Raw genomic sequence first — 72,089 nt, forward strand, 5'->3', positions numbered from 1 at the left:
CTGTTAATGTGTGTGAGAGCCACATGAATATCAAACAAATTCATTATGATCGGTGCTATTACAGTGAATACCAAATGAGTTCATAATGATGGAACAATGAAAGTGTTACCGATAGATTTTTATTTCTGCAACAAATCCTTCGTGTAAGGGCCCCTCCTGTAGTGTTAATTCTAATATAAGGTTGCATCTGAATATTAGCATCGTCAAGTAAATTATGCCTTTCAATAGCCCACACAGCAATGCTCCAGCTTTCTTTTTCTTTGTTGTTTATACCTACTAGTACAATCCCTACCCCCCTCCTTCCACCCCAAACCTCAATTTGTCCTTAAAGTTTGATGACTATTGTAAAGGGGTAACACTTTATTTTAAGTGTCCAATCATTAGGAATTCATTTTGTATTCATGGCAATAACACTAATACAATAGAACAGAATGAATAAGAAATTCATTTTGTATTCATGTTGGATGAGATATGTACTTGTAAAAGAGTTCCACTCTAATTCAGCATGAGCTTAACATTAGTTAATGGACACTTTAAAAATAAAGTGCTATTGGAGAACATCATAGATTTGGAGTACAGAAGGACCTTGGAGATCAAACTCCTTGTCTTACAACTAAGGAAAGCAAACTGCAAAGAAGCGAACGGATTTATTCAGGGTCACACAGGTTGTAAAGGAGACAAGACAAGATTCTAATCCGAGTCGAACTCAAGACCCAGTGCTCTTTTCATTATGAAAATATGAAGATGGTATAAGAGCACCAAGATGTTGTCAGGAGCCGTCAAGTGGGACTTGAATCTCAATATGTAAGTCAATCAACAGCATTTATTAAGTGCCTGCTGTGTTCTGGGCACTGTGTCTGAATCCCTCTTTCCAGCACAGGAACAACCAACCAAGTTCCACTTCTACTACAATATGCTGTAATTCAGTTTTTGTTTTTGTTTTTGTTTTTGTTTGTTTTTATTTGGAAACTCAGCAGTTGTGGAAGTTTAGTTGGGATACAAGACATATGTGAAACAAGAGCTTGAGTTTTCCTTCTACCTGAACAGTGGGGTGGGAGAAAGGTTTTGGTTTTTATTTTTGTTTTTGTTTTCCTCAATAAGTTTCTAATAATTTTGAAGTTGTCATTAAAGGACACCAGTCAAAGTGAACTTTCTCCCCTATCCCAAGAGTTTGGACTTACACAGAAATATTAAGAGGATAGGCAGAGGTCTTTAATTTTTTTGTGTCTTAGATCCCTTTAGGACTCTTATGAGTAGATATTTTAAATATATAAAACAATATAAAGAATTACAAAAGAAAGCAAAAATTATATTGAAATCATTATCAAAATATGGGAGAAAAAGTTAATGGATCCCACTCAGTGAATGATAAGGGTTTTTTTTTTTTTTTTCTTTAAATGGCACCAGGCCAATGAATCTTTTCATCTTTCCCTCCTAAATGAGTAAATCAAGCATCCTCCCAGTGCCAGACCAGGGCCTTCCTGGTAGCCTATCATGCCGTTTCACTCTCATTCTTTATCTCCTATTAGTGTTTAGCAGAGCCCTCTGAAATCATAGATTTATTTCCCTTTCAGAAGGATGATGGCTATTCTCCCATGACATCTGACCTTGAGGAAATATACACAAGTACATTATGATTACCAAGTACCAAGTTTCTTTTCATGGAAACTCTTCATTAAAATACATTTAAGCGCCCTTCAATGGGAAAACAAAAAGAAAAGAAAAAGAAACCTTAGAGCTCCACTCAGACACACCCTAGTGCACTCTCACACACACGTGTGCACACATACACACACACACTCACCCACACACAATATGAAACTGAAACTCAAACTGGCGGATCCCCAGGCTTACAGTTACTCTCCTATCAAGAATTAATGCAATATCATGCACACACCATTACTGAAAAATTCTCCGCTGTTTTTTGCCAAGTGTTCCTATATAACAGTTTTATCACAAGTCTGACAGCCGCCATAAAAATTCCAGGCATTCTATATCAACAGCCCTCTTTGTACTAAGTTATTAAACATTAAATTTTTATTCGTCATTTGTATTCTGTTATGCAAAATAAGCTCCTTGATAAGATGTGTCTTCTTAATTGGGCCCTTGATGCTTCTTGGATCGGAGTTGTCAGATTAGCTGGAAGAAGAGGCACCGCATTGAGCCAGCTCTCTACCAGGAGACCAATAGCTTTGTAACAACGATATTAAGTTAGAGAGGCCAAATGGAGGGCAGCGGTAGGCTCAGGTGAGACTTTGCATCTGTGCATGTCTTATGCTCAGGCACTTTTCTCATAGCATCAGCAGGGCTGATGGAAATAGATTTGTTTGTTGTTTACAGCATGCAGCTGTGGGTACTGCTACATGGGAGTTGTATAAGATTGAAGCAAATTTGTACTGAGACTAAAATATTGAGCTTTTCTGCAGTCAGCAGTCTCTGGAATCTTATTGTCGAAAACTTTATCTAGTTGTAACCTTCCCCAGGGTGATTTTCATTTGCAGCTGCCCTGTTCTGTCTCTCATCTCCTGTCCCCCACTGCCTGGATATTAGGACTTAGCAAGAGCCGACTCAAGGCCACGGGGCTTTTGATGAGGCTATGCAAGAAGGAACACCAACGAGGGCAGCCATTTTATTTATGGAGCATCCTCGCGCATTCTGGCGCTTGATGCGACTACTGGGCTTGGCTGCTGGGTGCGACAGAAACTCTCCTTTAAAGTTTGTCTTTCTTGGTATCGAACGCCCTGCAGGACCCATTCTGAGGATGAAAAAACTCACTTGGCTTCATGGGATGGGCATGGCTGCAGATGATGGGGAATTTTAGGAGAAATTCTGGGACTGCTGTGAACGTGAAATATGTGCTCGGGAGCTCAGCACCTTTCTCAGGGCAGCTCACATTTGCCAGCCTGACTCTCACCCTCACCGTTCCATTAGCTTATCGAAGCTCTTGGACACTATGGAAGGAATGTTTTTCCTTGGTTACTAAAAATGTGTCATTTATGAGTTATTTAATATATTCCCCACCTTGACGGGTCCAGGTCAGCCCCAAAAGTGGCAATTCCCATCTCCTTCTTCCTTCACTAAGACAGACACAGGGCTGCTCTTTAAAAACATGCCTTTTCCATTGCAATTCATTAATTAAAAATAGTTTTGTTCAAATTGCTTCTTATGAAAATGAAAAAAGGTAAAATGAGCAAAGAGAGCCATACCTGGCAGAGTCTGAATATGCTCAGTTTAATGTGTACATAACCAGAGAACATTGTCTTATATAAGTCACAGCAGCCCTGGTCTTAAAATCCCAGCACTGCGCAAGAGAAGGAGGAAGCTTTGTAGGGTGGATGGATGGGTTGGGGACAGTGACTGTTAAATAGAAAGAGAAGTATCTGGTAGTGGGTATGAAGCAGCTAGGGAACGAGAGAGAGAGAGAGAGAGAGAGAGAGAGAGAGAGAGAGAGAGAGAGAGAGAGAGAGAGAGAGATCTAGGTGGCAAATGTATATATGTAAATGGCTCCCCTGAGGGAATGATCTTTTAGACTTGACATTTCTGCCTCTCACCCCCTCCCCCCTCCCCCATTATATTCTTGTGCCTATAAATGTGGGGCCTTTAGGAAAGAGCATAGGACCAAAGGATTTAGAGCTGGTAGGGACCTTAGGGATCATCTTGTCCTACTCCCTCATTTTACAAATGAGGAAACTGAGGTCCCTAGAGGTTAAGTGATTTACTGATGATTACCCAGCATTTGGTATGAACATGGGGATCAGATCCTCAGACTCTAAGGCTCTTCCCATAATACAATGCTGCCTCTGGAATGAACTTAAAGGAAATCTCCATACATACAGCAAGTGCTTCAAGTGAAACCATGAAAACATCTAACTGATATGTTTACCAGGATTGATTGCTATTTTTTTAAATGAATGAATTGACTGGATACTTGAAGGCCTTTCTTTTAAGTGAAGGATTAGATATAGAATTTCAGAATTGAAAGGGATCTCAGTGGTCTGTAGTCCAAGTCATACTGATTTAAAAAATGAATTAGCATTTATTAAGTGCCTACTATTTATCAGAAACTGTCTTGGGTGCTGGGATTAGAAATGCAAAAATGAGACATTTCTGATCCTCCAAAAGCTTATAACTTCATAAGACCATATAACACATAAGGGATCCAAGAAGGTAATTCTGATTTGGGGAGAAATAGGTCAATCAGTTGCCATACTTTTCCCAATAGTAGTATTAATTTTAGTAGTTTTCCAAAGTAAAGAGAAGAAATAGAAACCTGGAAGGAGGAAAGAATATGAGGGGAAAAAATATATATATATTATTTTTCCCCTCATACTCTTTACATATATATATATATATATATATATATATATATATATATATATATATATATTCTTCCCCTCATTATATAATTATATATATATGTGTGTGTGTTTGTGTGTATGTGTGTGCTTATATGTTACACAAATATACACACACAAGAGCACACATACATGTGGTTGTCAGGACAGACAGCAATATGCTGGCCCAGGTAGGCTCTGATTTCCTGATGGATGGCTAAATAGAATATGAACAATGAGTTGACCTCAACTAGTAAAAGTGGGTTAAGTAAATTTTTACTCACCCTAAATGAGAATAGTTTGTTCATGGATGAAAAGACAAAACTGAATGGATTAACTTGGAGAAGAAAGCAGAATTGGTCTCTGAAGATCTAGTCTGGTAAAGGAAGTGAGGCAGGGAAGGGCAAATAGCAAGGTACCTGTGCTGGGTCAGTGCTGATTTCTTGATGGATGGCTGCATACAAGCTAAATCATGATCTTAAGTCATTCTGCCCTCAGATTTTCATGGGGATTTACATTTTTGGCATCTAACGTTTTTTTTTTTCCCCCTGAGAATTATTGTATGATGACAAATATTGAATTACTGTTATCTCAGAAGAATCAGAATTTCTCATGACCCAAAATGCAACAGAGATATATAGTGGGTATAAGCAGTTTGCCATTATTTCTAACAACAACTGATATGTGTATAGCAGCAAACAGATGCTTTAATTATTTGATGAACCATTGACATCCTTGAAATTGGTTACTTCAAGTGATACAATTCACTACCCACTTGTACCTCTCTTCTCATGTGGTAGGTCTTTTGTTTAAACTTTTACAGAGGTCCAACTCCATATTTTAGGAGTATTTTCTTTAAATATCATGACATTGATTGAAAACACAAGGGAATAAGCATGGAGGCTGTCAAGTGGACACGGATTTATTAAGTGTGTACTATGTACAAGAAACTGTGCTAAGTAGAGGGAATACAAATAAAAGTTGAAAGACCACCTCTGCTTTTAAGAACATTAAATTCTCATAAGAGAAGATAGTACTTTAAAAGGGTTCTGTAAAGTATGTGTGTGTTGAGGGAGATAACAGGGTTCAGAAGGGGCGAGGCATGGTAGAAAAAGTCTTCAGAGTCAGGAGTGTGTTGTTAAATAGAAAGAGAGGTATCTAGTCATGGAGGTATCCGGTAGAGAGGATAAAGTTATGATTACTCAGGACATTTTCCTTAAATTGGAGATTTTGGGAGCAACCAGCCAATTGAGGAATTCTTCCCAACTTGGAAAATACTTCTAGTGTGAGAAGCCCAGTATTGGAGTGAACTTCCAACATAAGGATATAATTATATAATTTATATAATAATTATATAATTTATATGTTATATTTATATAATTATATAATTTATATAATATATAATTATATAATTTATTATGTATATGTGTGTGTGTGTGTGCTTATATGTTACACAAATATACACACAAGAGCACACATACATGTGGTTGTCAGGACAGACAGCAATATGCTGGCCCAGGTAGGCTCTGATTTCCTGATGGATGGCTAAATAGAATATGAACAATGAGTTGACCTCAACTAGTAAAAGTGGGCTAAGTGAATTTTTACTCACTCTAAATGAGAATAGTTTGTTCATGGATGAAAGGACAAAACTGAATGGATTAACTTGAAGAAGAAAGCATGGTACACCGCTGACTATCTCTCGGCTTCATCATGTGAACTGATCTACTCTCTTTTTATGTTATACATAACGTATATTTCTTAAGATATCCTTTTCAGTGTTTCTCTTATACTATGAGAATATAATTCCACATATTCTCTTTGATAGTGTAACAAGAATGTCCAGCATCCCAACCCTAATTAATGTCACCGTTAATAGGTGAGAATGCCTCTTTGAGTTATGATATTAATCTATCAAAGGTATAAACTAAGAAAGAACAAAGTCTAGGCATCCCTATTGAATCAGTCTAATCAATCAAAAAACTAAGGAGAAAGTATTTTTGAATCTTTTGATGAAATCAATAAATATTTGGAGATTGGTTGGAAGGAATAAATATACCTCTGGACTTTTCTATATCAAAGGAGAGCATTCTAACACGAGTATTCCAATAACTGCTTTAGTAATCAAGCTTTGAGAGAATTTGGTAAGGCTGACTTATTTTGCCTATACAATGCAGCAATGCAAAGCTGGTGGTCACCCAGATACAACTAGTATCGCATACTCTCCTTCTCCCACCCCACCCGCCTTGACTTTGTGAACTTCAAAAAGTTGGATTAATAAGGACTTCCTATTGCTGTTGGTTGAACTGTTGTTGGAATAGCACTGGCAGGAGGACAATAATCAACTGAAGGAAGGTGACTCCCTCTATAAGGGCATTGATGCTTGAAGCATAGAGATCTACACCAAGTTCATAAATTTCATGAAGAAGACTCCATGGAAAGAGAAAATAGCTTCCAATAATCTGTACCCGTGATTTATCCATTGGTCAGCTATGCTCTTTAAGCTTGAAGGCAAGGGAAAGGAATAAGCATTTATATAACTCCTACAATGTTCCAGGCATTGTGCTAATCTCTTTACTAATAATCTCTCATTTGATCCTCACAACATCCCTGGGACAAAAGTACTGCCCTTATTATTTTACAGTTAAGGAAACTGAGGCAAAGTAATATTACGGGAGCTTGTACTTTTCCTGCACTCAGTGTGCATTCCTGGAGAAGTATGTACTAGACTTTTGTAGGAGATTGGTTTTATATCAACTGTTATTATTATTATGACTACTTAATAAGTGCCCCTAACAAAAAGTTAATTAAGATTGCCTGGTTAATTGATATCAAGATTTCAACTGCTTAATTGGTAATGAAGATAACACAAAATGAGGGGTTATGAGCACTTCACTTTAGCATGCTTTGCAGATAGAGTGGGCTCTTTTTTCTTTTACAAATTGAAGACTTGTGGCAATCCTGCATTGAGCAGATCTATCAGTGCCATTTTTCCAACATGTGCTCATGTTGTATCTCTGTCATATTTTGATAGTATTCCTAATATTTCAGACTTTTTCATTATTATTATATCTATTGTGGTGATCTGTGACCAGGGATCTTTGATGTTACTGTTGTAATTGTTTTGGGATTCCATGAACCACACCCATTATAAGATGGTAACCTTAATTGATAAATGTTGTGTATGTTCTGACTGTTCAATGGGTTGTCCATTCCCCACCTCTCTCCCTTTCCTTGGGCCTCCCTCTTTCCTGAGACCCAACGGTATAGAAGAGTATTACATATACTTAGTTGATAAAGCAGTGACAGGGTTTGAGAGGATTGACTCTAGTTTTGAAACAAGTCCTACCATGGGTAAAATAATATCAACCAGCATCATATGAGACAGAGAAATCTTTCATCAAAGGAAGGGTCAACAGATGCAGCAAACGTCATTGTCTTATCTTAAGAAATTGCCGCAGACACCTCAAATTTCAGAAAACACTGTCTTGATCATTTAGCAGCCATCAACATCAAGGCAAGAATCTCCACTAGCAAAAAGATTGTAACTTTCTGAAGGCTCAGAGAATGGTTAACATGTGTGGGTTTTTTGAGCATTAAAGCATTTCTTAATTAAGGTATGTATATTGTGGTTTTAGGAGCACAATACTATGTACACTTAAAAGACTATAATATATGACATGAACTGACGCTGAGTGAAGTGAGTAGAACCAGGAGAACATTGTACACAATAATAGCCACATTGTGTGATGATCAATTTTAATAGACTTTGCTCTTCTCAGCAATACAATGATCTAAGGCAATTCCAAAAGACACATGATGGAAAATGCTACCCATATCCAGAGAAAGAATTATGAAGTCTGAATGCAGATCAAAGCAAACTATTTTTACTTTTTTTTTCTTTCTTGTGGTTTTTTCCTTTTGTTCTGATTCTTCTTTCACAACATTACTAATGTGGTAATATGTTTAATATGAATGTACATGTATAACCTGTATCAGATTGCTTGCTGTCTTGAAGAGGGGGGAGGGAAAAATTGGAAATTAAAATCTTATAAAAGTAAATGTTGAAAACTATTTTTACATGCAATTGGAAAAAATAAAATGCTATTTATTAAGTGGGAAAATAAAAGATTACAGTATAGTGTAAACAAAACTTTTACATGTATTGAGAAACCAAAAAAATTTTGTGTAACTCGTTTTATTGCAATATTCACTTTATTGCTGTGGTCTGGAACTGAACGCTTGATATCTCCTTGGTATGCTTGTACTAGAAAGCAAACCTCAACCCATCACAGTTATGCTTATTATATTCAGGAGAGAAAAAAGTTAGCTTCCCTCTGGTAATCTGTTTGCCAATGTCAATGCCAGTGGGGTTTGGAAAGTAACCCCAAAGGGACTGCTATATTAGTAACAGGTTGCAGTTTGCTCACAGCCACTGGATGCCTCTTCACGCCTCTTGGTAGGTGATTCTTAGTTTTCATTCTTTGGAGAGTGATACTATGACATTGTATGACTCGCAGCCAAAGGACATTAGAAAAATATTGTCATTAAAAAAGTAAATTTTTGTTTCAGGATAAAAGCCAGAGTCAATCAATACATAAACAAGCATTTATTAGGCACCTAATCTTTATTAAAGGCAGTTAGGTGGTGCAGTGGATAGAGTGCTAGGTCTGGAGTCAGACAGATTCATTCTCCTAAGCTCCAATCTGGCCTCCAGACTTGTACTAGCTGTGGGACCCTGGAAAAGTCCCTTAATTCAGTTTGTCTCAGTGTTCTCATCTGGTAAAGGAAATGACAAATCACTACAGTATCTCTGCCAAGAAAACCTCAAATGGGGTTACAAAGAGTTGGACACAAGTGAACACAATCCACTCTGTGTTAGACACTGGAGATCTAACAGGGGGAAAAAGCAGTTTCTGCTGACATTGTTCTAGTTCAGTTTGTGTAGATAAATAAATGTATATGGAATAAATATATGGAACAAATGCAAGAGAGTTAAATATAAAATAGTCAAGAAATGAGCATAATAGACAGGAAAGGCTTTTTGGAGAAGGTGGTACTTGAACTGCAGCTTGAAGGAAGGGAGAGATTCCATGAGATGTCAGTGAAGAGGAAGGGCATTCTATGCATCAGATTAATACAAAGGTACAGAGGTGGGAGATGGAGTCCTTTGTGTGAAGAACAGAATGAAGACTAATTTATCTGGATTATATAATATAAGAAAGAGGAGTAATTTGTAACCATCTGAAAAAATCAATAAAGGCTAAGTAAAGAAGGATTTGAAGAGTCCTTTATTAAAAGAACCATGCAGTTTTCCAAAGATACCCCAGCCCTTTTTCCTCAATTCAGTTCGAGGTCCAACATTTTGTACATGCATTATGACTATACAATCCAAGATATAACTGCTAATATCTGGAAGACAGCTTCTGACCTGGGAGTCCCATCTCTGACATACACTGGTTGTGAGGCTATGGACAAGTCATTTAACCTCTCAGTATTCTCAGCTAAAAATATAAATATAAATAGTAGAGGCAAACGAGAAAGTCTCATTAACTAGGAGTTCCTTATGCCAATAAAGTCAGAAATTCTTTTCCTATTCTTATTTCTTATATCAAGGAAATGTATGATTGGAAATGAAGGTGGGCTTGTCATATAGAGTGAGTGAAGAATCATAGAAGCCTAGCCCAAGAGCTGTGCTGATGTCCCCGCTATGTAGAAGATCCAGAGGAAGACTGCTAGCATGGTGGATTGATCTCTTATGGAAGATTTACTGGAGATCACAGACAAGAACTTCACAGGATGAGAAGGCGTAGATGAAGATAAACACATTGCTGAAGTCATGTTACCAAGGGAAAAATACTTACCAATGAACGTTTGCATACAGTAGGCATCCAATAAAAGCTGATCTAAAGTTAATTGAATTAGTTGAAGCACAGAAAGGAAGAAGGTATTGACCCTTTATTTCTTGACACTACAAGTAATAGAATCAGTCCGATTAGTTGGTTGATCTCACTTTAGGAATCATTTGAATAAATTGATCATTTTCACCCTGTTGTTCTGTTAACATGGAGGCTTAGGCTGTGTGTGCTTGGTGTACGTGGGCCCTGTAGGATTTTCTGAAACAGAGAAATAAAGAGAAGGTTTTAATAATCTTCCTCTCCCTTATGTTCGGGGAAGAATCGGTAAAAGTGTCTTTGTTTAGTTTCTCTAAATATATCATGTTTAGAGTCCATTTTCTCTGCTATCCCAAGTCCATAACGTTTTAAAAGTTTCTTCTTTCAATTAACTATTTCAGCTCATAAGTATTTATCATACCAGGCATTGTGAGAAGTGCTAAAAATACAAAAACAAAATGAAACAAACAAAAATCAGATCCTGTCTTCAAGGAATGTCCATTCTATTGGATGTGCTAAGATTCTGATTCAGTCAATAGAATCTCTTTCTTTTCTTTTCAAGTCCTCCTTGTCCATTCCCTATGATGAAAATAGATGAATTCCATACCTTGTTAAGAGACTGACAGGTAGCAAAAGCTCATACACAGCCTGAGTGAAGAGCAGATAAAGGGAAATTGCCCAGAAGAGAATACACTTCCATCATCTAGGTGAGAATGTGCAAGTTACATGTGACCTCTTTAGGTCTCAGTTTCTTCCTCTATAAAAAGGAAGGGATTAAATAAGATGAATTCTAAGGCCCCTTCTAGTTCTAATATGTCACTCTTCTGTTATTCTAGGCAGCCATATTATCTGCAAAATTCAGGCTTCCTATTTGCTACTGAGGACAAAAGGTTTGGGGTGGCCTGAATTATCCCTTGAATTGGCCCCAATTCACCAGGGAAATGCTTAACCCTCCACTTCACATTGTCTCCGTGGACACGGGCTATGAGAATGATAAAAGGTGGACATTATCTACATGCTGAATACATATAGGTTAATGAAAAGATCACTATTTTCTGGTAATCCATAATTCTCCTGAGATAAAGGACTCCTTTCTCTACATTCAAAAGCCAAATAGCCACTTGGAGTAGAGTGGCCTTGGTTTCAGCTCCTGGCTGTGTTTTGACATTTCAAATTTGTAGAGGTCATATGTGCAGCGGGAATGACTTGCTAGAACACTGATTATAATATTCCTGGCAGGCTCAAGCACTGGAAATTCCGGTTTCGAGATATCTCATTATCTGCAGGTGTCATAATGGGAATATGAATGCAGAGCTGTCAATCACTGTGAAACATTTGGAAATGCAGCAACCACATAAAAGCATTCCTTGACTTTTTCTCTTTGCTCAGAAAAGGAGATGAGAAAATTCACTGGAATGATCCAGCAAACTCTTCAGCAACATCAAGCAAAATATTGGTTGATTCATCCATTTGATCCATGTGGAACTCCTTCCTTTTCATAGGATTAACTCGGGAATAATTTTCTTTTTAATTTTTTTTGCTTTTCACAAGCTCTTTCCCTTTAAAGTATGCCAGTAAGGCTGGCACTATATCTTCTGAAGTTAAGCACTTAGAATTTCCAAACTAAGAAGTGTTCTTTCTCTAGAAGAAAAAAAAAATTACTCTAGACCTGCTCTCACACATGAGATCCAATGGAAAATTGGCTTAAATGAGCCACACCATTCTATCACACTGGTGGAAAACAAATCTTATAAGACCATATATACACTTGTGCCCAAATGGAAATTGGAAACTTGGGTTAATGTAGACCAGTGATTCATAATACATCAGGTTGGACAGAATTCTCAAAAAGAATTTTTTTCAAACCTAAATTAATTAGAATTTTTTTCTAAATTTAATAAAAACCATTAAGTATTTCTGTGATCTTGAGCAAGTTACATCATTAGATAACTTCTTCTGACCTTAAGATTCTATAACTTTGTGATATGATACCATGTGGTTCATAAAAAATTGGAGAGTGATTCAAAGGCAATCATCCCTCAGTGTTTTTTACTGAATGACTACCTTGAGTTCATTGAAACATCTATGTGCAAAGCACTATGCTAAACCTTCTGGAGATGCTGAATTTAGATAAGACATGGGAAGATCATATTAATAGAAACAAATGGAGATTATTTCCCCAAAAACTGGGACTAGAGGATGAAAATAGTTTGACCACATCATTCAGGCTCTTCACTTTCCCTCTCACCCCAATAACTTTCTTCATTCTTTCTTTATCTCTTGGCAATCTCATCAACTCTTATGCATATCTACATAGCTAGCCTCCAAATTTGCATATCCAGACCTAATTTCTCCTGTTAGCTTCAATCTCATAAAAACAATTATTTATTGGCTATTTCACACTGCATCTCCTAATACTGTCTTAAAATTATGTCTAAAACTATATTCTTTCTATTTCTCGTTAAACCCTTCTCTTTTTCAACTTTCTTTTTTTCTGTCAAAGGCACTGTCATCTTTGTAGTGTCTCTGGTTCATAATCTCTATGTTATTCTCCACTCTTCATTTTCTCTAATGTCACATGTTGAATTAATTGTCAAATACGGCCATTTTTACCTTCATAATATCCCTCAACATCTGACAACTAACCCAGCTAACACTTTAGTTCAGGCCATTACCATTTCTTACAATTTATTACATAAGCCTCTAAATTGTTCTCCCCTCCTCAAGTCTCTCACCACTTCAGTTCATTCTACACAATGGCATCAAATTAATTTTGCTTAAGCACAGATATGACTATGTGACTCCCATATTGGACCAACCCCATGGCTTCCTATTGCCTCTATGATAAACTGGAAATTGCTCTATGTAGCTTTTAAAGCTCAACACAATTTAGCCCTAAGCTGCCTTTTCAGTTTTACTAGACATCGTTTCTTTCTCACATTCTGTGATTTGATCATTCCTTCTATACTCATGACTATCCATCCCCCATTTCTATGCCTTTGCATTGGCTGTTCCAGGTATCTGGAATGCTTTCTCTTCTTACCTCTACCCAAGGAGTTCCTATTTTCCATTAGGATGCAGTTCAGACTCCATCTTTTATATCAAACCTTTCCTGCTTCCTCATTCCTTGTATTTTCCCTTACAAAGTAACCTACATTTAACTACTTTATATATGTACAAATACATAAAGTATAATATATGTATTTATTTAATTTATGTTTATGCTATAAACATTTTATGTGTAATTATTGGTTCTCCCAATAGAATGTACACATATTGCTAGTAGGAAGAATTTCATTCTTTGTATTTGTTTCCTTAGAACTTGCCAGTGACTGGCACATCCTAGGTGCTAAATATATACTAAATATAGTATATATACACATAAATGATAGGACTGAACTAGTTGACTTCCAAGCCTCCTCCCCATATTCCCACTCTAGCTATAAATACCTGATTCCAGGATCCTATAATAATACTTGCCTCACCAATCTCTCAAATATTTGTTGGAAAGACTACTTGAAAGAGAATGTGAAACTTGGACAAGTATAAGGCAAGAAAGCAAATGTAATACATTTTCTATTTTGGGATATTCTAGTGAATTTTCAAATATTTCAATTCAATTAAATCTAACCCAGCTTTATAAAATTACTACTATGCAGCTAAGGTCAGCTAGGTGGCTTTTGGGTAGCTGGGTAGCTCAATGGATAGAGTGTTGGGCCTGGATTAAGAAAAAACATGAGTTCAAATATGGTCTCAGACATTTATTGGCTGTGTGGTCTTGAGTAAATCACTTAATTTCAATTTGTCTTAACCCACTGGAGATGGAAATAGCAAACTACTTTAGTATCTTTGTTATGAAAACCTCATGAAGTTAGCATTTTGTGGTACATGCAGGTCAAGTCAAATGACTTTGTACAACATTGTACAACAATGTTTAAAGCACAACACTAGACTCAGCAGAAAAAAAAAGATTCCATCTTCTAAGAGCTAATTTTCTAGTGGATGGGCTATGTCTTATTGCCAAAAGTATTCTAAATATTGGAGAAATTGAGATTTGAGAAAGCTTGAAAAATTAGAAAGATTAGGAAGTGCTTCCCATATGAAAGGGAGAATGACTTTGAATATTAAAGGAAGCTTAAAATTCTAGGAAGAAACAGTGAAAATGCAGTTCATTCCAGGATGAGTTCATTCATTCATTCATTCACAAGGGTGATCCCTCGAGGGAAATGCACAAAGATGGGGAGAGTGAGTGAAATGCCAAGCTTAAGGAAATGAAGATGGGTCATTCTGGGTGGTACCTAAAATACACGAATGAGACAATTATCAAATAAGTTTGGAAGGGAAGACTGGAATATGAAATCATAGATCAAGCTGGCCATCTTGTTCAAACTCCTCATTTTATAGTGGAAGAAATTGGGGGCACCAGAGTTAAAAGATTTACTTGAGGTTCTAGATGGCAAGCATTAGTCTGGATGTACATTACTGACTAAATTAGTGTTCTTCCCATATCATCAAGCTTTAAAAAACAAGTTTAGAAGTTTGTATTTTATCCATGAGGCAAAGTAAACCATTAAAAACTCTTAAGCAGCATTGTTGGAGTGATTTGGGGAGATTATTGTAGCAATTATAAAGACATTAAATTGGAGAGGGAAAAAACATGGAGCAGGGATATTAACTAGAAGACCACCTCAGTAGTCCAGGTGAGAGGTGAGAGGTGATGAAGGCCTGAACAAGAGTGATGAGCATATGAATTGAAAGAAGGGAATAGCTACCCTTGTACTGCACATGTTCTAGCACAAGCTCTGGATTTTCTTTGCCGGCTTCTTTTTTTCCCTCCCCAAGGACAGAGCAAATATAGCTCTTCCTTTTTTTCTGAAATATTTGATACTATTGACCATCTTTTTCTTTCTAAGTTTTTTGGTGACAATATTCTTTTTTTTTTAATAATAGTTTTTATTTACCAGATATTTGCATGGGTAATTTTACAATGTTGACAATTGCCAAAACTTTTGTTCCAATTTTTCCCCGCCTTCCCCTCACCCTCATGGCAGGTCAACCAATACATGTTAAATATGTTAGAATATAAATTAAATACAATATATGTATACATGACCAAACAGTTGTTTTGCTGAACAAAAAGAATCAGACTTTGAAATTTAGCTTGTGAAGGAAATCAAAAATGCAGGTGGACAAAAAGAGAGATTGGGAATTCTATGTAGTGGTTCATAGGTGACAATATTCTTTTCTGATTTGTCTCCAAGTCTGGATCTTCATCCATGTTAGAGGTCACTTTTTTCTCTGGCTCCCTTATGTCTTTATATTCTGTCCAGCTATTTTATTAGCTTCCACAGACTCATCTATTACCTATGAATCTTCTCCAAAAGTGATTGACATATGAAGATCATCTCTTTCTACCAGTAATATATTTATAAAATAGGATTTTATTTCAGGTACTCACTGTTAGAATGTTGATTTTTCTGATTTTTCTCTTCTAGAGCTTTTACCCAATTAGAAGCACTCCATTCTTTCCCTAATCACCTATCAGAGGTATACAAATCAGCACAATGATACATAGAAAGAATGGTGGAATAGTAGTCAGAAAAAAACCTAGTTTCAAATTCTACTTCCAATAGCCTTCACTTCTTTCATCCTAACCACATCATCTTGGATATAGAAATAGTAATAACCAGTCATATTCATATTACAGGATTATAGAGAGGCTCAGATGAAATAATGTGAGGCATTATATCAATTACAAAGCTCTCCATACAGAATACCTCTTATTGTTCTGACACTTTGTTCCCTATTAAAATAATTCTCATTCTGATAAATTCATGTGCATTAAAGTATAAATTCAATTAAATTCAACAGGCATTTACTAAGTACCTACTATGTTCAAGGACTTGTGTGAGGTTTTGGTAATAAAAAACAAAATATGAACCAGTCTCTGCTCTCAGGGAACTGACTAATTCTACTATACCTTGTACAGGATGAGTAAATATATAAGTCAAGCAAAATAAAAACAAAGGGATTTTTGAGAGTGCAGGAGGTAGGGGAAACAATGTGAAAAGGCACTTGCTTGGATCCTTGAAGGGAGCTTGGTAATCCAAGACCAGGAGGTTAGGAGGGAAAACAAGGCCAACCTGTGCTTGCAGGCCTGAGGCAGAAGATGGACTGTTATTTAGAAGTACCGAGAACAAGCAGAGTAGAATGAAATATGATTTGATCTTCATCCCTGAGGCTTTTTCACACCTGGGTATTGGTGACTAGGATCTGTCTTCCTATTGGTGAATTTCTCCTGTGTCCTCCATTTTGAGGAAACCCTCAGACCAATTATCTCTCACTTCTTCCCAGGTCCCTCTCCTGACTCTGAACTTTGACAACAAACATCCACTCAGATACTTTCTCTTTTCTCCCCTCTTCAAAAAAAATTTTTTTCAGTTTCTTTTCATGTATTCTCTTTCCCTATTAAAATACAAGTTCTTTAAAGACAGGGATTGCCTATTTTTTATTGTAATTACATCTGTAGTTCTTTGCATAGTTCCTGGCACATGGTAAATATAACCAATTAAATACTTGTTAACTCGACTCCTCTGAAAAAAAACTTGTGTTTTTGTACATGGGTAAACCCCATGTAGGGCAAGAAGGACAGGCCAATGGAGGAGGGTGTTTCCATCTGGTTGTGACTCTCGTCCTGTCCATTTACACACTGAATGAAACAACAAAGAAGCAAAAATAATTTAGAGCTTTACAAACGGTACCTTATGATGACTGGCTCCCCATGGTGTTCCTTAAGTCACTTGGGAGGTTTTTAACCTGCAGATTTAGTAAACTATCCTTTGACCACAAACTTGCTGGAGTTTCCATCTCAACATCTGTGCCTTTGGCAATTATGTACTTGTACTAAAATAAGTCTTTCCTTTAAAGAACATTTAGAATCTGAATTTGATTTGTGAACTTAGCCCATGCCTACTGAAAGAGAAGTTTCCAACTCAGCTTTGCTGAGAACAATAAGAAGGTACCTTATGCTCTTTGTCATTTAACAGATAAAACAATTGCCCCAGAAGTAAATTTTTTAAAGGTCTTTGAGAAGTCACTTCATCACCCCCAGGAAGCAAGTCCAGCTGCTTGTTTTTCTGTAGGACAACTCATATATTGGATAAGAAAGGGAAGCCAGACTAGAGCAGATGTGTAAAACCCAAACTGAGCTGATAGTCAGCCACTACTGAGAGTTAGTTTTTTCCTGGTCCAGGGTCCTGAATTTCCCCTCCTCTCCCCAGCATCCCCATCATGACAGCTTGCAGAGAGAACCTACTATTACAGAGTGAATGTTTCTGACTGTGAGGCAACACCTAATGTTAAGGAAACCTTGCCATGGGTACTGACACGGCATTTTACTTTTAAATCTTTAAATTGATTGATTCTTTCTGACAACATTTTCTTAATGGCTTTTGTACCTTCCTAATGAATTTGAGCATTTGGGAAAGTATGTGATTGACAGCCCTACTGGCTGAAGTCTTAATGTTTATCTAGAGCACTGCGGATTCCCGCTGACTGGTTAGCCCTATATGGGCACGGGGAAGTGGAGAATAAAGGCAAATATGCAGATAATTGAAGCCCCAAATACATTAGCTCTAATGACTTCCATATTTTAGGAGGGGATTTTCTCTTTTCTTGATCCAAGCTGTCAATATCATGGAATCATAACAAGAGCCAGCATATAAATTCCTGTTGAAAATTACCGAGGACCTTACCCTGTATGTGAGGAATGTGCCCATTTTTTTTTTTTTTTTTTTTTTTTTTTTTACAGATGAGGAAACTGAGATTGTGAAAAGTGAATGATTTGCTCACACAACTAGCAAATTTCTGAGGCAAAATTGAACTCAACTTTTTTTCACTTTAAGTCAGCAATCTACTGGCTATGCCACAGAGCCTGAAGGGACCTGGAAAATCATCAGATTCAAAACGCTCATTCTACTGAGGATGAAGCCCCAAGAGGAGATGGGAATTAGCCAACGTCATTTGCAAATTAACGGCAGATCTGGATTTCCTTTTTCTGAATCCTGTTTTCTGAGTCTTGCTAATTGTCTCTAACTGTCTTATTGTAATTCCCCTTTATGGCCATTTCTACTTCTGAGAGGGGTTTAACCACAGATCAAATTCACAGGTCATTCCAATTTTAAAGTGATCATCAGCTAAACAACTTATTTCATAAATTCTTAATTGCTGTATTAGCCAGCTATTGGATGAAACTAACAATTAAATAAATTTAATTTAAAAAATTAAGTGCCTACTATGTAGGACTTGGAGCTAGGGAGAGAAAGGTTTTTAAAAATGACTTCTAACATTTAGCAAAATTGCAATTTACTAATAAAGTTATATTTACACCAAGAAGTCTGATGCAATAAGTCCATTCATTTAACAAATATTTGTTTGATACCTAGTATGTGCAGAGGACCAGGTAGGTGTATGATTGAAAAGGAATGAAGTTTTAATGACACGGTTCCTGCTCTCAAGAAATATATAGTCTTGTAGATTGTTGTAAAGAGAAAGAAAAGAAACAATTGAAGTGCATTAAGAAAACTTGAGGGGGAGAGAGTTCTTTTCAGTTACTTTATGCTAAAAGCTTGAGTAATCTCTTTGAGAAAAACAGATAAGAAAACTTCATAATGGAAGGGTTTGGAAGGTCATGAAAAGGTGCAACATCCATTGCGAACCAAAAAGACCTAATTTGTTTCTTGCAGCTATGATCCCCTGGGTTAGATTTGAACTCATGACCCAGAAACAGAAAGATCTTTAATTCCTATTGAAAAAGTAAGATACTTTTCTTTATGTTTTAGGGAATGAATTGTTTTGTTCTTATCAGACTTGGTGAGCTTATCACATTGTCAGTTTTTAATTTACGGCATTTAATTATGCATTTCATTTGCAGTGATTTAAAAAAATGATCTACACACTGCCTTAGGTTAACTCTGGATGACTGAATTGGTTTGGAGAAAAAAAAAATTGGCAGAAACTATTTTCATATATCCTGTAGCCCCAAGTGTTTGGAGGCAGCGTTTCTGGGCTCATTTCAGCCAGCCGCCTCTGTGCCTCATCCTCCCTCCCATTTCCAATTGAGATCCTCACCCACCACACTCTGAATCCCATCCCTCTGCCTGTATGCTGATTGTCTCTCACGCCTCATCACCTGCAAGTCACAGAATCGTTCTCTTCTTTAAGGACAAAGCTCAGGAAAAGTGACTTACTTTCCCAATAGGAATTAAAGAGTTGATTCTTACTCAGACACTTCCTAACTGTGTGACCCAACACAAGTGTCTTAGCCTCTATCTGCTTTGCTTTCCTCAACTAGGGAAAAGGGGCAATAATAATTCCTACCTCCCAGGGTTGAGGAGCAAAAGAAATAATATTTAGAAAGTGTTTAACATACTGCCTGGCACATAAAAGTCACTCAATAAATATTTTTCCCTTCATTCCCTTCCCTTCTACATGAATTTTCCCACCCCAACTGCTTCTCCATAACTACATTGTGTATATTTTATTTGTACTTAATTTTTTTAATATTTATTTGGTACATACTTGTTCGTCCCATTAGAACAAAGCTTCTTAACTGTGAGTTGGGGCTGTATAACTGAATGTAAGGGTCATAAAAATTTTGGCAACAGTAAAAGATATCAAATATTCTGCCAAAATTTAATTTTTATGTAAAAATAAAGAAGCAAATTCATCTCATCACTATGCAATTTTGCTTTCATCTTTAATAAATAATGAAATTATATGTATATCAAATAATTGTTTTAAAATCATTTTATTTATGATTTATTAACAATAAATGCTTGATTTGTGTACCTTATTTTATATATCTATATACCTAGAGTTGTATAAAAATTTCTCTGGTGAAAAGAAAAAAAAAAGTAGCCCTGCACTGGAATATAAATCCATTGAGAACAAGCTTTGTCTCATTCTCTGTATTTGAATCCCCCAAATCTAGCATAGTGCCTGTGCATAATAGCTGTTTAATAAATGTTCATCAATTAGTTAAAATTCTCCCATCTCATCCCTTTTTGAAAATAGGATAATGCTAAAGAGGAATCTCTACCTCCATATTTTGTGCCTCCCCACTGAGATTTCTCCCAAAGTGACAGAGAAAACAGAGAGATCTGGGCCCATTTTCCACAGGCCGCCGGTGACTTGGGAGAAAAAGAGAAGAGGAAAGATTTTCCTCTCTCCCCACAAAGGAATCCTCACTGGAAAGGCCTCCAAGATAGCCCTGTGATGGCTTTGCAAGGATCAGGAGGAGGTCACAGCCTGCCTCCCAGGCAGGACTTCTGAGAGTGACATGACAGTGCCAGTAAATTACAGATTCTTCCAGGATTGGTGCCAGAGAACATGACATTTCACACTTAGTCATACACTGGCAGCTGTCATCACGGCTAACAAAATACAGGCGATACCTGTAGCTCCAAAGATAGTCTGCCCCCATTACCACGAAGAGTCTCTCCTTCATTATTGGCTGTTTGTATTATGTCTGTAGGATTTCTTTAGGTATAAACCAGATGAAGTATTGATCATTCTTTTGCTTTTATGCAATTTTATATATGAGGGACAGTTAAGTGGTTTAGATTCAGGTAGGATGCCAGGCCTGGATCAGCAAGACAAATGTGGCCTCAAGCACGTCCTAGCCGTGTGACCCTGGGCAAGTCACTTAACCCTGTTTGCCTCAGTTTCTTTACCTGCAAAATCAGCTAGAGAAGGAAATGGAAAACCATTCCAGTATCTCTGCCAAGAAAAACCTCAAATGGAGTCACTAAGAGTCAGACACAACTGAAATAAACAATAAACAACAAATTTTATGTACATGCACATATACACATATATATTATGCATATAATATATGTATGTAATACACATATATTGTACATACTATATCTCTCTATATATATTATATATACTTACACATATAATAGGGACCATTTCTATTAGCAATTTTTGTGTTTTTTTATGGGATCTGGAAGCAAATTTATTTGGGCTATTTACTGGCTTCTGGAAATTTGCATTTATTCCCAAACTTTTTAAATCAATTTAATTCATGGTGACTTTCTGATGGATGCATATTTATTTAGTGCCCAGAAGATGCAGGACTTTCACCTCTGTATACCAAGACTGACTTTTTCTTTATCAATTTCCCATTGTATTCCCCATGGTGGGTGATTTGGAACTCTTGTTTCTGAAGCCAAAAACTCCTCTCCCTTTCTTCTGAACAGAGCACCTTTCCTTCTACTTTACTGAAAAAAATTGAGCCCATCCATCATGAGCTTGCTCTTCTTCCCACTTACATACTTTAAATCATCTCACTAAGATTCCCATTCTATTTCACTCCACTCTCAGAAGATAGGGTAGCTTTTCTCCTTGACAGTACCAAACACTGTACTAGTATTCTGGATCTAATTTCTTCTCATCTTTTTTAGGAACTTGACCCTTATCCTATGCCTTCTTTCTCCCTAATTTTTAACTTCTCTTTATCCTTGTTGCTTACAAGAATTCCCTGTTTTCCCTCATCCTTCACCAAAAAAAAAAAAAAAAGCAGCACTTGACTTCAGCAAGCTACTACCCTATACCTTTATAGTCAAACTCTTGATGTGTATTTTGAAGATGGAGACCTCTTTATACTCATTGTTTACCCTTTCTTCCCTCCCATTTATTTCTTAACCCCTTGTATTTTGGCTTTTCTCTTTAACACTTGACTGAATCTGTTTTCTCCAGAGTCACAAGAAAATCTGTTTTATTAAATTCAATGATCTTTTTTTAAAAATTTCTGCATCTTGACCTCTTCATCATATTTGAAATTGTAGACCACTCCTTCAGAGTACTTTTTTTTTCTCCTTGATTTTTGTGATTACACTCTGTCATTTTCTCTTTCCATTTGTGTCAAACCTTCTTGGTCTCTTTTGTAGCTTCATCATTCATATTCTGTCCCCTGTGCATGAATATATCTCAAAATACTATCATTGGTCCTCTGCTCTTTTCTCCCTACATACTCTTCTTATACTCTCGTAGATTTAACTATTGTCTCTATGCAAATAACTCCCAAATCTGTCGTTGCAGATCCCATTTCTCTCAGTTCAGTTACCACATCTATAATTTCTATCTTAGTATCTCCACCTGGATATTCCATAAGCATCTCAGATTCAAGATGTTGAAAACATCTTTCCCACAAACTTGTACTTTTTCAACTTCCTAGTTCTTTGGAAGACCCCATCATTCTTCTAGTTACCCAGATTTATAACCTAGGAGTTATCCTTGAATATTTACCCATATCTTATTCATTGCCAAGTTTCAACTTTTCAATGTCCTTTGTATCAGTCCTTTTCGCTCTTTTCACACAATTAACCCAATTTAGGCCCTCATTCCCAATTGTAGCTATCCCTTTACCTAGTAGTCTCTCCTCTTCATTCCATCTATCAAATGGCTATCAAATTGATATTGCCAGGGAGTAAGCCTGATCATGTTAGTTTTCTGTTCAAGAACCTTCACTAGTTCCTCATTGCTTTTCTGGTAAAATTCAGACTCCCCTGTTTGGCACTTTAAGCCCTTCACAATTTGGTTCCAGTTTATTCTCCAGAATGATTGCATGTTCCCCCCAGTACATACACTTTTATACAGCAAAACTGGTCTGTTTGTTGTTTCCTATACATAATGCTACCATTTCCCATCTCCATGTCTTTGCTGTTCTTCATACCTTGAATGCCTTGTCTCCTTACCTTTGCCTCTTTGCACTTCAGGTCCCTTTATGCTTTTCTATAGAATTAAATTCTAAATGGAAAAACACAGTGATCTAGATGTAGCTGTAAAAAAGCTGTGGTTCTAAAAATTGGGAGAAAAAAAAGAGAGAAAAAAAGTCACTGGATAATTGTTTTCCCAGTTTCCCTAGTCAAATGCAAGCTCCTTGAAGACAGGGACTTATATTTCTTTTTGTCTTTGTCACTGTACCACCTAGCACAGTGCTTTGCACATAATTGGAACTTAATAAATACTTCATGCATTGAGTGACAAAGAAAAGCAAGAGAACTATCAAGATATGGGACATGTTATGCTTACCTGGAAGACAGACTAGATGTCCTTAGGGAATTATACTAAGCTTTGTGTCTATGTGAGAATTTAGGTGAGGAGTCTGGAATAGCAAGCAGGAGTTCTTACATTACTTTTAAAAATTATTTTGTTTTGTATTATAGACCTCTTTAGAAGGTTAGTGAAGCCTATGGACCCTTCCTGGAAAAATGTTTTTAATTACATAAAATAAAAAACACAGAATTGCAAAGTGAAGCAATTATGATGAATTGTCAATTTTTATTTTCAAAACAGGTTCATGAGCCTCCAATAAGAAGTCCCAATCAAGATGATGGTGTTTTTGTGGGTTAACTTGAGTAAAGAAATAGAAATATGAGGGCATAATTTGCTTGATGACTGGAGATTTCTCTAGGTGCATTTTCTCAGATATATCAAAGAATAGTGAGAATATGTTGATACATGAGAGAAGAATAGTAACAAACAACATTTTAATTGCTAAAATATTCAAGGGGAGTGGAATTTTATTCACATTAATTAAGAAACAAAACATATTGAGGCAGAGGTCAGATTGTAAGAGTGGTGAATTTGTTTTCAATGACCTTAGATTCCCTGCTTCTCCATTTTGGGTATGCAGTGCCCTGGAGTTCTCTCCATCCTCACCTCCCAGAAGTTGCTCACCAGAAAAGGAAACATGGACCACCATTGAGATGTGATTACATTTTAACGCAGAATTTGTCCTAAGGACTCTGTTCAAATACAAGATTAGAGCCAACAGTATTCAGCTCAAAATGAACAGGAGAACAAATTGTTGAATTTTCATTGTGAATATTTACACCTTGGAAATCAACAACCATGACAAATCAGAGCTTGATTTATTTTTCTTGTTGATTGTCTAAATTTAAGACAGTGATGGATAATATAGTAATAATGCAGATTAAACTTTGTGAGTTCATTCTTTTGTCCAGAGGGTTGGTTGTTAAACATTTACAAGTCCCCTCTATATATCCCTTATTAAAGGGACATCAATGAGAATGTGAAGGAGATTTGGAGGAAAAGAAAGACTTTTTAGATCTTCTGAAATCACACTGATTCTGTATAGCTATGTAGTATTAACCTTGAAAAAAGAGCCAATCTTGGATAAAATAAATGTATATTTCCAAATTCTATATTTATTTTCTACAATCATTTTGTGTTGAGATTCTCCTGCCTTCTTCCTTCACTCTCTATCCTAGTTTTAATGTAATTTAGTCATATATGATTTGTGACCCTATTTGAGTTTTTTTTTTTTTTTCAAAAATGATTTGCCATTTTCTTCTCCAGCTCATTTTACAGAGAAGGATCTGAGGCAAATAGGGCTAAATGACCAAGATCACTAGTTTACTTGAGGCTGGATTTGAACTCATGAATATGAGTTTTCCTAATTCCATGTCTATCTATTCTGCCACCTAGCTGCCATCTTGCCTTGTTTAGAATACTGTATAAAGCACCCCAGGAAATTTACAGTTTATGCATCAGTCATGACATTTAAAGAGTATGAGGAAGCAGAAGCTCAGGATTTTAGAGCTGAGAAATCTTAAAGATCATTTGTCATAAAGATTCTTAACCTTTTGGGGGGTGGGGGAATATCTTAAAATTTGTTAGCAGTCTGGGGAAGGTTATGGCTTCTTTTCAGAATAATATTTAATGATTATATTCACAATTGAAAGAAATATTAAATTTCAATTAAAGGTTAGTGAAAATAAAGATGTATTTTTCCCCACCCAATTTCACCGACACCTTGAAAGCTATTTGTGGACCATTTCTTTGGTTTGTGGACCCTAAGTTAAGCCCCGTCTCCCATGTAGTATAGTTCTCTTATTTTTCAAATCAGGGAATTGAGGCCCAAAGTGGAGAAGACTTTTCTGAAGTCACACAGTACATATAGGGATAAAAATTCAGTCATTTTACCTTGCTAATCAATCTCCATTGCTTCTGAATAAACACCACAAAGCATGAGGATCTGAAAATGGGTCCATACTACCTAAGTCAGCATAGAACCAAGACCTCCTGAGGACCCTCAGAGACATCCTAACTCCATCACCCACTTTCCGAAGAGTCAGTGGCCAATGGCAAGTCCAGAAGGGGGGGCGGTATTAATTGGCTAAGCAAGATCAGACAACACCACCAGCTCTGTCAGAATGGCCCCAAATGCCCAGAAAATGGTAGAGATTTGTGATTCACTTAATATTTTTTTTAAAAATGAGCTATAAATGGCTGGCATTTGGAAATCAAAATCTACATCATCAGAAGTATAAAAATAATGAGGTGGGTGGTGTAAATGGGATGGTTGGTGCCTGTGAGCAATTTGAACAAGGGAGGGAATGGGGGCCGTTTAGAACCAGCGGTAGAAATGGCTTCTCTACAGGCAGAGATAAAAAAAAAAAAAAAAAAAAAGATATTCAGTATTAGAGTAAAGAGGGTTTTTAAGCAGTTTCCCTTATTGTTAAGCTTCCTTTTGATTACAGCAAATAAGTTTTGCTTTAATGGAAGGCTTTCTTATGAAAGGGAAGAAGGGCGGAGGAAAGAGTGAGTGATACGTTAGGGTATAAGCGGCCTTTTCAGGACCTCAGTAATAGAAACCTGCATATGATTAGCCCGAGAATTCACTTGCATTTGGTGGGGCCCTTTATGGCTACAGCTCTATGTTGCTGACCATTGCTGCTTATTATCTCTCTGTAGCACATAATGTTTTGCACCAAGCGGCTGGATTGCAGCAAGCCCCTAAATTGTATTTGGACAAAGAATAATTGAACATTGGACAGAATAACAAATGCCCGGTCAAGTTTGCTTCATGGGTTTATCGTGTTGTATTAACATGATAGAAATATGAATACTTAAATCTTATCTCAGGTATAGTTTATAACTGCATTAATCATTTACTCTATTATATATTTTTCATGTCACTAAGATTGTGAGGAAAAGATTCAATTTTCACCGCAGAGTCAGGGAGTGTGTTCTAGATAAGTAAGAGGCCTGGGATTAAACCATTTCAACATGACTCTCAATTGCAGGCCCTAGAAAGGGAAAGTTAGCATATACCAAGCAATAATAGCCCCAATCCTTTAGACTTAAAATGAAAAAAATAAATAAATCACTGGCTTTTTGGTGCAATTTCTAGGCACCAAAATTTGTTTGCTCAAATCTAATTAAACAAAATTACATAATTTTCTACTTAAAGATGATAAATTTAAACTGGCTTGACAAGGCTATCCTTCCCTGAAAAAAATGTCATTCCCTCTGCATTTCTTTTAGAGAACTGGAATTTCCCTGTGTTTCTTACAGAACTAAAGAGGGAAAGGAAAGGAAATGTCCTGCCAGTACTGCTCATCCTTGTGTCCAGAGTGGGTTGGGGAGGGGAGAAGGTTAAGAATTAAGCATTGCCTTCTCAGTAAGGTTGACTAATCACATTGACCTCCATAAAAGAATATGGCAGGATTCTATTGATAATTCTATATCCCACAGTGATGAAATAGTCCGAAAGCCATCTTGCCCTCAGGCTCAGCACACACAGCAATTTTCTGTCCTCCATGATTCTGCCTTGGTAGATACCTGGTTTGTCTCCAAGTAGGGCCACCTGGGACTTGAGTCTCTTTCTGAAAAGCTGTCTAAATCCAAAGCAGAGGAAGCTCCCCAAAGTAGGCCAGGAATGCTTCTGAAGCACTGACTTCCCCGTTGTTCTAATGAGGGATGGGGTGGGGGGTATAATCTCCTAGCTTTGTCTCTCATCAGCCATGGCAAGAAACTTCTCGGAGCTCCATTTGCACTGACTTCTGTGTATGTCTCACTGGTGAGAAGATTATCGTGATTTGTTGGGGCCCTTTAAGACTTTGTGTTTGCCACAGTAAAGTGAAGCCGAGGTCATCACACAGTGTAACTTATTTCTTGAAGTTTAGAAAAAAATCAAAACAGCAGGCCATAGAATAGAAAGGTGAGATTCAAAGACACAAATCACTTCACAGTCACAAAAATTGCCAAAAAATAGCAGCTTGCAGCTGTGCACAGCAGGGACAGAAAACATTAAACACATGTTAAATAACAAATAGGAGACTTAAATATAGCTAAAAATGGACCTTATTCTGAATAAATCATGCAAGCTGCATCTTAACCGTCCTGAGAAATGTAATGGATCATGTGAAATCTGCTAAATTTGTATTTTTAAAAATCAATAGTTTGCGCCTCTGTTTTAAAATGACACAATGTTCATTTCAGGGAAAATGTTTTGTGCTTTGCTGTCCCCCCTTCCGCCCCCTCCCCAAAACTGAGCCCCATACAAGTACAGCTGGATTTAAGAAATTTCACTTTAGTTAAAGACAAGCAAGACATGCATTTGAATAAGTCTATTTTGTGTGTGTGTGTATGTGTGTGTCTGTGTATGAAACTATTTAACATTCTCTTTGCAGTGCCTTAGCATTTCATGAAATTGTTCTCTCTTTCTTCTGCACATGTGAAAGACGGGGCTTCTCTGTTTCAAATCACTCCTTTCAAACTATGGAAGTTTATTTCTCTGCCACCCCGGATCCATTTTCTGCCTCTGTAAGGCAGGGCCATTGCCTTATGGGCAAAGCTGGTTTTATCCCATCTCTCCCATTGTCTAGAAGGGGGTGGGGGGAAGATCTCTCCTTTTATGAGGATGAAGATAAATAAATCTTCAGACCGAGTATTCAAATCAATCCTGCTGGCAAGGATCCTTCCCTTGAAACGTTTGTTGCTAGTGTGTATTTCTGTCTTCGGATTATTTTCAAGTCCTTTGGCTTGGTTTCAGAGCTCAGGGTCAAATTTGGGTTTTCCTGCGTTTTTCTCCTCGGAGATTAATGTACCTTAATAACATCATTGTGAGCTGTGATGAGAGGATCTTTAAGTTTTCCTTTCTTTTTGTGTCTCAATAATGCATTCCTCTCTACAATCATGCACACACACACACACACACCCCAGCCCTTCATCTCTGATGTTTTCCCTTTAGAATGACAGTCGTCTCTTTCTTAAAGCAAGGTAGTCTACCTATGGTTCCAGCACTTCTAACAGCAACGGAATTCTACCGCTGTATGCTATTTTTTTTTTTTTTTTTTTTTGTCATCAATAATCAGTTGCCAAGGAGTTTAATGTGAGGGATAAGGATACATCGTGGAGGAGAGCATTGTTTGATAATGCAGTATCTCTCATAACAATGTAAATAAGGGGATGAATACATTTGAAGCTCCCTTTGTGCCTAACACACTCTCCCAGTATTCTATTTTCAGTAGGAATATTCATAATACTCTCCTAGAGAGAATCAGCAAAATGTGTGGCTTTGATGGGGGAAAAATACACGGAGAGGAAAGAAAGGCAGGAAAAAAGGAAGGAGCAAGGTCCTAATGAGGAACAGTTGAGTAGTGTGATTTAGCTGACTTCGGAGGCTTCGATCAGCCCTGAGCCATCCCTGTTTTTGGCTTCTCCACGGTGCATTTACATGGCTCTGTGTTTGGATGGGTGCCTTCCAAAGTCACTAAATGCTCTAATGTACTGAGGAGTCATAAATATGGAATATACTTCGTTGCTGTTTCCATTTCTTTCAGTTTGAGTGTATGGGTAAGTTCCAGAAGGCAGGGAGTGGTACCGGATAATACACACAAACACACCATAACATGCATGTGTGTATAACATATAAGCCTGTGTGTATGCGTGTACATATGTACATACGTGTTCATGTATACACATACATATATTTTCTTTGAGCATTTTTTCAGTAGTGTTATTTTAAGATGGGGGATCTTGTAGCACCTCTCCATTGTCCTGTTGGCAGGAGGAATAAAAGAGACACGGGCTGGATTTGGTGGATGATGTCATTTCCTTATTGCAAGATCGTACCTCTCCCCCCTCCCTCTTTTCCACATGTAGAAGACAGTACCTGGGGCTGCTCGCTTCGGCAAAGTCTGGGCCAGCTGCTACACCCCCGCCCCCCCCAGAAGCTTCCAAGCTGACCCCCACCCAACACGTGTTCCCCAAGTCTGAGTTGTCCTTAAGTAAGCCGGCAGGGAATTAACTCAAGAGGCAGCAGGAGAAAACTATTATTTGCAGTGTTGGTGGCCTATCTCGGCCCATCCTATCTTGATATATGCTTTTAAAATCTTAGGATACAGAAAACCCCCAGATCAGACTGAAGAGGTTAATGCAAAAAACAATAGCAGCACAGTCTTAATGGAGCTGAAAATGTTTATTACTAACTACTAATTACTAACATTTAGCTATACCTCTTACTGAAAAGGTTGCTCTTTTCCTATATTTTTTATTTTGCTTTAAAATCTCCAGGCATTTGGATTCATCTCCCCCCAATTCTGGTCTTTTTTTTCTCTTTCATATAATATTCCTTTTCTAACTCTCCCAATGTGATTCATTTCTTTAAGATCTCATTTTATTTTTAAGTCATCAATTACTCAAACTTTGTTGGCCTATCTATTCTCCACCATCTGGACCCCATACCTTATTTTAAAGCATGTTCAAATAATGACAACCTTCTTTTCTCAATTAATTTATGGGCTGTGGGGACCATTTTTCATTTGTTATCATGCACTTCCATTTGATCTCTCGTATCTTTCTTCAGCATCGGCAACCATAGTGTATAAATCTTCCACTCCAGCATTGTCATGGTGTCCAAGATATATAGGTATAACTCCCTATTAGTTCCACAAAACTGACCTTAATTTCTAAAAATGGTATCAGATGTGAATAAAGTTTGGTAAGATGATTTGTTTTGATTTACTTTGTACCACTTATCTTTGAGTTTTCTTCCTACTTTTCTTTTATCTAATTTAGACAGTGGCGTCTAGCAAGCTCAGTTGCCTGTTTATCCATTACCTTCCTGCCAATGTTGTTCCTTGGAGAGATTGGACTTCTTCAAGATTTAGACCACAAACAATAATAACAATAATATGGCCTGTGGACATTTGTGGGGCTTGTTGTTTTTTGTTAGTTTCTCCCCCTTCCTTGTGCTCCATATAGGCTGGAAGCTCGGATATCTTTCCTTTCTTTCTCCCCTACCCTCAAATTGAAATTTTTAACAGAGCTTTTTTAATTATTTCAAGTTATTAGATTTCAGTTCCTAGAACAAAATGTACTACAAAAACACACAGGAAGATACTAAATTTTTTTAAAATTTTCTTCAGCCATGTGGATGAACTGGTATGTTCCAAAAGCTACTATCTCTCACCTAATATTTAAGAAAAAGCTGGGTTTTGGGGAAACATTTAGGAAAAGACCCTGCCTCACAAAACAAAAAAATTTTTAGCTCTGTGTGTGTGTGCGCGCGTGTATTTTGTTTTACATAAACAGACTCCAGTCCAAACTAAGGAATGCTAATTAAGCAAAAACCATGACCAGATGTTTATTAACACCTCTCAGGTTCATGGGATTTGGAGAGTGTGCAGTTTTCATGGACTAATTTAAAAAGGGAAACACCTTTATTGGAATAATGGCCAATTATAATTGCCGACTTTGCCTATTCTTCTTTTCTCTGCTGCTGTCTTGGGGGAGGGAGGGGGTGGAGTCCTTTAAAGCAGGGAATAAAGCAGACCCTTGATCCCAGATTCTTGTGCAGCTGGTTCTGACCTCAGTTTGGGCCAGAGTTTCGATAACATACCTACGTGGGGATGTGGTTGCTAAAAACACACCGATGCATGGACACACCAAACAAAAACAAACCCAAGCATTTTGCTTTGTGAAATGGATTTTAAAAAGGAAGCTGTATTATGAGTTTATCTTATGCCCGCCTTGTTGTTAACCTATTTATATGGAATCTGTCAGAGAGGTGCCTTTGCCAGGGCAGTGATGCGTCACACGGATGCCAGAAAACCGTGAAACAGGAAGAGGGGCTATTGGGTCTCAGCATGGCGACTCCAGTCCAGGCCCCAGCTTCAAACTGTGGGCTAATAAAACCGAATGGTACAATATAAAACTCCATGTTTCAGAAGGCAAACACTGCTCTATGCATCCCTGTCCCTTGTACTATGTTAACTGTAGGAAGAAATAGAATACAGTTTTAGTGACCCCCTGGGACCTACAAAGGCTATTTCTGAGTCTGAATCTTGCTGTTTAATTTAATCATTTATTATATTAATATTCAAATGGGCTGCATCTTATTAGCTACTGCAAAGATGTTAGTATGTCTGAAATAAATACCTAATTATGCTTTTGAAGAGAGAGGTTCTAAAGACTTTGGTATGTTTGTGCTAATGGAAGAGTTCATTTGCAGATTTTTCTGCAGAAATCAGCAATCTCAGGCATTTTTTTTTCTTTGAGCAAAATAAAAACAAGGATCAAATATATGAGGTGATGGCAAAATAGCAGGTCTCAGTCCCCACCTTTTCATCCCCAGCCCCCAACCATACACACAGTTTGCATTTAGAATCTTCACTTTCCAAGCTAGCAACAGAGTGACCAGTGCCCTCAGCTCAATAACACATTAATAAAATTAACTGCTTTAACCAAATGACCATGAAATTAAATATGTTCCCGTTAAAAAATGAGTATCCTTTTGAAAATATATTTTTGAGTGCAACGTGCTAATATTTTTTAACTTGACTCTTTCATTATTTTCCATCCTTGGCTCTTGGTTTCTCTCTACCACTTCCCCCACCCCTTCTCTGTGCAAAATCAAAATCTTATGTAGGTCATTGATTTTTACATCTTCAGACAATGGACACTAGCAACTTGCAGAAACGAGACCTATACTCTGGGTACCGGTGCACAAAATAACAAATTCTGGGAACTGATGAGGAATGGGGTGATTGGGGGTGGGGGTTGTACTGGAGGGTGTTAACACTGTAGAATGAGACATGTCATCGGATTTCTGAAGTCAGACCCTCTGCAGGATCCAGAAGGAGCCCATTTTCCTAATGCTGAGCATTAGCTTCATGAGGATAGATTGGACTGCTGGAGTAATCTACACAAACAGTGATGATAAATTCTAAACTAAATGTATACACTGCATTTGGAGCAGTGCAGAAATTAGCAGTAAATGCAAAAGTTACAGTCTGAAAAACTGAGAATTACAAGTTACGATCTTTCTAAAGTAACTGCCACTGAATTTGCAATCATTCTTATAAAAAAAAAAAAAGCCATGAATTACTAAAAATGGAATGTCTGCTAATTCCCAATTATCTGCCTTACAATTTATTTCCTGAACTAATATTGGAGTCAAAGGTTAAAGCCCTATGCTTGTGGCAAGGAGGTTTCTTGTCTGGCCAGAACCCATTTGAACTCTCCCAGGATGACCTCCTTTTAACCTTTAAATTGACCTGGAACTGCTTTATTTTTCTTACCTCCGGGTGGACTGCTGTCCCACGAATGAAACCTGCTCCTGTCCCAAAATTCCCTATTATCCCTGGGTGAACCAGGAATTAGAACTTAAATGGGGCAAATTTTCCTTTCAGGTTTATTGACAATACCTACAGTACTTAGCTTAATTACTTGCTTGGTTGACATCTCAATTACCCTCTCTGTTCTGAACTTTGCACGGACTGAGCAACACAGCAGGGAGACCTTTTGAAGGCCAAATATTAAATTACTTCTTTTGGAACAGAGAAGGTGTATAAGAAGGAAGCTCTTCCTAGGCTGGTGTTTTGCATCCGTCTTAGAGATTATGCTATCATCAACCCAATGCGCATTGCATTGCAAGGTCCAGTGAGTGGACAGCCGTAGTTGGCAAATTGGATTCATTTACTAACTTCTCAAATTTTAACAGAACAGCTTTGTTATTTTGTTTGAAGTGATATTCTTGGAACATCAAACACAAGTGTACTCTTCAAAATACACTACAAATTTTTAAATAGAAATTATTTTTAAAAGGATATAAAAGATCATCTATTAAAACCAATATCCTAATTTTACAGATGGGAAAACTGAGACTTGAGGAGGAGAACCAACGTGCTCAAAATAACTTAGTGAGTTAGCAGCAGGGCCGAGAGTAGAAAACAAGCTCCTAATTTGCCACGCAGAATTCTTTCCCTGACTGCATGTCTATTTTATCTATTTCTTATTAATGTTCTGCAGAATCAGTCTGTGGCCAACCTTGTGGCCATAGTCATGATATTATAGGTTAAGAACTGGAAGAGACCTCGGAGTTCACCTAGTCCAGACTTCTCTTGTTAGAAAAAGTCCAGGGAAGGGGTGTTACTAAATAGACCTACTTCATTTTATTGTACTTCACAGATATCACATTTTTATTTATTATTATTATTTTTACAAATTTAAGTTTTTAGCAACAATTTGACAAACAAGTCCATCAGTTCCATTTTTCCAGCACAATGTGCTCACATCGTGTCTCTCTGTCACATTTTGGTAATTCTCACAATATTTCAAGTTTTTTCATCTGTTATGGTGGTCTATGATTTGTGATCTTTGATGTAACTGCTGTAATTGTTTTGGAACACCACAAGCCACACCCATATAAAAGGCAGAACTTAATCAATAGATGTTGTGTGTGTTCTGATTGCTCCACCAACAGGTCATTCCATCCTTTCTCTCCTCAGGGTCTTCCTATTCCTTCAATAGACACCACAGTACTGAAGCATTTACGTAGTTGAAAAGGCAGTACAGGTTTTGAGAGTTCTGACTTCAATTTTGAAAGAAGGTCTACTGTGGGGCAAAAATGCTATCAAACAGCCTTGCGTATTACAGAGAAATCTTTCCTGGAAGGAGGAGTCAATCAAGGCAACAAACTTCATCATTGTCTTACTTGAAGGAATTGTCACAGTAATTACCCCCCTCCCAATAAGTCAGAAGCCTTCATCAAGGAGGCAAGACCCTCCACTGACAGCTTATGACTCACTGGAGGTTCAGGTGATGGTTAGCAATTTTTAGCAACAAAGTTTTTCAAATTAAGGTAGTTACATTTTTGAGACATGATACTATTGCACACTTACTACACTTCAGTAGAGTGTAAACATAACTTTTATATGCATTGGGAAACCAAAAAAAATCATGTGACTCCCTTTTTGTGATAAGAATTTTATTGTTGTGCTCTGGAATCAAACCTACAATATCTCTGAGGCATGTTTGTATTTACCTAGGTCACCACAGGGAGATTCAAGAATGGGAGGAGTCTGTAGATATACAAAGTGTCCCTAAAATCTTAGTGCAGTTTTAAGATGCAAAAATAAAATGCCTTTGGCAAATCATATTTAATTCAAGATGCCTCCTTCTCCTTCTCCTGTATATCCTTTCTCAGAGAACAATGCCTGTATCTATAAAAAGTGAAATGGAGGGCAGTTTTTGGCAATTATTTGGTTAATTGAATTTATGTAGATGAGTAGATAAAATTATTCAACATTTGCAAATCTTTGCCTTATTTTACCTTCCCAGTAACTTCTGGGAAACTGACAAATGTTCAGAATTTAGATAGCTTAAAAACTTATATCATATCCAATAATAAATACAAAATGGATTCAAAACCTCCAAATGAAAGGTAATACTATTTTTTTAAAGGAAGAAAATCAGATTAGTTGCCTTTCATAGTGGTGACTGGAGACAAATCAAGAGTGCTAGGAATTAAAAAAAAAAACACAACCAAAATTTTTGATTACATGAAATTAAAAGGTTTTACATAAGAAGAGAAGTAGGGTAAATTTATTGGGTAATTAGTTCAGAAATGGGTAAAATTAGTTCAGAAATTTATTTTTAATGTATTTTATTTTATCAAATATTTCATAATTACACATAAAATTTTTTAACATTCAATTTTCAAAAAATTCGAGTTCCAAATTCTCTCCCTCTTTCCTGCTCCTTCCTCACCCCTTGAAAAGGCACGCAAAATTATATTGATTATACCTGTGAAGTCATGCAAAACATATTTCCATATTAGCCATGTTGCAAAAGAAAATACACATACAGAATCAAGAAAAATAAAGAAAGGAAAAAAAGTATATTTTAAACTGCATCATCAGTTCTGTCTGGAAATGGATAGCATTTTTCTTCATGTTTCCTTTGGAATTGTTTTGGATCATTGCCTTGATCAGTAGATTAATCTTTCATTGTTGAGTATCAAATATTTCTAACTAGAGCTTGATATGCAAAATATATATCAAATTAAATAGATAAATAAGACCAAGGGATATTCTTCAATAGTAAAAGGTCAAAAGATTTGACTAAATTTTTTTCAACTAGAGAATTGCCGAGTATTAATAGCCATAAGACCATTGAAAATCATGACAATGCTGAGGTTTAATCTCACATACAGCAAATGGACAGATATCAAAAGATAGAGATAGTCAGTGTTGGAAATACAGTGGGAAGATAGATACAAAAGACTGTTGATGAAGCTGTCAGTCAGAATGTTTTAGAAAACAATTTGTAATCATGCTGGAATAATGACTAAAATGTCTACATTCCTTCATATTAGGAGATCACATGGCTTGACATATATCCCAAGGAGTTCAAAGATAGAAAGAAAACAAAGTCCCATAAACACCAAAATATTCAGAATGACTAAACAAATTGTGGACCATAATTTAATGAAATATTACTAAGAAAGTGAAGAATTCATAGATTCATGGAAAGAATTATGTGAACTGATGTAAAGTAGGTATAACTAGGTCTATACCTATTTTTAATATGACTACAATAGCATAAATGAATAGAACAAAAACTCATTCTGCATAAATATAATGACCCAAAAGCTTCATCCTAAAGACTTGAGAAAATTTACCACCTTCCCTTCTTTGCTAAGGTGGTAGGAAACTATGAATATGGAATATTGCATATATTGTTAAATTTATGAGTTGGTTTTTTCCCCTTTCTTTTTAAATTCTTTATTATGAGTGATGGTTTTATGGGTAGGGGAAGAATATATCCAGTAATAATAGTGATATAAATATAAAAGATATCCATAACAATTTGGAACATTTAATTGCATCAATCCTATCAATAATCAAAACTAATATTTATATAGTACTTTAAGATTTTCCATAAGATAATGTTTTCCATTATCTTCTGTGATTTTTATTACAACCTTGGATAGTGGTCTTTTTATTATCTCCATTTTCCAGAGAAGCTGAGGCTCAGAGACATTAAATTATTTATCTATGATGACACACTTAGTGTCTGATATAGAATTTGAACTCATATCTCCCTGACTCCAGGATTATTATCCTGTATTCTATGTCATGCTGTTTTTTAACTCAATTTTGGCAATTCTCTCTTTCCTATTTATAGATTTTTAAATACATAAAACATCAAGAAAAGGAAGAAGAAATTTGAATATAGTGAATCTCTTTAGCAACACTCTGTTACTCTGACTCTCTTACTGGTTACTTTTGGATGAACAGCGATGGCAACCATGCATAGATTTTGTGATAAGGAAGTAAAGAAGGAAAACAGGAATTCTCATGTGTCTAGATAGCATCATTTAGTTGTCTCCCTTTCAACAGCGGATGAAAAATTTTTTGTAATAGTGGATAAAACAAATAAGATGAATTGGGGAAGGCGTATGGGTAAAGAGGACCCTGGCGTAATTGGTCCATCCATGCATTTATTTAGCAAATATTATTGAACATCTAAATTATGTGCAATGCATTGTGCCAGGCAATGAAGGAAATTACAAGGATTTGTACACAAGAAATAAGATACCCAAACAGAGAGGAGCAGAGCAAGGAGAATGTAGCATTTTATAAGAGACAAGTTCCTAGTGCCATGGGAGCTGAGGAGTGGTTGGAATTATGAAGAAAGGTTTTATGGAGGGGTAACATTTCAAAGTATTAGAGAATAACAGGATTTCAGGGGTGAATAGGATACCACAATGTATCCAGTCTAGCCTGCACCTAAATGAGAATCCTTCACACAAGATGGTCAATAAACAGTTCTCCTTGACTTGAAGACTATGGGTGAGACTTTGACTCACTGTACCTTAAGGCCCATCATTTTATTTTTGGATAGTCTGATTGTTAAGGAACTAACATTCTACCATCTCATCTTGATTCTCTTAGCTCTGTCCTCTGGGATCAAGCAGAATAAAGGCAATCTTTCTTTCCCAGTAACTCATACCTTTGAATATATGGAGCCAGCTATCAGGACCACTCTCGCCCCTATTTCTATCCTCAAAATATTTTCTTCCCTAAACTGAATTGTCTTATTTCCCTTTAATAAATTCTTATAGGATATAATCTAAACACTTCACCATTCTAGTAATTCCCTTCTGGATACTTTAAATGCCTTTCCTAAAATGTGCTACCAAGAACTGAACACAGATGTCCTCTCACCAAGGTAAAGCACATACAGTCTATACTCTCACCTCCCTCTCCTGGTCACCATCCCTCCTTTTATGCAGCTTAACATCACTTTTAGGGGCTGTACTAGCATACAATTGACTCTCACCAAATTTGTGGTCCACTAAAATCCCCAGATATTTTTCAAACAAACTTCTTCCTAGTCTTGCCTCCCCATTTATTGTACTTGTGTACTTATTTTTGCACTCTAAAATTAATATTTATCTCTATTTAATTTTAGCTTCTTAGATTCTGCCCAACATCTTGGTGTCTAGACCATAAATGTTGCTTGGGTCTTGAAGAATGGCCAAGATTTTAACAGGTGAAGAAAAAGGAAAGAGATTTTCAGTGAAGGGAAAAGACATGTTAGCAAAGACAAGCAATGGGAAAACATTTCATCTGAAGTATAAACTACAGCTCTTACAGCCTCATTTAATCAATCAAAAATCACTTACTAAGTGCTTACTATGTGCTTTAATACTTTACTAGTCTCTGGAGATTCAAAGAAAAAATGAAACTGTTCCTCTCCTCAAGGATTTGATATGCAGAGATAATTTGTACATGTAGAAGTATATACAGAATAAACATAAAGTAATGACAAGGTAATCTTTTTTTACAGAATGTCTTTTTTTTTTCCTTCTTGCCAAGGAAACTGACAGGTGGGGAAAAGCCTGAAAGACTTCTTGTAGAAAGCGGCATTTGATCAGTGTTGTAGGAAAGAAGGGATTCTAAAGAGGTGGTGGGGAGGATGAAGCTCATTCCAGGCATGAGCTATTTGTTGTGTTGCTGTTGTTTGGTTCTTCATTCTCCAAGAGCACCAAGTCATCAGGGAGACCATGGCATGCAAGTGAATTGGATTTAAGTGAGGATGGCCTGCTTCACTTTCTCCTCTTAAAGGCTTTGGGGGGGATCAGAACAACTGAAGATGAACCCAGATGCAGTGGGAGACCTTGACCTTTTTAAGCTGAGGTCTTTAACTGGTCTCTGACTGAGGCAATGTCCATTCAGTGATTAAGGCTAGGTAAGAATTGATACAGAGAATGACTTCTTTTACTAAGTCAAAAAGAAATCCAATCTTGGAGGGGAAGATCCTCAGGATTTCTGGCCAAAACAAAAACAATTGCTGTTTACAATTACTCTGAGCTAGTTAGTCCCCCCAAAATGACCAACTGGGATTTGGCTTGGGACCTATTGTTGCCCAATCAATGACAACTAAAGTAATTTAGGTTTTAAGGCATAATTCTTAAGAAAGAAAACTAACAAGGAACGCCCACGATATCTTGAAAGGTTTTAATGATCAAAAAATAAATTGCATTCCTTTGGGGAGAGCACCTGCAGGTAAGGGTGTGATACTCTGAAAGGAAGAAGGAAGGAAGGAAGAGAGGAAGGAAGGAAGGAAGAAAGGAAGGAAGGAAGGAAGGAAGGAAGGAAGGAAGGAAGGAAGGAAGGAAGGAAGGAAGGAAGGAAGGAAGGAAGGAAGGAAGGAAGGAAGGAAGGAAGGGAGGGAGGGAGGGAGGGAGGGAGGGAGGAAGGAGGGAGGGAGGCATGAAAGGCTGTGTGATCTGTGTGATCCGACTGACCAGGTATGATCAATGGTTAGTGAAAAGACAGACATATAAGATGGAATATTCTATTCAAGGAATAGCAAGACAGCCAATTTGGGAGAGCATACAAGAGCAAAAGAAGGGGAATAATGTAAAATAAAGTTGGAAAGCTATGCTGGGATCAGGTTGTGAAAGATTTTCAAAATTGAACAAAGGAATTTATTTTTGATTCTAGAGATAAAAGGGAATCATTGGAGTTTGTTAAGAAAAGGAATATAACTATACTTGGTCAGATTTGCACTTTAGGAAAATCATTCTAGCTCTGTGTCAAGATTAATTGGGAAGAAGAGAGACTTGAGGTAATAAGATCTTGCCCATGCAAGAAATGATGAAGGACTGATCCTGGGGAGTGACCATGCAAGTAAAAAGAAAGGGATTTGGTGGGAGAGTGCTAGAAATGGCAAAATATGGCAATTGTTTGGATATAGTTGTTATTATCATATAGAGAGAAGGAGACTAAGGATTCAAGGATACCATCAAGGTTTAGAACCATATTGTTTCGAGGAACGCACTTTGAAGCAATATATTAATGTGAATTGTTATTATTGTCATTCTTGTAGTTATTATGTGGAAGGCATAAGGAGATAAAGCTAGAAAATAGGTCAAGGGTAGATGATATTTCTTTTTTTTTAAATAAGTTTTTTATGGATTCTTTTCTTTTTGTATATTGACATAATTTCCCCCAGTATCCTTCTCAGAGAGCCATAACAGATAATAAATAATATTTTTAAAGACAAAAAAGAGGAAGAGGAAAAATTCAACATAACTGATCAATATATCGAAAAAGTCTGAAAATATGTGTAATGTACCACACTTGTGGACCTCCCACCTCTGCAGTATAGAGATATCTTTTTATATCACTTCTTTCAAGTCATGTTTATTCCTTGTAATATTACAACATTTACTTTGATTTGTGTGTGAGAGAGAAAGAGAGAGAGAGAGAGAGAGAGAGAGAGAGAGAGAGAGAGAGAGAGAGAGAGAGAGAGAGAAAGAAAGAATTTGTGTGTTCTTACCATTGTTATCCAATGATTTTTTTTTCCAAACAAAAAACATTTATTATTTCAGCACTAGATACTGTGCTAGGTGCTTTTCATATAAAGATAAAATGAAACATTATTAGCCCCCAAGAAATTTCCATTTTGCTGGAGTTGGGGATGGGTTATTTTTTTTGGGGGGGGAACAGGGGGAGGTATATATTCACAAAGAAACAAATGCAGGACCCAGTATGAAATGAACTTAAAAGTAGGAGAATAAGATTTTAAAAAGCCTCCTTGAAGGAGGTGACATGGGCGGAATTCTGAAATGCCAAGGGCTTCAAGAAGTGATAGTGAGGTGAGAGAGTATCTAGGTATAAAAGATCAGCTATTCAAAGACACAAAGGCAATACAAGGGAACAAAAAATAGGTCAGTTTATCTTGTGTGTAAAGTATGTGGCAGTGAATTAACATATAATCAACCTGGAAAGGGAGGCTATAGTGAGATTGTGAAGGACTTTAAATATCAAATGGACAAGTTTGTGTTAACCTAAAGACATTAATGCTGCTTTATGGACTTTGAACTGAAGTCAGTAAGAATGAGGGAAGATCCTTTTTAACTATGCTGTGAGAACCAAAGGTAGTACCTGAGGAGATGGGTTGGGGCCATTGTTAATCAATGGAAGATGCCTTTTCTGGGTGTTCTGTCCATGAAGCTGAGGGAAGGTGGGAGGAGGAGGAGTACAGCACACAAATCTGCCACCCATTCCTGGCAAGTTGAGGAGTTCTGGGGAGCTTTAAGCAACTACAATATGCCAATTAAAACAATAATAAAAAGTATAGTAATTTATTTGGGAAAATTCAGTCCTCTCCTAGTCAGCCTCAAACACTTTGTTATGACTAGAAAGGCACTGGGAAGAAGCAGGCAGGCCAGAGCTGGGCTGCATTAGCTCTCATTAACAAGTGCCTCTGAACCACAGACTCACAACCTCTCACCCATGAGGCCTAGAGTTCTAAGTATGTTATTACTCATGCCAGGGAAAATCAGCCCTGACTTTTTCTCTGTTTTTATTTAAAGGTGTTTTTTTTAAAAAAATACAGACCAAGTCTACAATTGGTAAGCCAGTGACCTCTTTTACCCTCTCCCCATCTCCCCTAATCATCTCCTTTGCCACAGGGAGAAAAGCCTATCTATCAAATCAGTTTGTATGTACAAAGTATAATATACTTTTAGTATTTTAGTATCCCCTTTTTCTCCTCCTCTTGCTTTTCTTCTTCTTCTTCTTTTCTTTTTCTTTCTTTCTTTCTTTCTTTCTTTCTTTCTTTCTTTCTTTCTTTCTTTCTTTCTTTCTTTCTTTCTTTCTTTCTTTCTTTCTTTCTTTCTTTCTTTCTTTTTTCTTCTCCTCCTCCTTTTCCTCCTCTTCCACTTCCTCTTTCCACTCCTTCTCCTCTTTTGCCTTCTTTTCTTCTTCCTTTTCCTCCTCTCTACCTTCTCCTCTTGTAATCTTAGTCTTTACTTCAATGGAGTTCAAAAAGAAGTGGTACTGAGATCGTTTATTACTTTACTTGGCCCTTTCCTTCTCTTTCTCTTCTTTTCCTTTGTTCTTTGAAATTCAGATAGACAAAAAGAGTTCAAGGACAAGTCACTATGCTACTATTATTCTTTTATTGTCACTGTTCAGTGAAATAATACAAAGATAGGTAAAGTAATTTATATTTATAATTGAATGAAAATATTAGGATGCAAATTCATTTTCTATAAACTGTCTTAATGCATTTTTAAATAGCTCCAATAGCATGTAAGATGATAACAAGATATGAAGAAACATATATACATATAGATTTATATGTGTATGTGTATATATGCACAGATGGGTAGACTTCCTCTAACATGATTTTGTTTTTTTCCATTAAGTCTCTATATTTTGAGAGCTTTCCATCTCACATAGTTTGTAGATTATGAGTGTTTGATATGGTGACACTTACTAAAAAGGGTGTCCTTAAATGTTTGTGAGTCAAAGTTGTGTCCAAGTGGTGATAGTGACAGTTTTGAGTGGAATAATGTGACAGATTTGTGTGTAATAATGTTCCAAATCTAGTTCAGTTTATTTGTGGAATTCTTCAGGATATATTTGGTTTTGCATTTATAGTATAGGGATTTGTCATCTGTCATTAGATGAAGGATTGTAAGCTTCTGGTACATAATTAGGGTTACTTGATCCTGTCCTTTTAGGTATTTGACAGGTGTTAAATTTATGCAATCTTTAATGATATATGGCACAATTTCTAGGTTTCTTTGGGTAGTACTCCCTCTGGGACTACTTTCATAACTCAGATTCATATTTGGAAACACTTCACCTGCAGTTGGTCACTACTGCTTCAACAGACTACTACTAAATGATGCTAGGTAGTAACTTAGATCTGTCTGATGAATTCCCTGTCATGTAGGCATTTGCTACTCGGGAATACTCACTTGTCTAAGACCAGGGAAGAACGGAGGTGACATGTTCTCAGTGACATATGATGACCAGGTGGTAGAAATGGCAGCTGTTCTTCCCTCATCTCAGAAACTCTTAGTAATTTTGCCTTAATTGCTTCCAAAAAAGAAAGAACAAAAATCAAAAAGTAAAAGCACCAATAGAGGAGCATGAACACTTTGTTCTGATCAAGCAATTAATGAATTATCAGTCTTGCAGGCTCTTAGTGAATCAGGAAAGTCTCAGTCACCAGCCTCTCATATACTCATGAACTAGAGTAAGCTCACTAAGTCCCCACATATGTTTGGCTTGAATGAAAGCAGAAATTATCTGCATAAGCTCCAAAGTATTTAAACTAAGCAGAGACTAATCTGGTGCCTACTTCAACAACTGCTCCCCAGTCCCCCAATTATATTCTTTTTCACGTTAAAATTATTATCCATAACAAATCAGCTGAAATAAATTTGAACTGTTATTCATATCCCCAATCCAGAATGGGTTTGGGGGTTCTGAGGAAATGTAAGCATTGAGAGAAAAGACCAGGTAGTACACAAATTTTTACTAAACTAGATTAACAATCAGGAATCACAGTCATCCCAAAATGCTGAGCTACGAAGATTCAACAAACAGAGAATATTTTTTAATAAAGCTTAGTTGGGGTTATTGCTTGCCTAATATTCATAAAGTCTGTAGCTGCTCAAAAAGGCATTTTCAAAGCCAAAGGCCAGAACAGCTGTCCTATCTCAGAAAGTCTGACTCTTACAAGACTGGCAGAATGCATACATTTGTTTATTAGGATTGAAGAACCTGGGGTCACCTAGATGTCATCCAATCACCCTCAGGTGAGAAGCCAACTATCCTAGGTAAAAATAAAGTCTTAAGTGATTCCCTCTGGGCATAGGGCTTCCCAGCTAAAGTCTAGAAAACAAAACAAAATAAAAACTACCACCAAAAAAAATCTCTTGGTCTCCCTTTCTACTACAGAGAGCTCACCATTTCTTTTTGTGCCATATTTGATCCCTTTGTCAATCCAAACAAAACTTTCTCTGGTTCCTCATACCAAAGAGTACTTGCAAAGTTCTCAGTGGATCCATGGCACTGCAAAGGCCCATTGAATGGAATGTCTATTTTTTTCCAATGGAGCAAACAAGTTCAGTTTGAAAAGAAAGAAAATAGGGCAAGGTAAATCACCAACCAATGTGGGTTGCTGATTATTTGAGGTTTCAAGGCCAGCAGGCAAACTTTATCCTATGGACCTGCAGTCCAAAAAATCTCATAATTAGGCAAGCACTCTAGGTCTGCTGAAAAGCAGAAAGTCAAAAAAAAAATTACATTTATGAGCTATCATAGTGTGCTCTAGGTGAACTGCTAGGCACTCGTATTTTAAGGATGTAAAATCTATAATGCAAAATCCATACTGCTCATATTAGCTGCATTGTAGTTGGGTGATCTTGAACAAATGAGTACACCAATCCCACAGATATTAGTATTTAAGCATTCAAACAAGTAAAGTTATCTCAAAGAAATGAGGCTGACGGAATACAAATTGTAAAAGAATAACATGCTATTTAGATCCTTAAAATACAATATATCTAATTATGAGTATTGTGGGTAGAAAATGTCTCCAATGGATTCCTGTGAAGGTTAAAGGCCCCCAAATTATCCTAGCTAAGCCCCTGTGTGTATAACCCCTCATTCTTGGCTATTTCCTGAATACCATATATACTGCTGGGGTGCCTCATGCATGATGGATTATTTCTCCTCTCACATTCCTAGGGATAACCCTAACCTGTTGGGACTTGAAGTATTATTGTTCATGGATGGTCAACAACATGCTTCCCATGTAATTATCAGCCAGATATAATTGGCTTTTGGAAATGGTATTCACTAAACATATATAGATATGGTGGATAGAGTTCCAGAACTGGAGTCAGGAAGACTCATCATCACAAGTGCAAGTCTTAGTACTTGTGTGACCCTCGGCAAATTATTTAATTTTGTTTGCCTCAGTTTCCTCATCTGTAAAATGACATGGAGAAGTAAATCGCAAATTATTCTAGTACCTTTGCCAGGAAATCCTCAAAACATAATGAAAACTACTGATCAACAACAACATAAAAGGCAGAAACAGCAAAGTTGTTTAAAAATATTCTCCAGAGACATACACTCTCCCCTTCCAAACCCAGGGACCCTAAGGATGTGACCTTGAACTTCAAGACAAAAATAGTGAGATGCATGTTCAGAGAAAACATATGGCAAAGGAGTCACAGGATTCCTTGTCCTTGGGAGGCTTTTCTTCCCTTTGTGGAATCCCCATGAAATCTCCCTTAGTTAGCTCTTTTCTGGTCCCTGAGGGTTGTTGCCCTATGGGAGTTCATATTCTGTACATCTGTCCACCACAAGAGGTCATACTAATCTCTTTAACCTATCTGAAGGTTTTCTTGTCACAAGTACAGTAGTAATCAGGATAATAATATCTTTCCACGTGATTTTGATCTCTTTTATTTTGCCTCTCTTCATGTTGAAAGCTTTCTTTCTTTTTGTTCCATGTAGCTTGGGGGATTACGAGTATTTAGCATAACACATTAAAATTGTCTTTCTTAAATTTATTGAGAAGTTGTGTGCTTTAAGGGAAAAACAACTGATTCTGGAGTTAGAAGGCCTGGATTAAAATCCAACCTCCAATATGACATGCATGTTGTAGAATAAGTACCTTAACCTTCAAAGACCTCAGTTTCTCATCTGAGGGGAAATGAGGGGAACTAGATGGCTTATATGGCCCCTTTAACTCTAATCCTATGATTCACTTTTTTTGAAATATTGTAGACTAGGCTGTAGTTCATATTACTTGAGCTCTCTGTAGGTTTTATAAGGGTCTCAATTTGTAATATGAGGATCTGGTAGTCCATGAATAACAGTGAAATTCTAATGGATTTTCCTGATTCTAGCCACTAGATTATGTTTTGCTAGGTACAATCTTCAATGATAGCATCTGATATTTTTTTGTAGATGCTTTGATCAATAAGTCTTGGTTTCTTAAGGATAACTTTTCTTTAATTTATAATGTCTATTATGTGATCCTGAATTGTTCCTAGATAAATCTCCTTTTGTTACATCTGACAAATCTAGTTACATTTGTTTGTTATCATCATTTACTGTTATTTTAGTATCTCCTTATTTTTTTCAGGGATTTTTAATCTATTTATCATTTACTTTAGTAATATCATTCTACTTAATTTTGCCAAAGAAATATTAATTTTTCTTTTCTGCTTTAGATCCATGTACTCTATAGCTCATTAATTTGTACAGGATTTTGTGATACTTTCCTTATTTATTATGTTACATTTTTCAGTTTTGAAAATACACAGTAATACTGATATTAAACATATTAATTGCTTTACATGTGTTCTTCCCATTCAGTTTTGATTTCAGGATGCCAGTAAGCCTCTTAATGTATTTAATTACAGTTTTATTTTGATATCTTTATATTTTATGGATTATACCTGCATGAGATGCATGCACATTTGTATCAGCATCATTCATAGGTTCATTGTGACTTACAGATTCAATCTCAAAACCTTCAGTCTATTTCTTTCCTTGGTGCATGTTATAAATTTTACATTTATGAAGTCCAGTTAATATTTTGATGTTGCTGAATAAAAATTCCATGAGATGAAGGAGATATTGAATGGTGTTTTGGGTTAGAATTATAGTACTGGATGCCAATTTTGTACCACAAGAATTAATGAGATGTTTTTTTTAAATTCTCTCTTTAATTTGGAAGCCATACTTAATTCTATTTGAAAAAGATGATATTGGAATTAAGGCTAGACAGAATCATAAAGAGCTTAACCTATCTTACTGAATGACTCCATAGTTTAATTGATTGTTCTTGATTTTATTATGGTTGTGGCATGTTTCAAATAAAAGTTTTCCATGTGAACATCACTAATATTCTCACATTACTTGTTTCCACTTTACATATTTGTAGCATGTGAATGTCATAAGTTAAAAGAATGGTCAAAAGTTTTGTTGTAACCAACAAGGGTAGTGTAAATGTGATGGTGTTTTGGGACAGTTTTTTCATTAATTATTAAATTGATTACAAGTTGCTCTTTACATCCCTGGAATGTAATTTTTGGTACAGGGTTTTTTTTGGTACAGGTTTTTTTCCTCTGTCAAAATATTGTTTTCTTTTAAGAGTTTCTAGATTATTTTCGTGATATAATCTTACAATGCTTTGTAGAAAGAATATAAACATATAATGACCTGTATTTGGAAGACTGATTGGTTTTCTCATCTTTTAGAATTAACTATGCATGTTGTGCAGTGCCCAGCTTAAACAAGCTCAAAAATTAACCAATTAATTAATATTACAAATTAAGGATGATTGGTTATTTTGTGGATTATCTAGACTTTAGAAAGTAATAGAGAAAATGTTAATGCAGATTAAATGCAAAAACTTGTCATTGGGTACATTTTTTTGAAGAGATAGATGTTAAACTTTTACCAACACACCACTACATATAATGATATAATGCCTTCTACTGGCATCAGGCTGTGGGCATCACAAAATGTGGGACCAGGCTTATGTCTAAGAGGAACTTGGTAAAGTGCTTCATCTGAACCAATAGTTAGGAGTATTATTTGACCTTGACACTTTCAGTTTCTTTCTGACATAACTATTCTGTCATTCACTGTATTAGTGATATGTAAGTTTCTGTTTTTTTCTATTTTATCCAAATTTATATTGGAACATGAAAAGCAACCAGAAATACTCTAATTCCTCATTTTCACATGTTCTCTCTCACCTGTAATTAATTTTTGCTTCCCAAATATCTGCAATAAAGTTTTATGCTGTATTTATTTTGTTCTTTGCACTATGTTCACTTCTTTTATTAAGCTAAATTTTTTTTCATTTAATTATCAAAATGTCTGAGAAGCTTATATTTTCCAGATGCCTTTAATTGGGCAATAAAGCTTTTCTATAGGAGTTAGTTATTGATGTAATTTTAATGCATTTCTGCAGAAATTTAATAGATCTCTCAAATCATTTCTGCCATGGTCATGCTGGATACCTGTCCATGGTGGGGGATATGATAGCCCCAAGTTTCTTCCTGTGGTTCTTACTGTGGCCATACTTTTGGGCAGGTCCTGAAATATTTTTTCCATTTTTTTAAAAGTATTATGGAAGAATGTGTCCATGATGAATGAATAAATGAACAGAGATATGTTTGTTTGTTAAGTGTTTCCTATATATCCTATATAGATGATTTGCTAAATGCTAGGTATACAAATACAAAAAGCAAGATAGCCCTTGACTTAATAGGGAAAAACTACTAAATAAGGGAGTAGTGGCTAGAAAGATATTAAATTAGGGTTATCTCAGAGAGGAAGCATATAGTTGTGAGTCAGTTAATTAAAATATACTTTCCAGAAATGATAGTGTAGATTTAATAGCTGTTCTTGGAAATAGAAATTGAAAGTGGGAAATGTGAGTGGAAAGGAAACAGGGAAAGAAGGAAGGGGGAAAGGACACCTGTCACAGCATAGTAGCATGAAGATTACCAGTGAGTAACAGCAATATGATTGGTATGGATTTGAAAGTTATGGTTAAAAACTCACTTAGCAGAAGTTTGGAGAATCCAAAGTGGGATTGCTATTTTGGAAGTCAAGGTGCAGTAAGGTGACTTAAAAATATAATGGATACCAGATTTTTTGAATTATTTTTTTATGATGATTAATCTGATAACTGAATTCCCATCAAACTCAAAATGAGCTTTTTGGAATTCCTGTTCAAGTATACCCATCTCCTTCTCAAATTTTTTTAAGATATCAGGACTGTTTTGTTGTCTGTTTCATTACAATGTATAATTTTAGAAGTTTTCAGTAAGTGAAGATTTTTAATGACCGCAGGTCTTTAACCTTTCCTTCTTTAAATTTGTGCATCTTCAATTACATCTCTTATTTCATCCAATCTAAAAGTGATAAAGTGATTTTTAAATGATTGCCCTGTGTTAATTATCAAAATGTTGTGTGACTTGGAGCTAAGGATACCACTGGCAAAAAGCAGGTTTAAGCTCTTACCTAAATTAGTACGATATGATTCCAATTTTATTATGATGTGTTGGTACACAATGAAAACATTTATATCATATTTTAATGATTCCAACTTAATTTCCCTCTTTCTTCCTAGTTGTCTAAAGCAGGGTCTCAAAGTGATTAATTTAAAGTAATAATGTAAACAGCAAAACCAAAACCAAAAACACTTTGATGTACCAATGATTCCAAATCCTTAAGAGATTCAGAAAGGATTTCATCAAAATGGATTAAATAATTACACAAAGAATGCATAAAGAAACAAACCTTTTATTACTGTACATTTTAAAACTTTTAAACATTTTCAATGATGGGTTATGTCTTTATATCATATTTATTCCTGCCTGCCTTCTCCCTCCTCCCCATCCCAATTTGATGAGCAAGCATTGTAAGAAATGTAAACAAAAAAATAATATTAAACATTTTATTTCATGGCAGGGGAGGAAGAGTGGTGTAAGAAGAAAAGGCTCAGGGTCTATGGACAGGAGCATGGAGCAACAAAAATAATAAGGTGAGAATGCAACAACTTATACTTTGGGTCCATGTTCTTTAGATTGCTTTAGGTAGAAGAGCAGCATATGAAATTCTTCCAAACAATGTTAAAAAGATAATAATAAATTTGATTTTATCCAATTGGAGGGAGTTATATGTGGCAAGAGAGATGGTTATTTAGCTAATACTGTCTACACAGCATGTCCTCTGACTCTAAGCACATAGTTCTTTGCATTACCCCTCACTGCCCCTCATCAGTGATTATCCTCAACATTATCAGTATTTCCTGACAATCTATTTTATCTACAGGACCTACTAGAGCAGGCACAGATCAAGGAGCTGCACAGAGAAAAGCAGATGGCCTTTTCCTCAGTCCAAGCTACTATTAGACTATAAGCTACTTGAGGGCAGCCACAGTGTTTTGTTTTATCTTTGTATCTTATAGCTCTTGTGTATAGCACACTTCGAATCAATGTTTGCTGCTTTTGAAGGCAGGAACTTTTTCAGTTTTATCTTTGTCTAGCACGATATTTATTACAGAGTAAGTACTTAATAATTTATCTCCAGCTTGTTTGCTTGCTGTTTGGAACAGGAATGGCTCTTGATATCAAGGACTCAAAGCAGCTGAAGATCCAGGGATAATTTGAAAGGCTATTGTGACCTTTTCTTCCAGGCTCTCCAGCAACCCCCAGATAGGTTCCTCTCACTGATGCTCTAGGATGATGTATAAATAGCAGTATGCTGGGGGCGGGGTTGGCTGGGGATGGGGAGTGTGTCACTAGAAGCATTGATCAATGGCAAGGGTCAGGGAAAGGGAAAGGAAATGTGTAGAGAGAAGTAAAAAATGGAGAGACCTATTCTGTGTGAGCTTCTGATAAAATGGAACTCATCCTAATTTGTGTTTTATTTTCTGTACCCAGATACTTCACATTATTATCATTATAGTTTGTCTCTTTTTTCTGCTCTCTCTCTCTCTCTCTCTCTCTCTCTCTCTCTCTCTCTCTCTCTCTCTCTTTCCCTCTCTCTCCTTTTTTCCCTCCCTCTTTCTGCTAGACACTAAAGGTTAGGTTTTCATCAAAAGTCTTGAGAGAAGAGCATTTATGCAAAACAGTCTGTGTTCAGGCCTCAATAGTTAACCTGGTAATATACACTTCCATTACCCTCTGTTGAACAGACGCCAGATCAATGTAAGGGCTTAACTACCCCACAACTAAAAACATATATTCCTGCAGCCTCACGGCAGCCATCAGAGTGCTGTGTATATGTTTCCCTCATTATATGGATGTGCCGTTGGAATGTTGTGATCAGTGATTCCAAGCACATGATTCATCAGAAAGACATTTGCTAGCCAGACATGTGAGGAGCTGTCTGCCTCTTCAATCTCACTGACAGGGCAAAAATGCTGATTTATAGTAAATCATTAAAATCTGCTTATTATGGTGCTGCTTGTTCCTCTTCTCCACTTCAAGCCGGCAACTCGATCTGCATCATGTCTCTTACAATTTTATACTACAGCAAGCAGTTATTTAAACAAGAGGGAAGCCATCCTTAGTCTTTATTAGTGCATATGAAAGGAGATTGTGTTTAAAGAAGACTAATTAAGAATGCCGACTATTTCCTTGCTTAGTTTATAGGAGGGAGAAATAAAGATTTAAAGCACTTCAGCAGAACAAAGAATTACTGGGCTAAAAACAATACTTAAAAATGATGATTGGCTACATATATTAAATAATCGCAAAATCACAGTTCATTTGCTGCCAAAATTATTGGGAAGGCATGGGCCTAGGGGTGGTCGCAGGGTAGCTTGGGATTGGAGGGAGTCCATGCAGGGCTCTTAGACTCTGAATACTGAGGAAAAGATAATACTATTATTAGGCATGATTCCAGTATTTTGACAGTGCTCACATTTCCTCAAAATCATTCTGGAAAAAAAAAAGTTTTTCTCTGCAAAGGGAGAAATTTCGGACATAGGGGAAATGGAAGATGGGAAGATGGTGTATATTAGGAAAACAAAGAAGGAACACAAAGAGGCCTGTATTTTGTACATGTTACTTACAGTAAAAAATTTAATTTGACGCCTGGGGACAGAAATCCTTGCCACTGAATTACAAAGAAGTGAATGAACTGACTCAAAATTAATCCATACAGATCTGTACCCTTAATAATACTAATTCCAGAGAACAAAGCAGTGCATAATGCATTTTAAATTAAGTTGGAAAATGCATAATTTATATTTGTTTTATTTCTTAATATTTGAACACAGGTACATTCTAGAATGCTAAAGATGAGGAGAAGGGCATAGTTATGTCCATAAGTATCTTTTCCCTTTCTTTCTTTTTTTTTCTCTTTTTTTCATTAAAAAAAATAAATCTCAACAATATTTCTCCTTTTTTCAAGGAGCAGGATATAACCTGTGAAATATTAGACAGAAAAGATAAACACAGTTAGGATTGAGCAAGTGATTTTCCCATGCTGTGAAATGAATATGTTTGGTTAAAATAATTTTTTAAAAGGGTCCTAATTCCTACTAAAACATTCAGAAACAGATAATTACACATTACTGTGGATCAAAAATCATGCCCTCACTCACAAGAGGCAATTGAGATGTGCCTTGCAGGGGGCTATCTCAACCAGAGAAATTGATGTGGGAAGTGGGGGGTGGTCTTGTTAGACAAACCTCTCCAAGCAGGCAGAGGAATACTGCCCATACTGGGTCTCTAAGCACTAGGAATAGTTCTGAAGGGCCAGAGAATAGAGGGGAAATAGTTAACCTGACACTAATGGCCATGTAGATGCCTTTGGGGAAAATGCAGAGTCCTCCTCTAGGAAAAAAAAAAAAAAAAAAAAAAAAAAAAAAAAAACCTTGTCTCATTTCCCAGGAACATTTCTTTCTAAATTTTCTTTTCTCTTTCCCTTTCCCTGTTTCTTTCTCCCCTCACTCCCATTAGTTAGCAGAAAGAATGTAGATAATGACTGCTTCATTTTTGTCTCTATAATCTAAGTGACTAGAAGATACAGCAGAGAGAGTACTGACCTTGAAGTCAAGAAGAACTTAATTCAAATCCAGACTTTTACTTCCAGTTTCCTCACCTTTAAAATAAGGGTTTGTTCCCCAAAATCTGTCTTTTTTTCTTCTAACGTTAAATCTATGTTCTATGAATCTAGCACCGTGCATTTATACTAATGACCATTTAATATTTTTGAATAGATTTTTGCTATTGTATTCAAATTCTGTCTTTGTTATTATTTGCCTTACCTTGGACACAACACTTCATTTTCTGGGCTTCAGTTTCCCTTATATGTTGAAATGGGGGGTTTCTATCGGATGATGAAAGGCCTACAACCCTTCCCATCCTAGGCTGTCTTCATCTTATATGTGATAATAACATAACTGAAATATATTAAGCTTTTAAATAATTATTTTATGTATAACCAGCCATATGGACCATAAATCAGTCAACCATGTACAGACCTTTTGTTTATTTTTGCAGCTAGCATGTTATATTTCAGATAGACTGAGAAAACATATATAGGACTTCTCTCATTTACCTTACTTCCCCCCTCCCCATTCTCAGTAGCCGAATGATTCAACTCTCAAAAATGACTTGTATTTAAAAAAAAAAAAAAAAAAAAAAAAAAACAACCAAATTCGGGTAAATAACCAGTTGCAATCAAAATCCTCAGCTGTTCCACTGAATTCAAACTTACCTTCTTCCTAAGTTAGTTTTTGTGTAGAAACAACCTCAGAGTCATTGTAATCTTTTTTATTATTATTATAGCTTTTTATTTACCAGATATATGCATGGATAATTTTACAGCATTGACAATTGTAAAACATTTTGTTTCAATTTTTCCCCCCCTTTCCTCCACCCCCTCCCCCAGATGGCAGGTTGACCAATACATGTTAAATATGTTAAAGTATAGGTTAAATACAATATATGTATACGTGTCCAAACAGTTATTTTGCTGTACAAAAAGAATCAGAAAGTCATTGTAATCTTGATGAATTTTACAAATGTGTCTTTATAAGATTATTTTGTTATTGCTTGGCTTCTCAAGGGATGTGGGAGGGAGAATTTTCAAAACTCAAGACTTAAAAAAAAAAGAATGTCAAAAATAAATAAACAGTAGTTGTTATTTAGTCATTTCAATTGTGTCTGACTCTTTGTGATTTCATTTGAAGTTTTCCTGACAAAGATTCTGGAGTGGTTTGCCAATTCCTGCTCTAGCTCATTTTACAGATGAGGAAGCTCTCAGGCAAATAGGGTTAAATGACTTGCCCAGAGTCACATAGCTATTAAGTTTTTGAGACCAGATTTGAACTCAGTAAGATTATATGTTACTGACTCCAGGACTTTTGTTTTATTCACTACACTACAGAGCTGCCCCAGTAAATAAATAATAAAATTATTTTTATTTTTAAAAAGCAAAGGTTATACTTTTTTGTGAATGGCCTACACCTGAGTAGCTTAGGTTAATCTGGTAACATCCACTGAATATGTATTATAGGAATTTTATACCCAATATATATAATTATATATTTCTGCAATTGAACGCCTCTAATACATATTTGGAAAGCAGAATTTATACTGCTTGGAAAGAAGAATATACAAACTGGAGGTACTTTTTATTTTTAATACATATTACTTTATGAAACATGTTATGAGAGAACAATCAGAGCAAAGGAAAAAAATCATGGAAGAGATAAAACGAAAAAATAGAAAAAAGGAAGTGAACATAGCATGTGTTGATTTACTTTCTGTCTCCTTAGTTCTTTTTCTGGATACAGATGGCATTTTCTGTCCAAAATCTATTGGGATTGCTTTGGATAACTGAACCACTGAGAAGAACTAAGTTTTTCATAGTTGATCATCACACATTCCTGCTATTATTGTATACAGCATATTCTTGGTTCTGCTTGTTTCACTCAGCATCAGTTCATGTTAATCAAACATCTATGGTTCTATGATGTCATTGATCTAGGTATTCCTTCTATCAATGCAGATAATAATCCATTCACATCTTCTCAACTTATATGATTATTATACACATGTCCCCACAGATCCTTCATAGGGGATCTGCCCAACATGCTTGAATCCTTTTTACATTGCAAGTTCAACATGGTCTGTCTCTCTAGTGATCTTCATTCCTGCTATATGACAGGCTCATTCCTATTTGTCATCATATATTTTCTCCATGATATTCCTAATGCCTTGTTGAATCCCTTTCATACAGTAGATACTTAATATTTGTTTGATGAATTGAAATAGATTATTTAAATGCAGTGTTCAGGAGAAACAGTTCAATATAAAAATTATTCTAGTTCATGAATATCAATTGGGAATTAGAGCCATCATGATTTATATACAACTTTTAATTTTTAGGATTTTGCTCTGAAATAGAAAAACACTGATAAATATGGTTGGTCTCTACTATTCTCTCTTTCCTTATTCTTTCATGTTTTCCACTGTAGAAATGCCAGCTGAAGGAGACCTTGGGCTTGCTGATTCATTTTCACTGATTGATTGTGCAATAAATGTTGATATTTTCTTATCCTACTTTACCTTATCTTGCATCAGTTTGGACTTTTTTCTTTATCCCTTGTGGTCCTTTCCTTTTTCTTCTTTTAAGTTATTATCCACTTAACATGAAACAATTTCTTTGGGGAACCCAATCAAAGGAGAAATAACCCCTGGCATCTCAAGTATGAAATGATTGTACACTATACTTTTCATAAAAATAATCATATATTTGGAGCTACTCTTCAATAGAAATATTTTTCCTTTTCTCTCATCTACTTCTGTCAGGGATTTTGGTGGCCTCCAGAACCCTTGGTACTTTCTCATTTCCTTGACTCCCCTTGACAAATATCTACCCCCTGGGAAGCAATTCACAGTGATGAAACTTTAGAAAATAACTCTAAAAATACAAGTAGAATTTTTTAAAAAGCCTTAACCTTAGAGGAATCTTTACATATTTGTATGGTAGTGGTGGTTGAATGTTGTTCCATTTTCTGAAGGAAGGAAGGATATTTAGCCTCAGGAAGAGAAGACATAGAGGGAATGTGAGAGCTATTTTCTTGCGTTTGAAGGGCTGTCATGTAGAAGGAGGATCAGATTTGCTCTGCTTGACCCCAGCTCTCAGCTTGATCTGGGAGAAACGGGTAGAAGTTTCTAACATAAAAGTGTTAACTTGTTATAAAAAATGATTTCTTAACTATTAGAATTCACCAAAGAAGAATGAGTTACCTTATAAGGGACTGAATTTTTCTTCAATGCATCAGTATACCTTTACTACACACCTACTATATACTAGACACTGAGGGAACATGGACAAATATACTCTCAAGATGCTTATGCTCTATTGGGGGTGAGGTAATTTCCAGGGGACAATTCTAACAGCTGGAGGAAATCAGAAAAGTTCTCACATAGAAAATGACTTTTGAAGTGAACTTTAAAAGAAATTAAGGATTCTAAGAGGTACAAGACATGGAGTAGACACCATGTATGGTAGAAAGCTTGTGTAAAAATACAAAGAAAAAAATGGAGTGCCATATGTGAGGAATAACAAAGACAGTTTGGCTGGACCATAGAATTATGTGACTGAGAACACTACATAATAATCTGGACATAATCATCATTACAATCATTACCATCATCATCATCATCATCATCATCATCATCATCATCATCATTATCTTCATAGCTAACTTTTGCATATTGATTTAAAGTTTGCAAAGCATCTTACATGTGTTCTTTCATTTGATGTTCATTATACCCTATGAAGTAGGTCCTATTAGCCATATTTTACAGCTGAAGAACTAGAGTGTCTTCCATCAGCAATTGGAAGAACAATTCTTAGGGATATTGCAGAAGGATGCATTCCTAAAGGGCATGGATTGGATTCATTGTCCTCTGTGGTCTCAGTGTATTTTTGAGAGTATATGATTCCATTGTCTGACACTGTATATTCCCCAATAAAGGGCAATGTGATGCACAGATAGTGAGCTTCCTCGCCCTGCCCCCAATACATATTAGCTACAAAACCATGGGAACTTAAGGTAAGTCATTTCTCCCTTTTCTTTAAGATCATATGTTGTAGAGAAGTTTCCAAGCTTGGATTGGAAAAGGAAGGAAATTTCTGAAATTCCATATCTGATCCTTTTTCCCTAAAAAAATGTAATGCATTGTTTGACTGAATTTTCTCACTTTTATGTAATTTAGGTGGGAGCATAAAAACTCAGAGATATGGATTCTGAACTAAGAAATCTCCATGAAATCAGGAAGCCATCTATATGGAAGGAAGATTTGGATGGGAGGAACAGATTCTACTTTTTGGATTATAACCAACACGTGGGTGATGCTATGATTTTGAAGAATATATCAATGGGATGTGACTTCTAGCACATCTCACCAAGATTAAACAGTCCATACGATCCTAGGGTTGCCATGTCTCCTTTCCAGAGAGCAGGTTAGCTAAGTGCAGAGAAGGCTCATCAATAGGTCAGCAACTTAGCAATGGATTGCTTTGATCACAATTACTAATGAGCCTCGAAAAAGTTCCACTCTTATGCCTCATTATGACATGAAGGTAAACTGGTTCCCTATGAATTAGAGGTAGCTAGATGGTGTAGTGGATAGGATGTTGGGCCCGGAATTAGAAAGGCATGAGAAGGTTTGAGAAATCTGGCCTTTGATAATTACAAGCTATGTGACACAGAGCAAGCAACCGAGCCTCTGTTTGTCTAATTTTTTTCATCTGTGAATTTTGGGTAATAATAGCACCTTCCTTTCAGGATTGTTGTAATGATTAAATGGGAAAGTATCTTTACAGTGCTTAGCACATGCCTGGAACATAGTGTGTACTATATAAATATTAGTTATTAGTCTTATTATTCTCATTATTGTAAACTCAGTCAGATTCTACCAAAGTAATAGAAAGTACATGGGTATGACTTTATAAGAAACTAATAAATTAGCTAGGGCAGAGGCCAAAATGAGCACCAAATTAGTAGAAAGGACATAGATAAAAAGGAGACATTGTATTTAATTAAAATAGCTCTGGACATATAAACAATCAATTGATTCTGATATATAGTAAATGGATACAAATAAAAACTCTAAAATAAGTTTAATAACTCTAGAATATGTCTAATAGCTGAATACCAGTCTGGTTAACTTTGAAAGAATTTTCACCAGCATGTTGGCAACCCTATAATGAATTCTTGCTTACCCATGGAATGAACATGAATGAGCAAATGACCCTAAGTTCTATATCTCTGCTTCCCGCTTCTTCAGTGGTAGAGTAGTTTAAAAAGAAAAAGAAAAAAGTCAGAGAATGTTTAGACCACCTATAAACATTAATTTATTTATTGGCACTCTAAATATGAGATCTTCGTTCCATGACCAGTGAATCAACTGGAAGAACTGAGCCATGTCAATATTGATATTGTTTCTATAAGTGAAACCAGAAGAAATAAAAGAAATCAAGAGTAAATGGATTGATGGTTCACAGGTGTTCCCTGAAGAGGTGAATAAAGTAGTTGGTGGGGCTTGTTTTGCTCTACATTGAAAGGCAACAGAATATGTCATTTTATGAAATACTTTGTCATTTTTCCTGTTAGTAGTTATAATGAATATAAGCAAAAGAAACTATTATATGGGGAATTCGGGAGTATATGCCAATTTAAGCTGGAAAATTTGAAGTAGGAAAATTCTATGAAGTACTCTAAAATATTCTCCAAATCAAGTTAACACACGCCTTCATCCATAATAACTTCAGTACAAAGGTGGGCATGACTGGCAGAAGAATGGAGAAAAATTTATTGGAAAATATTATTTGGAATGAGAAATAGAGCAGCCAACAATTTGTAGATTACTCAGAAGTATCTTCCCTGCATATCATGAATACTTTGTTTAAGAAGAAATCCAGGAGGTCTTGGACTTGGGAAATTAGGAATAATGTTTTAAAGGATGAAATTTGCTCTACCATGGCAGGAAATAACTATTTACTAAAACAAGAATAATTTCAGAATTATCAGTCTTTATGTAGTCAAATAACAAACTAGCTAGAGTGAAGGCCAAAATGAGCACCAAATTAGTAAAGAAGGATAAAAAGTAGACATTGGGGGCAGCTAGGTGGCACAGTGGGTAGAAAACCAGCCCTAAAGTCAGCAGGACCCGAGTTCAAATCTGCCTCAGACACTTAACACTTCCTTACTATGTGACCCTGGGCAAGTCACTTAACCCCAGCCTCAGGAAAAAGAAAAAAAGAAAAGAAAAAAAAGTTAATTTTTTTAGAAGTAGGTATTGTATTCAATTAAATAGCTCGAGACATTTAAACAATCAATTCTGAATATAATAAATGAATACAAGTAAAACTCTAGATAAAATGTTTTGACTTTGTTGCCATTTCTTAGTGATATTTAGTTGATATAAAACAATTGTCATAACAAAAAAGCCAAAAAAGCCTTGAAACCACATTGATTAATAAACATTTAACCTTTTTCCTAAGCAGAAAGACATAGAAACCAAGAAAAAAAAATCCATGTTGAGTAAAAGTGAATACACAAACATTACATAAGAAGAGGATGTTTGGTGATGAGGAGCATTGTCAGGTAAACAATGAAAACCCATGGAGAAAATGAGCTGCAGAAAGCTTGATGTGATCTAGTCAAAAAAAGATCATCCAGAGATCATTTGTAGATAAAATTAAAAGAAAGGCAACAAATAGACAAAAAAAAAAAAAAAAAAAAAAAGTCCATGAGCATTTCTATAGCAACTGATTCTTATCATCCATGGCAGTGGGTCCATGTTATCAGGAATCAAGTAGTAAGAGAGCCGGCTTGATTATAGTTGGGAAATTATACAGCACTTTCAATGACCTCATGTTATTTCCTTACACAAAAGATAATACTAATATTCTCTTTATATTGCAATATGATTGCAAATTATGGAACACCATTATCTTTGAAAAATCTAAGATGCGAGTGTTATGAAAGGCAAAGGAAAGATATGGAAAGATAAGTAGGCAAAAGCACATTAGTAAAGATTATATGCAAGAAGTATAAAACAAGATCACATCAGTGACATGTATGAGCAACAAGAGGTAAGTTGGTAATGTAGCAAGGGCAAAAGATAATAGCTGGACAGTCTAGATATCTCTTTGATATCACAAATAGTAAAAACAACCTAGAATAAGCCTCCAGTGCCTGGAATAATTTCTCCGTGGAGAATGTATTTAAGGTTAGAAACAAGAATGATATACAAAGACAAGGTGCAGATGAGTCATAATCTGTACCAATGGAAACAATAATAGACTTTACTAGGTGAATGAATAGGTGAATTTATGAATGCATCAAAGACACCTCATAAAATTATCTACCAAGGTACCAATTGACATTGGGGGAGATGATGTGTTAAGGTCAGAAATATGCAGGAAAGGAGGTCTATGTTGAGCATTTGATGCCTATCAGGAAGAATGAGTTTTGTCTTATTCTATGCATCTAAATGTCTGTTTCACCCTCCACCTTCAGCCAATCCTGGATACCTACTACAAATAAAAACTACTGCAAAAAAAGATCACAAGGTGTATTGAGACAGTAAGCATGAATAACTCAGTGCAGTCTATCCCTAATTTTGGAGAGATAGCTTAGAACATGTGCCCTACTAATGGTGGTCTTTTACATAAACATATGTGCTATTCTGTGTGCCATCTGTGTATTGCATGTGCTATGCCCCTAAGAGTAGAAGACCTTGAAAAATAAGGGCAGTACTTGCGTTCTGTCTGTGTGTGACCCAGGGTCATGCATTTTGAATCACAAGAACAGTGCCTTTCTCTGTGATGATGAACCTGATGGAAATGTTGAAATGTGAAGGAATAGTTGCCCCATCCAAAGTTCCTTTTTCTTTTTATTCCAAAATATTTTTGCAAAGCTAGGTTTTCCAAGAGATCTCCCAGAACCTAAGTGAGTCCAAAAGGATAAAAAAAAAATCTATTCCTGGTTATTTGTTTTCCATGAGAGAAATTTGGTTAATCACTTTCAAGAGAACCTAATTGATAATGTAAGAACCTCACATGGCTATGAACATTTCCTTAGAAATCAGAGCACTGTTATCTTTAGGGTAGAAGTTAACATTCATGCCATATCACAACAACCCAGATGTTACATGGGTATAATCTTTAGGTAGACAGAGACAAAATAGATACACCCATTTAAAAACTGTCAACTCAACTGTGCGAGTCCAGCTTACCTTAGGATTTAGAAGCCTAGAGAGGTACCTCATATTTTGCACAAATATAGGACATAAGCAGCCTTCTCCTTTCTTACTGCCAAGACTGCCAGTTAGAGTGTATGAATCAGGGCCCACAAGTTCTTATCTAGAATTTAACTATCTCTGTGACTGTGGGTAGGTCACTCTACCCCCTGATTCTCAGTTTCTTCATCGCAAAGTAGAATCAGTAACACACAAAAAAGATGTTTTAAATTACTGAATAATCAGCTCTGCTATCAGTGTAACTTTAAACCCACCAGAATATCAAAAATAGCAACAAATGAAAAGAAAATCAATCTTTACTAGCAGAAGTATAGGATCGTAGATTTAGAACTAAAAGAAATCTTAGAAGTAATGGGCTGACCCTCTCATTTTATTGATGAGGATACTGAAGCCCTAGATACATACTATACAATAAGGATATATATATATATGTACACACACACACACACACACACACATCTATGGATATATGTAACATACATATGTAGTACATATACATGCATATATATCTAAATACACATATATATGTATATATATATATATATATATATATATATACACATACATATTTCTGTCCAAATCTATCTCAAAAAAAGACTTGCATCCAGTTCTTCCTGACTGTACTCTATCTACTACTCTATGGTACCTTTTAATAACTATGTCTATTAGTATATTCATAAATACCACATAGAAGAACCTTTTCTGAACTTCCTTCAGGATAATGTTCATCTGAGCTGATCGGACATTCTCTGCCTATATCTGCCCATGTTGGAGGAATGACAGACAGAGATTAGCTCAGTGTGTAGCATCTGCAGTTTGTGCTGAGGGGTCAGGAGAACTTCCTAGCCTAATTGTCATTCTCGCTGACTCCATCTTATCCCATGAAAGTCTTAGTGCTAAAAATAAGGTTAAATGCTGCACTTCCTACTTCCTTCTTCCTCTCTTCTTTCTTGTAAAAAAAAACCAACTTAGGCCTAGAGCATTTCACCGAGGAGGCCCTAATTAGGCTACCTTCCTAAATTGAACTGGAACCTGGTTCTCCTGTTCTCCCCCGTCTGAGATGAGAGGGCCCTCCTCTCACATATTCCCAGCTGGAACCCTGTGTTTGTCCCTACTTTGTATAGAACAATCAGATCAAGCCAGTACTCTTTATACTCTCTCTCTGCCTAAATTTCCAGGCCTAGAATGATCTTTCTTTACCTCTACCTCTTAGAATCCTCAGATCTCCTTACATCTCAGCAAGTAACCCTTCAAATTTATGCTACTGAGTCCACAGTAAATCTTTTTACATGTTCAGTTACTTTAGCATTGATTCTCCTATATTATGTTCTCCAGACCCCTCATATCCTGGTTACCCTCTGCTGTATGGATTGGTTTTGAAATTGTCCCTCTTAGACCATTATACACTTCAACAACAATACTATATGAGGATCAATTCTGATGGACGTGGCTATCTTCGGCAATGAAAGGATCCAATTCAGTTCCAATTGATGAATGATGAACAGAGCCAGCTACACCCAGCAAAAGAACACTGGGAAATGAGTGTGGACTGCTTGCATTTTTGTTTTTCTTCTCAGGTTATTTTTACCTTCTTTATAAATCTGATTTTTCTTGTGCAACAAGACAACTGTATAAATATGTATACATATGTTGTATTTAAGATATACTTTAACATATTTAACATGTATGAGACTGCCTGCCATCTAGGGGAGGGGGTGAGGAGGGGAAAATTTGGGACAGAAGTGATTACAAGGGTCAATGCTGAAAAATTACCCATGCATATGTTCTGTCAATAAAAAGCTATAATAAAAACAAAACAAAACAAAAAGAAAGAAATTGTCCCTCTTTAAAATGTGGCATCCAGAACTTAATACAAATTCCCTATACTATTAGGTGGAAGTCAAGTATGGTCGGCTATAACTTCTTTCATTATGAACATCAGACTTCTATTGGTACAACTTTTCTAAAAATGGAAGTTTTGTGGCTGCTATGTCTCAAAGCTGACTGCCGTTCAGCTTTCAGTGTCTTTTACATATAAACTATTTTAACTATGTCTTTCCCATTCTGGACTTTTCTGTTTGATTTTTTAAAAATATGATGTATAATACCTTACATATTTACTTATAAAATTTTAACTTGTTAGATTTTGTTCATAATTTTTGTTTTCCAAGATTTGATCACCAAAGGGAAATATATAGATCAAAAAATCCAGCTGATGTTATAGCATTTTCATAAGGATTTACTAAAAGGATACATATTTGTCCCTAATTTAAAAGGTTCATGCAAAAAAAACAACCACAGTCTTATCAAAATCGATCTTGTTATCTCCGTCATATATAGAATTCGGCTGTGGAGGGACTTGGGAGTTGGTCAGGAGTAGGGGTGGTGGGGGCTTGTGGATGCTTCTATAGACACAGGGAAGATGCTGGCCCCATATAGTGTCACAAGCTGGTCCTAATTTCTATGACTGAGGCTTCTATCCAGACCTCCCATCTTGCATTAACTGTGAAATCATTTTCCCACAGTCAAAGAGGTGCTTGCTAAGGTGATTTTGTTCTCCACAGTTGACTTTATCTCCATATTTCACTTGGTGGGAACTTTTTTCTTTTTTTAGCAAACATGGCAACAAGCTACACAGAACACTCAGTGAGCCCCTATGCTGTATCATGAAAACGTCAAGCAAGATGAAATATTCCCACATAAGTGTATCATTTAAAAACGCACTTTTGTTTCTACATTTGGAACAGGCAGGTCACCTTGGCAAAGGGAATTTCAGAATCTCACCAGGAGAATGGACTGCGTTTTTTATGGGACGATTTCTTTGGCTGTTTTGATTTGCATATTTGAAAACAACTGAAAAAGCAATTAATTCAAAGCTAAATAACTTCCATGTTTAGAATTATGTTTATGGTCTTACAACAGACAAATTTATGAAGAAGTCTGGGACCATTACTCTAATGCAGAATAGGCATCAATCACTTTCAGAGATCCATCTTGTGGTTTATTTCTAAAACTTGTACAAAATAAGGTAGAGAATCTAGAGTATTTAAGACCAAATGATAATCAGACGCTTTAACACATTTAAATCATAATGTTACAGTATGTAGCAACCCTTGGCTTTTCTTACAGTTCTAAGCAATGCTGTTCCCAGAGGACAAACCTTCTTCAGAGAAAATAAGACACTGAGTTGGTTACAATTCCAAGGAGAATTCCAGCACTGGAGGTTTTTTTTTCTTTTTAATACAATTTACACAGAAGAGGCTGGCTGCCAATGCGATAATTGAGAAGCACCTGGTGAAAATGTCTTTCTGTTAATTCACAATGACTCCTCTTGGTCTCCACCCCACCCCCCAAACCAATTCTGTGCCAGAAAGAAAGAAGTATGAGAGGAAAAAAATCCACATAATTGTCAAGGCCAAGGAGGAACAAAGCAGTGCCGGGAGCTTCCTAAGAACCAAGGGTAAGACCTTCCAGTTCCCACATGGGACAGAGCACAGGCAGTCCCCCTGCGGCTTAGGGAATTCCAGACAACTCTTTCTCCTCAGGAGAAAGAAGAAATGAGTATGAATAATGGAGTTGTGATTCTTTTATTAATTGTTGGAGATTTTAGGATCTCCTGGCCTTGGAAAGCAGCCATCTCTCTGGCACAGAAACAAGATGGTCTTGCTTCAAGGCAAGTAGATGATCTAAATGAAGCCTAGAGAGCCCTTCTAGGTCTAGGATGTTTTAATCCAAATGCCGTGCTAATAATCAATCAATCAAACAAAACAAACAATCAATATATGAATGCCAGAAATGTCCTGGACTTTAGCTCTTTTTGTTTCTACCAGTTTGTCTACAAATTCCACAAAGGCCAGAGGGTATCCTATGGGAAATATTTAACAAAATAAATAAAAATACAATAGAATATAGATGAGATTAGCATGTGTTTTTCTTCTAACTCAATATGTGACTTCAGGATCTTTAGGTGTGGTTTAGTAGTTCTCGCTTCTCTGATTTTTACCATCATTGCTGCCAAGGACACCCAGACGGTGTGTTTCAGAGGAGGAACCCAAACCCAGAAGCCTCAGAAGCCACTTCTCTATGCACTAAATCATACCTCTCATCGGATATGAAGATGTGCGCATAGAAAGAATAATTGGATAATTCACAGCATGTGGTTGTATAGGATGTATTTTAAATAAGGTGTATGGGAAGTCAGCAGGAGAGAAAATACATCCTTGACCTCAGATTTGATTCATGATCCATCAGCAGCTGCAACCAAAACGAAAAGCCCGGATTGGGCTTGGCTTTGTGTCTGCATCATACTTAAAATGTGTCCTTCGGGAATGTGCACGGGTCATCGATGACAAACCCCAGGAGCTGAGAGCCCACTTGAAGCACCCCACTTTAGTCTTCGCATCCCTCACTGGCTACCGAGGTATCGAGATATCAGTCTGCATCCCAGTGACAGGTGGCTCCGGGGCCTACGATGAACTTGTGCAACAACGCTCTGTAAGCATGGTGAGCCAACGCGTTACACAACAGCATATGTGAAACCATTACATGGGAACACCGTCTGCTTCCAACTCATGCGCAACACAAGCCATCCTCGGGGAGCTGGGTCACATATGCTTCCTTTGCAGGCCCCCATGGAAGTCTCAGATTTTCTCCTTTCCTTCTTCGCAGATTCTCTGTCCCTTTCTTTCCTTTTGCCTTGCTCACTCCTTTCTTCTCTCTGTGATTCCCTTCCCTAATGATCAATGATCAAAGACTCTCCGAGTATCTCAGAGACGGGCAGAACCTCCGAGTCCTGTCCAACCTGTGTCTGACCGAGTATGCTTTCCACTACATCCATGACTAAAAAATCACTCAGTCTTCACATAAATACTCATGGTGAAGAAAAATTCTTTAATTCCTGGACTATCCCAAATGTTCCATTTGGGCATCTCTAATTGCCATAAGTACTATCAGCATATACTCCATAGTTTTCTAATATTCACCATTTTCCCCCTCTCAGGTTTTATGAACAACAGACAGATTTAGGCTATACATACAGAAAAATGCTTATAGTTTCTCTAAGTGGAATGATTTATTCTCCTTGCATTGCTTTTTCTGACCACCCTGTCAGGTGTGTGTGTGTGTGTGTGTGTGTGTGTGTGTGTGTGTGTGAGACTTCATAAAATATTCAATCAGAGGGTCTTTCTATCTTAGTCATTGTTGGTAAGATTCTTGCCAGAGTCCTTCTTATTAGCTGGGCCCTCCACCTTCTACAAAAAGATGCTCTGCCTGAGAGCAAGGGTGGCTTCAGAGGCAGCTGGGGAAGAGCCCAACGACTTCAGGAAAAATTCCAGGAGCAGAACGGAGGACTGCATGAAACATTTGTAGATATGATCACAAAGCCTTTGACACTGTCGGTCATGAGGGCTTATGGAAAATCATGTCAAAATTTAGTTGCCAGAGAAGTTCATCAGTACAGTATGTTAGTTTCGTGACGGCATTCTTGCCTGGATTCTGGACAATTGGCAATGCCCTCGAGCTTTCCCAGCCACTGATGAAGTGAAACAAAGCTGTGTGCTCACTCCCATGCTTTTTAGCATGATGGTTTCAGCCATGTTGTCAAATGCCTTATGAGGACAAATGTGGAATCAGTCAGCTTCCACACTGATTGTAAATTCTTGAATTTAAAGGCTAGAAGCCACAACTAGATTGTAACATGGTAGTACAAGCATGGAGGTGCATGACAGAAGAACCACAAGTCTTGATTTTGCATTCACCTTGAGCAAGCTATGTGTATAAGCACACGAAAAGAATGAATTTGATGACCTCTCAGGCTCTTCCAGCACCAATGTCCTCTGATTCTATGTAAGTTAGGCCATAGTTCATCCATCCCTCTAGCTATCCATCCACCCATTCAGTAACACACATTTACTAAATAGCTAGTAGGCGCCAGGTAGTATGCTATTTTCTCATGATAACAAGACAAAAATATATCTGACACTGCCCATTATTTCACAGACTAGAATATAATTAAGATGCAATTTTTAAATGATTAAAGTTTTATTAAGATGATTGTTGAGGAAAAGTTGATGGAATTGGGATCATTTTGTCTTAAGAGTGGAAGACTTGAAGTGAAATTAATAACTGTATTCATAAAATGAAGGGATAAACTGTGAAGGTCAAGAAGTTCTTTGCTGTACCATTTTTACTAAAGACAGAATAGAAAGAATAGATCTTTTCTTTTAGGATTAAGCATTCAGGCTGTTAACCAAACATATATTTATCAAGAGCTTTTTATGTGTCTAATCCTAAGTAAGATATTGTGTCAGACACAAAAAAGAAGAAAACAAAGTAGACTCACTCTCTGCACTGTATGATCTCACAATCTGTTTGGGAGAACAGACTCATACACAGGAAATAACTGTAGAACAATAAAATTTAAAACCTAATCAATTCAAATCAGAGAGTCTTTATTAAGTGTTAACTATATATGTGCTGAGGATAGAAGGCAAAGATAGTCTCTGCTCCAAGGAGCTTATTCTGTATAAGAAGATCAGAAAAGGCTTCAGACTAAATTTACCTAAAAACTTTCTATCCTTTCCCTTCCTTTCTGTCCCTTCCCTTCCCTACCTTTTCCTTCTCTTCTCTTTCCTTCCTGTTTTTCCTCTTCTCCCCTTCTCCTCCCTTCTTTCCCCTTCTTTTTCCTTCCCTTTTCTTTCCATATTGAATTCCCATATTGAATTCAAATATTGAATAATTAAACTTTATTACATTCAAAATTGATTTTTGGGGTGCTTTAGAAATTTTAGAATTGGCGAAGATGACAGGAAAATATAATAATAAATGTTGGAGGAGATGTGGGAAAAACAGGACATTAATGCATTGTTGGTTGGAGTTGTGAACTGATCTAGCCATGCTGGAAAGCAATTTGGAACTATGTCCAAAGAGCTATAAAATTGTGCATTCTCTTTGACGCAGCAGTGTCACTACAGGGTCTGTATCTTCAAGAAATCATTAAAGGGGAAAAGGACCCACGTGTGCAAAAATGTTTGTAGTAGTTCTTTTTGTGGTGCAAGGAAATGGAAATAGAGTGAATGCTCACCAATTGGGAATGATTGACTAAATTAAGTGTGTGAATGTAATGGAATGCTGTTGTTCTATAAGAAATGATGAGCAGGCTGATTTCAGAAAAGAGTGGAAAGACCTGCATGAACTCATACTAAGTAAATTGAGCAGAACCAGGAGAACATTGTATACAATAAACAGCAAGATTATATAATTATTACCTATGATAGACTTAAGTCTTCTCAGCAAAATAGTGATCCAATATAATTTAAGTAAACTTGGGATGGAAAATGTCATCCATATCCAGAGAAAGAACTGTGGAGAGTGAGTGAGGATTAAAGTATATTATTTTTACCTTTTTTGTTTTATGTTTTTTTTCTTTCTTGTACTTTCCCCCCTTTGTTCTGATTTGTCTTTGACAATTTACTAATATGGAAATATGTTTAAATTTATTGTACATGTATGACCTATATCAGATTGCTTGCTGTCTTGGGAAGGGGAGAAGGAAGGGAGGTGAGAGAAAAATTTGGAACTTAAAATCTTTCAAAAATGAATGTTGAAAACTATCTTTATATGTAATTGGAAAAATAAAATGCTATTAAGGAAAAAAAAGAAATGTTATATATAAGAAGCAAATTTGAGAAATCAGAAAAAGCAGTTTGCTTTGGCAATGTTCTTATAAATCCATTTTTTTTAATTGCCAAAGATTCTTTTTCCTTTCCCCTCCATTCCTGCCCCCATCCTTCCCATCAACCTCTCCTTTTCCTTTCCCTCTTCCATTTTGTCTTTGCTTTTCTCTTCCTCTCTTTGTCTCTTCTTTCCTATTTTCTCTTCCCCTTTCCATTCCCTTCCTTTTTTCATATCCTCTCATTTCCCTTTAGCTTCTTTTCCCCAACAGTGGAGCCATGAATCTACAGACTCACTCAAAACAAAGCAAAGCATCTCTTAGACAATTAAAAAGAGCAAGCTATTGTCCTGCAATGGTTTGGTACCATTCTATTTAAAGATGAAGGAGTAAACCAAATACTTCTGCACATCTGGTCTCAGGAACCAGATGCCATGTTTCTAAAAGACATAAAATCAAGTGAATGTCCCTTTTTCATGTTATGTCCCATGAGGAACCCTAAGGTATCCATAGAAGATTCGCCAATCTTCTTATCATACTTGGGTGCTTTTAACAACATTATTTTACCCATATGCTTCATTGAGTGCCACTATTATTTTCTATCACCCACCCAAATCCAGAGTGAATGACTTTACCATTTTGAAAAACGGCATCAGAGAAAGCCCCAGATGTATGTGTAGGGCGCCTGTGAATCAAGTCTTAGTACATTGAGTTTAATCCAAATGTATTTCAAAAACAGTGATTCCAATTGTTGTAAACTATGGAACACATGCAGAATCCCTGGAGAAACAGATGTTAGATCTTCTGATAGCAGTAAAACATCCGAAAAAATCTTGTAAATATGAACAAACTTGACTAATAGAGTATTTGGCAGTTAAAGAGAGAGGAATGCACAGTGGATGTCATTCAGCTTTTTAAAATAGTATCATGTGTGTCATTAAAAAAGAAATATTCTTTTAAATGTCTGTTATTTAGTTTTAAAATGAAAAATATTGAATAGTTAAACTTTATTAAGTGTAAAATTGGTTTTTAGAGTGCTTTGGAAATGTTAGATACAAGGAACAAACTTGAAATATCACAAAAGCGACTTGCTCTGCCAATGATTTTTAAAGTCCATTTTTTTAAAAATGGCCAAAGGTTTTTTAAAATGCCTTTAAAAGAGCTAATCAGGATTGAGGTATAGGAAACACTACTAGTCACATCCAGAAAGGATCCTTTTGGTAGAAGGCTCCCCATTTTTTACAAATATAATTCTGTCCCCTCAGAAGGAGTAAAATACTAAAGAATAAAGAATAACAATCTGGCCTCCTTTGAGGCTCCATTGAGAAAAACCTGTACTGTGGCTATGCCTGGCTATAACTGAAGGTTAGTGTAACTACCACTCACGTGGATAAGTTGGTTTGTTGGATACTGAATGCATCCGAGATTTTGTCATCAATGGGCTAGAACAGCCTTTCCTGGTAGAATCTGTATAATTTAGGGAACTGGATCAGGTCCTGAGATTCAGATTGGAGTATTAGGGGACTGAAAATTTGAGCTGCTTTGGATCAAACAAATGCGTACTACTATAAAGGGAAGAGGCAATGCAATTTTTATGGGTAGAATCCAAGTTTTTGATGCTCTATAGAATTTTAATGGCGTGATGGAAGAATGATCCAATCATTTCTCCTCCATAGCCCTTTTCTATTATATCTATTTTAAACTAAAGCCAATCATCCCTTTATAACTATGCCACATGCTTTTGTCTTCTTCCTTCTACTTTTTTTCTTTCCTCTTTAGTCATCATCATCATCATCATCAAACCTTAGTGGAATATCTACTTGCAAGATCTTAGGGGAGATCCTTCATTTCTTATTAAGAGTACCCAAACTTCTAAATCTCACAATATTGTGTAATCTTTGGCTCTCTAACTTTTTCAGCTCCCAAATCCAAAAAATTATCAAGTCCTATTGCTTCTACTTCTGCTGTAAATCTTGAATATGATCAATCCTCTGAATTTCCATTTCTACCACCCTTGTTCTGATGCTACTTTAGATAGATAGATAGATAAATAGATAGATAGATGATAGCAGATAATAGATAGATATATTTTGAAAATAAAAAATTATATCTATAAGCATATATATAAAGCTTTTTATTTTCAAAACATATGCATAATTTTCAACATTCACCCTTGCAAAACCTTGTGTTTAAAATTTTTTCACCCTCTTTCCCCCCACTCCCTCCCCTAGATGGCAAGTAATCCCAGATGCTTCTTCTGAGATTCTTTAGAGTCAAAACTGAATTGAAATCCAACTTTATGTATTTATTATCTATGGGATGATGGCTAAGTCAGTTTCCTCATCAGTAAAACAGGTCTAATAAACTTTCTACTACCTATCTCAAAAAATTGTGAACAAAATGTTTTGCAAATCTATATCTCTATAGAATTTTCACTTAGGGAAATAGAAGAAAAGGAAATGGGATGAAACCTGGAAGAGAGAGAATGCACCATGGGACATCTTGGTTTTTTCATTTTTTACTGAATATATGGATGCTGAAAGGAAAGAATATACTGCTTCTGAGGGTGGAAGAAGGGGTGGCTAGAGGGCCAAACCGAGCAGTGAAGGAAAAGTTCTGGTAGATTATATCGGTGGTAAGTCAGAGGGAGTCTCTGATCCTCAGTAACTATGTCAAGCAGGAAAATCAATTAACAAGCCTTTTATCAAGGACCAGCTCTTTCCTCCTCACCCTTTAAACCAAATCCCAGTGAAGAAAACATGGGTACAAAGCATGGAATATTTAGAAAGAAACCCTGAGCCAGATTTCCAAAAGAGAGATGAGATGTTTCCTTTTGGTAGCATGTAATAAATGGCCTCTCAATTTATTATTTATCTATGTTCACACTTTAATGAATAGTTGTAGTGATAATTACTAAATTTCTACATTAAAGAACAAGTCTGTGCTTTATACAGTAACTGCTGAATTGGGCTATTATCTACACATGTGTGGGTTTTCTGTAAATACAGAAATTTGATATTTGTCACCAGGTCTATTCATTGCAATTTGAACATAGATAAATAATGAATGACAACACCACTTGTTCATTAACATTCTACAAAAGGAAAATATATACTCGTTATTCCTTTGGCCACGGAAGGTTCATAAATAATTGTGCTTTACAATTTTCTCTAATTAGTGATGAACTTAATCCAGGCCATCCGAAGCCCGAGAGCAAAGGGATCTTTCCATTGCCCTGTTTCTGACTCTCTGTGGCAGATGCTGCCTTCCAAGAACCGCTCTACAAATGGAGCTGTGGTGAATGGTGCAGAGGCCTTTAAAAGCTCATTTCGGCTCCGAGATCTGCCAAACGTCAGGAGCCCTTACATGAAACCTCTTACTGAGTTGCTCTGGCCCTGACTCAAGCCCTAGAGAAAATACAGAGATGTGGCTCCTGGTCCCCATGATACTATGGCTTGACTGACTTCTCTGGAACAAATCTGTTCATCACCTCGCTGGCTGCAGTTTGCATGTCTGAGATGCATGAGGACTCTGTGGAGGGGACGATGACTTGGCCGGATGGATCAAAACTACTCCATCTGGACAAGGCAGGACGATGGTTCTGTGTTTCAATGTGGCATTTGCACTGCTACTGTAGGACATTTCACAGAATGGCTTCCTCCTGTAGTATAGTGTCTACTTTGAAGTATTCACTGGCCCCTATAATAGATCACAGCTCTCTTCAATAGGGGTTCAGACATATCTTGGTTTAATTTATTGTATCGTGCTTTGTGAATATTGCATTCTTTACAGATTGAAGGTTTGTGGCAACCCTGAGTCAAATAAGCCTATTGGTGCCCCTTTTCCAATAGTGTCTCTCTCTGTACATTTTGGTAATTTTTGTAATAGTTCAGACTTTATTATTATTATTATGTCCATTATAATGATCTGTG

This window comes from Sminthopsis crassicaudata, chromosome 2, assembly GCF_048593235.1.
Source record: "Sminthopsis crassicaudata isolate SCR6 chromosome 2, ASM4859323v1, whole genome shotgun sequence".
NCBI lineage: Eukaryota > Metazoa > Chordata > Mammalia > Dasyuromorphia > Dasyuridae > Sminthopsis > Sminthopsis crassicaudata.